Raw genomic sequence first — 72,089 nt, forward strand, 5'->3', positions numbered from 1 at the left:
CCTTTCTCACACTGCCTTCTCTTCAGGCCGCCTCCTTTCCACTCCTCCCGAGCTCCATCCTTCTCCGCTCCCGACTCAAGCCACTGAAAGGAGAGAGGCAGCCCCTTTTATAATCACCTGGATGTGCTCCAGGGGCCTCCCGATAATCTTCTGCTGGCACTCCCCAGTGTGGCAGAAGTACTGGCTGCACACCCAGAAGCACTTCCAGGTGTGGCAGAAGTGCTGAGGACCAGGGCTTTCCAGGCATCAGGGCGCCCCTGACGGTGACCACGGGCCCCTATAGGGTTGAGCTTCCAAGCTTAGTTCCCGTGCTCCCCAAAGCCACCAGGGCGGTTACCCCCTCGTGGTCTGGAGGAGACGTAATCCCTCCTCCGGTCCTTCCAGGCATCCCGGCTGGGTGCCACCCCCAGCTGCTTGCCACACTTGTTTCTTCAATAAATGGCACAGTTGTTAGCAATTCTGACTTTTGGATTCCCAAATTTTACTCCTTGTTGTTGCCTGTTTTGAATTTGCTTATTTTCCCTGTTTTTCTCCTGATAAATTGATCTTTCTCCCACATGCTAGGGGGATCACTGATGCATATTAGTGCCTAGAGTGAAGGTTATTATGGGTTGTTAGGAATTGTGCACCCCATGATAGACTAGGCCCTTGTTCTGGGATGGTTCTTGCCCTCTTATCCAGTGCCATTAAGGTAGGCCATGAATTAAGTTAAATGGTTGTGAAAATATGTATTTTTCTATATTGCTGAAAATTGAAATTACAACACCTTGAAAGTTTCTTCTTATTTCCACCACATTTTGGAAAAATCATGTAGCAGTTATCCATTTATCCATCCATCCATTTTCTTAACTCACTTATCTAGGGCAAGAGTTGTAGGGAAGCTGAAACCTATCCCAGCAGTCACTGGGCACTAGGCAGTTACAACACATAGACAGGTTGCCAGTCCAAGTCAGAGCAAAGCAAATCATTAAATTTATAGTTCTCTGAGATAGGTTTTCAAATGTTGCTTACAAAATTTCAGCAAATAGTATATCCACCATTAGTACAGTAGCACACTTGTGTCGATTGTCAACAATGAGTTAATGAAAGTCATCTACTACCTTATAGGATGTGTAAGGGGTTCAACTGGGGGTCTTCTAACAGTGTCCCATACGCACTTGAATGATTTCGTTTAGGGGAAGTATCAAGCGATTCAGTAGCTACGATGTTTTGAAGACCCTTCTAATAATGCTGGTAGTGTTTTAGAAAGCACAGGTTTTGATGGTGCACATGAAGGGGATGACATCACGGTCAATCAACCATTAGACATGCTTCTGAGAACATATGCCATCCTCAGTAAAAAACAACTGTGATTCCCTACCATTTACACTAACACCTCACACCATTGTGCCAGATGCAGGTGAAATATCGTTTTTAACAATAATCTTTGGAAGAGCCCTTTCTCCAGGATTTCTGTTGACCAGATATGTCAGTCACTTAGCAGAAATGTGACTCATCACCAGAGATGAATCTGTGACACTGTGCTACTCAGTTCTGTCTTTTTTGATGACAAAAGAAATCTTTGCTGAATTTGCTGAAGTATCAAGGAGACTGATAAGTGTGGGTTAGTGTCATGTAGACAGCAGTTAATATTTTATACTGTGACACTTTATGCTGGCACAGAACATATTTACATGGTTGTTGTACTGTAGTCTGTAATCACGGTGCGTTTGTTTTGATCTTCCCTGTCAATCATCCCTCTCTGTAGTCCTGCCTGGGTTCTACAAGTCTTTATCTTTTCAACTACTTACTGGTGCCACATTTCACAGTGGAGATATTCTTTCCAATTCACTGCTCATCCTTTCTGTAAGATGTGTCATCATCATACCTGTCACTTATTTGCTTTCTCCATCAGCTGTTGGCATAGAGCTCTTGTATGCCTTCTAGGCATTGAGGAAAAGGTGCAGAATGTTTGGTATTTAAATAAATTTCAATTAAGGATTTGTTTGTCAAATGGATATACAGTAATCATCATGCATGCTAAATTTGGTGAAACGTAGTTAATGCCTTCATGGTGCTACAGTATCAATTTTTATCATTGTATTTCAATCAGTTATAATAGAACAGCCTTTACCTTCCTATGACCCTGTAAAAGAAAACTAACTTTAGAAAATTGAATTGATATAAATACCACTAGCTAGACTGTGCCCAGTAATTCTAAGAAGTTAAGAACATAGAAAAGGTGCATAAAAACCTCAGCTAGTGACAGCACTTGTAATGAGCATAAGGCGTCTTAGGAAAATGTGAACAGCATGAGGGACAAAGCATAACTGATAAAATCAAAATGTGACTCGGAATAAGAATGAGAGAAGAAAATATGAGCAAAGAAATTGTCTGTGAAGTAGCCATTCTGTAAGGGTATATGATACGAGAAGTAAGGAGAATAGAATCTACAGAAAGTGGTAAAAAAGATACTGAGCCAAAAAGGGAAACAAAAATTACTGTAAAATTGCTATCTGAGAAGAATACAAGGCCAATGCAGTGTTTGTGGAACTGAATTTTACAGATGTGATGGGAATGTATGGAGTATAGTGGCTTTAGAGTTTAGAGTAGTAGAGCATCAAAAGATGAAGAGGACATTAGAGAAGAGGAGAATGCAGAATAAATGTATAGGAACACATAGGGCAAATCAAGTACTAAGTTGAAAAGCACTGGACACCTACTGGGTGCACAATGCAAACTTAGTTATTAAGGGAAGAACACATTGAATATTAAAAGAATAGAGAATATTAAAGAATATTACAGCAGCAAAAGGCAATCAGAAAATCTATAAGAGGGATCTATAAGAACAGCACAGAGTAAATGGAGTAAAGTGTAACAATGTTATAGGATACAGAGTTGAGCTGTAATGATTAGAGAATAATATTTCAGAGCCTAGAGAGAATCAGAACAATGAAAGACAGAGGAGACTGAAAATGGAATACAGTATAGCAAAGCAGCATAGTATTGTTACAGAACAGAGCATTATATCTGAGCATGAAAATCATGAGTGAAGACATTTAAGCTTCGAAATTGTTGAAATTGTAAAAAATCGAATATTAAGGAAGAGTGCAGAACTACTTATGTTGCTGTGAGTGCGGAGTTGCTACATCTTGTTTATGAGAACAAGACATAGTGAAGAGCAGAAGAACAAAGGAAATCTGCACAGCAAAATAAATTAGAGCAGGAAATAGACCAAAGAATTAAGGTTATTTAGGTAATGAAATAGTAATAAAAACCATACATGTACTTATGAGGTTTGAAGTGAAATATAACTGTAGGAGAGGAAAGAGGAAACATGAGACATTTGACAGACAAGAGGAGGCTGCTTAGTGCATCAGATTTATTTTTGCTGACTAAGAGCTAAGTTGATGCAATATTTTGGCCAAAGACTTTTCAGATATTTTCACTTTTTTATACTTTCAAGGTTGGAGAATATTGGAAAGGTACAAAATAGAAAGAAACATAACTCAGAGAAAGCATAGTGAAAAACCCAGATAGCATGTGGGTGAGAAGAGTGAAAAAGGTATGTGGACATAATAGAAACAACTTATGGCCTATAATATATACTATATGTGCAGAACTAAAGATGACAGGAGGGAGAAAGGCAGAAAAATGAGTTGAGAAAAAAATAAGAGAATGTTTGAAACAGAACTAAACAATGAAATCATTAAGAGAAGGAATTCCAAAGGACACTAATAAATGTGTGGTGAAGCACAAGGGAACTTTTTAAAATTAAGTAAACAATTGCATTAAACTTTCTGATTAATGACATGTCAGTTACATAAAAATGTGACAGTGGGTGCATAAGGTGACTCTGTAGGGTTTAGCGGCCATTCCTGATGAATATATTTTAACATCTATACCCATTGGCTTATCTTTGTTTTCCATCACTTTCCTAACTTGTGTTGGTTTTTAACATATTTTCATTGTACTATTTATTTAATGGGATTTAGGAACACTTTTGAAGGTACATTTCACAGTGTGGTAATGCTTCTGTATTTTTGTGTCAAATAGAGAATGATGATATAAATTGTTTAATCGACTGTGATATTTCCTGACAGTTTAATTGCAGTTTAAACAATGCATTTTGTATCTTTAAACTAAATAAACGCACAATCTAAAAAAGAAATAGGTAACTGACACACATTTGGCAGTCCCTCCTGGCAAGAGCAGATGCAGGAATGAACTTGCTGCGAACAACTGTATCTTCAGGGCCAGGTAGTCCTCTTTTTGTTAATATCCCATGGTGGAAAGCAAGATGGGTGATTACCAGTCTTTCATCATTATTATTTTGAGCTGTTTCAGCAGGGAAAGACCTTGCACTGAGCATTTGTGGCCCACCTAACATCCCCATTAATTTTAAAACAGTCTTTAATATGGATTCTTTTTTAAACTATCACATCTCCAAGCTCATAAATCAGCTTTACACTTCCATTTGGTGGAAGTCAAAGATAAATGGTTATATGTTACATGTAAAGTTTTGAAAGAGTCCTGGAGGCTAAAATGTAATAGTGATGAGAGGACTGGTACTATGACAGCAACAGAATAATGATGTTGTGACAGGATTAGCATGGATACTTGTATATGATGTTAGTTTGAAATCAGCCCCAGAGGTAAAACCAACACATTTTTTTTGCTGATATGATTATCACATCCGATCGCCACTGTTTCATGAATTATGGTGGGAAGAATCTTATTGTAGCACTGATGGAAACAAGGTAGTAACAAACCCTGAACGAAGGTCAACTTATCCTAGTCATCACATAAATACAATTCACATACTAGGGAAATTTATGAAAGTCAAATGTCTTGACAGCATGTCCACTCATCCATTGTGTAAACACAGCAGGTATGTTAGAGGAGTGCACATATTTTGAGGCCTGTCACTGCAGAACCTAAAGCCAAATAGGATGACAGTTCATTTAATGGAAACTCATGTACACATCCATGTTTACTCATACTTTATTTGCAGAATTAAATGCTGCATACTAACCCAAAAAGCACACCTTTAATGTGTGGCAACTGAAGTACCAGAAGACACAGGCACAGGGAGAATCCACAGGCTCCATACATGAGAAGCCACAGGTACTGTGATGCAGCAACATTTTTAACTAAACTACAGTGCACTGTCTTAGTTCAGATCTGACACACTCCATTTATGAGAAATTAATTTCTGTAAAATATATTTCATGTGCTTCCTTATGTTGTGTCCTAGATATCATAACATTTCACAACAGAATAATTCCAGCAGAATTATTATTAACATAACTGATAACAGAGGATGCAAGGAGATTCTTGTGTATTGCATTAACAACAGAACATACTAACCCATTTAATTACTCCATGATTTACCAGTGTTACAGTTTAATTTTCTTGGTCATGGTGAGTCGAAAGTTGTGGCTTTGCACTCATGACTGCTGGCTGTGTAGTTTCACATTACCAGCTACTCTATCAAAGTGCTCTGCAAGTAGCCACAACAAAATCAAATGGCTTGTGTGTGCAAAAGTTTACAACCAATGAGTTCTCAGCCGAAAGTGAAATGTATAAAACCCTGTGGTCTTCTCTGGCTTTTATGATATATTTTTTTCTTTTTGTTTCTTCTTTTACAGGAAAGCACAGACAACAATGGCAGTACAGTGTTCCTTCTTGATTGGCTACCAATATCTGTCACCTTCACAAAACTTTTACAGCACAATAGGAAAACTGAAACTGTGTAGAAGAAGCAATCGTGTAATCTGTCATCCCCTTTAATTCCTAGTCACATAATCTGACTATTTTAAGGAAATGAGACCCAGCAGCTCTAATTGGTAAGTGTGACATGATCTAAGACTCAAATTCATGTAGTGTGACACCCTTCATAACATGCGCACATCTAACCACAGCAAATTAATGGAACACATTATGACTCACAGAGAGCATTTAAAAATGAAAATCTGTCTCCTGCAATAAATCACACCCATCTCAAGTAGCGTGTCTCAAAGAGCATCACAGATTATCACATTCAAACAGTTTTCTCATGTTATCAAAAAAAAGAATGAGAATGCAACATATGTTCAATGGTTAGTGCTGTTACCGTACAGGCCCAGCATACTGGATTCAAATCCATGCACAGTCACTGTTTGCACTGAGTTTTTATGTTGTCGCCATGTCTGCATGGATTTTGCTTCTGGTACTCTGATTATCCTCCCTCCTCCCCAAAGTTGTTAAATGTTAAACATGCCACTTTAATGGCTAATTCCAGACTGGGCTTTTATGAGTGCTTGTAACTGGGCTCCGCAATAGACTGGTTCTTTCTCTATGGTTGGTTTGGGCCTGGTGCCTGATGCTGTCTAAGCAGACACTGGCCCGCTTCTACCCTGTACTAGATTAAGTGGATTTTTGAATGTCATTTTATGTTACATTAAAAATACAAGCATTATAAAAAAGAGAAGAAAAGTGAGATGCATAAATGCATTCTCAAATCCACTTTAACCAATTCAACATCTTTGCTAGGGAAGCTGAAGTGTATTATTGCAGCACTTAATTTAAAATGGGAGACAACCTTGGACAGAGTACCAGTCCTTTGCAGGGCACATGTAACATTCATACGTAAAATATAATTTTGGACTCTCCAACTGACCTGACATGCAAGTCTTTTACGAGCAAAATGAATACCCAGAGGAAAACCTAAGCAGACATGGGGAGCATATACACACTGTGAACAAACAGGCCCAAAAAATTGAACTAATGGCACTGGATGTGTCTGAGATCAATCTCCACATTCGTAAGGATGGATTTATTGCTCTCCTTTGAATTTAATTTCGATATTCACAGGAGTGCATGTATGAATATGCCCAGTGAAGTTGTTTCCAGCCTTGCACATGATGCTGTCTAGCTCCCTATGACTAATGTACAGCAAGATGTAGATTTAAAATGAAATACAGTATTATGTATGATATGCTCAATTACTCTCTACCATACTTCTTTTAATTAATTAATACACAATAAATAAAGGGTGTAAAGATGGACAGGTTAATATTCATATGTATATAAACTTTTGAACACTGTGTGATTCATGGGAACATATAAGAGAAGAGAAAAATAAAAACTCCAACTGATGTGAGTTTTGAAGAACATAAATCACCAAGGGCTTACTGCCTTTGTGAAAACTGAGTGTCACTGTCTGGCGTACATAAACCAGCTGCCCTCAGACAATTTCATGGATATTTAGTAATATATTTTAGTGAAACCATCCATCCATCCATTATTCAACTTGCTATATCTTAACTACAGGGTCACGAGGGTGCAAGGCAGGAAACAAACCCCAGGCAGGGCCAGCCCACCGCAGGGCATGTACACACACACACACACACACACCAGGGACAATTTAGAATTGCCATTGCACCTGACCTACATGTCTTTGGACTGTGGGAGGAAACCCACGCTGACACGGGGAGAACATGCAAACTCCACACAGGGAGGACCTGGGTTAGTGAAACCAACTTTCCTTAAATTAGTTTAAAATAAGTGAAGAGTTTTTATTTTATAGATTATGCCATTTCTAGCATTAATTATGACATTTTGTCTAATGCCAAGCAGAATATTTGTTAAAATTAATAGTGCATGCAAAAAACCAATGCACACGGGAGAGTGGAGAAAGCGAATTTGAATAAGTTATAAACACAAGGTAGTTATGATAGCTACAATTACAGTCTTTACAAAATATGAATCGATAAGTAATAAGAATGTCTTGATGCAGGAGGGGCCACCTCTTATACTGACAGATCATTCCAGATTTTAGTCCATCTGATGTGTAATAAGAGAATGCATGATGAGGAGTAGGATGTGTTGTGGGAGAGGGTGCTTGGCACCAAAGCTGTAAATGATCAGTTGTTTAAAGTAAGAGTAGCCTGTCTGGTATGCTTTATTATTCTAATTTGGTAAATCATCTATTTCTTTTTTTGTCTAGAGTTGGGTTTGCACTTTGTGGTGTTTAAAATATATCATCATTTGCCTTGCAAAAAGCTTTCGATAATACTGATGCTTGCTTGATTGATTAATTGGAATGCAGTGCTTTTTCGATGACAGGTACTGATTAATGTCAGAAGACAACCTCTTCAGAGCATATAAATGCTAGGTATAATTTAGTTTAAAAAATGGACCAAATGTCAACCCCATGACAGAATAAATCACTTTGACCATTGGAGCAACATGTATGCTGCCTTTTTTATTCACAGACTTTCTGATGTTGCAAATGAAATTTAAAAATATAAGTAAGTGTTGTTAAAAAACTTGCCTGTAAATGTAAGCTGCAAAAGTACTTTTCTCTCTTTGTATTTTTTCGGGAAAACTATTTAGTTTAACAATGACATAAGAACAAAAATGAATTCCTCAGAAGAGTTGAGGACCCATTAAATGTTTGTACTGTTTGGTGAGGGTTCTGATCCCTATTTAGGAAAGATGAAACGTTACATTAATAGTAATAAGATATCCAAACCCCTTAGCTGCTCTTTTTTTATGATACACCTCAGATACAAATCCCGGCGGAGAAAAAGAGCTCGCCACGCAAAAGAGGGCTGTTTGGACAGGGCAGGAAGGGAGGTGCTAGAATATTGTCAGAAGCGTTGTCTTGTGTCGGGCAGATCTGCTCTAGCAAGTGGGAGCGAAAGGTGCAGCGTAGTGTGTTTTTGTGTGTGCGTGTCGAGTCACGTTACGCAACAGTTAAAGATGCGATTCGGGTTAAAAGCGTAATTTAGCAAGTGTGCAAAAACCTACTGTGACTCCTGAATTGTTGAAGACATTTATATAACAGGGAAGAGGACTGCACAAAACTGTCGAACCTCCTGGAAAAAGCGGCGGATGATGCAAACGCACTGTGAGATAAAAGCGAGGCGCAGTGAAATGAGGCGTCAATGAGCAGAGGCAGCAGATGACAGTGGGCTTTGTTGGGGCGCCGGAGGGACACACGCTCGCCGGCTGCCGCCGGCTCTCCAGACATTCACGCCGCTGCTCTTCAGCTTTGCGGTTTGGGGGTCTTGTGATCTGTTTTGTTTTGTTTGGTTTTCTTTGGCTTGGCTTTATTCCCTCTTTTTTCATCTCGCCACATGAATGCAGAAAGAGCTCTGAGGGCCTGGAAATGAGCGATCACAGGGCGAGGGTGCTGGCTGTCCCAACTGGAACCCCAGGGGAGTCCGCCCCTGCTCCCCTTTCCACGCCAGTTCTTCCAGCAGTTGTTACAGACACTCTTCCTGGACCCTTGCATCCTCAGCCAGAAAGCTTTATTTGTTTAGTTGAGAGTGGATCCGATCCACACTTCAGCGACAATCGAGTTGTTGGTGAGTTAATAAACTTATAAAGAGAACCCCGACGCATCGTCCGTGACTCCTGTGGTGGCATCTTTTTAAAAAGCCCCCCCATTCCCACCCCGCAGTACTTTCCCTTAGACCCCCTCCCTACAGAGCTTCAACTCATCCCACGCAATATTCCTCAACGGTGGTGCACCATCAACGGTTCAATCCAGGAGCGGCTTTTCTTTCATGTCACGCTGGGACTCGCAGTTACTGAAATGGAAATTCCCAACAGGAGCTGCTGCTGCGGCGCATTGATCCTGGCGGCGGTCCTCCTTTCACCTGTCTCCACGTAAGTGTATGGGGATAATGAGAGCAACGTGCGGTCGGGGGTGGTAAAAGGGAAGGAGGTGGGGGTGGGGGACGCAAAGGGAGACAAGAAAGTGGAATATCGGAAAGAATGCAATTGAAAGTGAATATGAGCATAAAAGTGACGAGAGTTAAGTGTATGAGATGTCTGACTCTAGGCACTCAGTTCGTGTCTAAAAATACCGTTGACAACAGGAGTTTAATAATGAAATAAGCATTGTATATATACACATACATGCCTTTTCAGTATTAAATTCCTGTTATATTAACCAGCTAATAAATAATAATTTCAAACAAATTAATTTACAAAGAGAGTATATGAGGGTATGTCAGATTGCAATATGAGAGTGGCCAGGCATAAGTGCAAGGTTAGCATTATAAGCGACTGTCAAACACTGCGAGTAGGAAAGTAAGGCGTGGAGTGCGAAGTAGCGGAAAACAATGGGACCTGCTGAGAATAACAGAATAACATTGGACGACTATTATCCACGACATACTTTATAGTATATATATATATATATATATATATATATATATATATATATATATATATATATATATATATATATATATATATATATATATATATATATATATATATTCTGAATTCACAACAGGTGCGCAGAATAGAATACAAATTGCAAGGTATCGCTTGTAAACAGGTGCAAAATATCAGTGAGTACATCACTGTAGACGTAGATATTGAAAGACAAAAGTAAAGAAGGGATGAACGATAAGTGGCACACGAATAAGGACGGCGCTGCATACAAGTGTATATAACAGAGTGAAAATACACCAACGTTTCTTTGTGCGATTGCCAGTGAAAGCATTGAGGGATATGACGCGAGAATTCGCATAATTAGTCATTTTTCCTTCTTTTGAAACCTCAGATGTTGCTCCCATTTTCTTTTTCTTTCTTTCTTTCTTTCTTTCTTTCTTTCTTTCTTTCTTTCTTTCTTTCTTTGTCTTTTGCCGCAGGCACCTGTCGTAATAGCTAGTTGTTTAGTTCAACTTTTCTGATAGGACTGGTATTTAACGCTCAATATATAATTTCGGATAAGCAGCCTAGCCCCTTAAGTTTGAAGAAGAAACTGCCCCCAGGAATAAAAGGACGAAAACAACTTGGGCACTTTAAAGAAAGCATGTCAGAACAAATTCGTGCACATGACTTCATCAGAACCGGATAATCAGGCCAACTTGTGACCTGCAACCCCACGGAAGACCACCCGGTGCGGCTTCTGCAAAGGACAGTACAGTACTCCTTCAATTTTTTGGGATAGTGTCGAATAAGAATTACTACTTTATCCAATGGATGGGATTATTTCAAAACAAGGCAACACATCTTTTAACTGATCGATTTAAACAGACAAGCAGAAATAGATTTACACGTTAATAGTGGAGTATACTGGTTCCGATCATCTTAAATGTGCAATCCAGTGTTACTCCATCTATTAGTACCGTATTTGCAATCTATCTATCTATCTATCTATCTATCTATCTATCTATCTATCTATCTATCTATCTATCTATCTATCTATCTATCTAAAAAGAAAACGAAGGAGAATTTTATATTACAACATTAAGAGTTTATTAAGTTATCGTCGTATTATTATTTGTTTAATTTTACTATTGTTTTAATGTGTTTTTATTGGCATTTAATGAAGCCTCTGCATTCTAATATCTGAATTGCTAAAACAGTTAAATGCTATAATACCTCAACAAAACTACACATAATCAGTGTTATACTGCTGCTAATAACATGAATGTTCAGTAAACAATAGTTCCTTACCATAATTTTATTACACTTGTTCACTTAACATGTATCCAGTGCTATAAGGTCACTAAAAAGAAACTGACAGTATTCATCTACTTTCTTGATTTAACCAACCTAGCAGTTTGTGGTTCATAAAATCTGGGCTGATTTCTTTGTCTGCCAGAGGTGCCACTTTATGCCAAATCACCAACACACCTGAAAATGTGTCACAACTGGCACACACTGTAAATACTTACTTAAAAACTTACTTATATTCTTTTACAAATCTAATTTGCTGTTCAGGTCACTACATATTAAATGTATTTCTCAAATGTCTCTGTCCAAAGCCTGCATTCCTGTATTTTACCCCAATCTGAGAATGTCAAGTGTTTGCTCCAGTATGACAGTATAGCTAATACAGAAATAAAGTGTTTACAGTTTATTGCAATAATACTCCTAAATAATGCTGGGTTTTCTCCACTCCTAAATTATTTTGACGTTTCTGAACCATAACTCATTAACCTTCAAGACATCATTAAGCAGAGCGATTAATGAATCTTAAAGTTTTTTTTCACAAAGAGAAGCATCATGTGAATTATGCAAAGCAAAGCCAACACAATATGAATTATAAAAAAAACAAGGTGCACAGCAGAGTCAGCAGTACTACACATAAACTGTTGCATTAATAATGATTGTTCCCTTACTTAAACAATCAAGTGTTTATTTTACCACTTTTGATTTTGCTATAATGACAATAAGGCAATTCATTTAAATGTGAATAATTTCAGTACTTGGAAGTGCACATGACACTAAAACAAAGGATAAAATGAAAAGCTATCATGTACAAGAGGAGATTGCCTTTAAGACCTGGGAGCAGAATTAGCATCTGTAAGGTAAGGTAGGTAAGAAAGATGAAAAGTGTAATTAAATCCAATACAGTTCCTAAGCATTTGGCAGTTCTTTTGCAGTTATTGTTTTATATGTAGCACTAAAACATATTTAGCGCATAAACTGCATACCAAATGTAAATTCATAGTGCTACATAGATAAATGGTCAATTAAAGTGCAATTGGCATACAGGGATTGATAGCCATCCGTTTTTTTGTTAAAGTATTATAAAAATACGTGTGCTGCATTTGGCAGAATGAATGCTTCTTTTATGGTTATGTGCTGGTGCATCTGTACAGATGACAGTTATTATACAACAGTATCTAACACCATATTCCAACAACACTGCTTCTATTCTTGCTCTTTCAGAGTGCTCTGCAATGACATTTTGGGTTTGAAGCTGCCAGGTGACCCAGTGCTGACACCCAACACAGTGTGCTTGACACTGCCTGGACTCAGTAAGCGGCAAATGAGACTTTGTGTGCGGAGCCCTGACGTGACTGCCTCTGCAATCCAAGGCATCCAGATTGCAATACATGAGTGCCAACACCAGCTAAGAGATCAGCGTTGGAATTGCTCCACCCTTGAAACTGGAGGCAGGCTGCCACATGACAGCATTATACTGAAAAGGGGTGAGTTTGGGGTGAAAATAAGGGTTCTGAGTAAGTAAAATTATAAGGAAAGTGAAACTGTTGTATGCCAAATGCAACTACAGCCTGTTGTCCTACTGGGTTACTGCCAGGGCTAAGTTCCATAATCATAAGGCTGAAGGCATTTTAAATTCCTGAGAATCCAACTCATATATTAGTGTATCAGGACACCATCCTCTTGTATCTGTAGTACATCTCCCCTGGGATCTAACAGGATCAATGTAAAAATTGGACTATTGTGCACTCGTTAGACGTTAAAGGGGTAGACCACAAAGTGGAACAGATGCCAGCCTCTGCCGTCTGCCAGGTGCAGATTGACTTGTTGTAACAATTCAGGTGTCTACAGTTTTGTAAGTATTTCCAAACTGCATCCTGGCATAGATATTTGATAACTTCAAACTGTGTATTAATAGAGCAACAAAGAAGTGACTTGGTCAGCTCAAAAGGTATATAGTCACAAGATTCACCTCACATCAGAGTGCTAAACGAAATCTGTTAGGACCAGTCAACAAAGTGTATTGCACCATCAAAGGCCCTAGAGATCTGATACAATCAAACTGCAAAGTGGCAACGCTGAGGTACGGTGATTATCTGATAAAATCAGACTACATATTGAGATTAGATTCCAATGTACTAAAGTTGAAGATGCATTAGGTTTAAAAGGAATTTTAAAACTCTAAACTAGCAAAGCAATAAATATCTGAGTATTGGTAAGATAAGGCAATGAAAGAGAACCGTAACTGAGGTCCAAGAGCAAATTTGATACTACCAGATGACAAAATGGCAAAACTGCTGGAAAACCAATATCTGACTAACTTAGAATTAAAATTAACGTAGCAACAAAGATCAGATGAAATCAGCCTCAAAGAACACTTTAGACAGAATCACAATGCTAGATGGAATCTGTCAGCATTAGACACCCAAGTATGTTGTAGGTTCTACAGAGCTGTCAAGATCAAAGTTCTTGGTGGCAGATTAGTAGTTACAGTATCTGTTTATCTGATAACATTAGACGATAGAGTGGAACAGACTCTCGTTTCAGAGATCTGCCAAGGTCAGTTTCCAGTGTATAAGAATATAACAAGTGTAGAATGTGAGGTCTGGAATTACTCATACAAAATACAGCAATCTGCAGTGCTTAGAAATTTAATAACAACAGTTTAGAAAATGATGGATCTGCACTTAATTGATATCTCACAGGATCAGACAATGAAGGGATTTAATAAACAACATCTGACTGAGTGAGCCTTAGAAATATAAAGCTCCAGGTTTTAGATCACATTAGAGTATTAGTTCATACCAGGATCAAACAACAAAAAGGCACCAGTGCAGCTTTCATTGATGTGACAGGATCAGACTTCTATCTTACAAAGCCATATACCTCTGAGATATGGCAAGATGAGACTTAAGGAATAACGACAATTGAGATCTGAAAGTCCAGTGCTATAAAGTGTGCATTATAGTTGCAAGAGTTAGAAATGTAATACGATTAGTCCACAAAATGGAAATCTTCACATGGGTGATATGTGACAAGATCAGGCTTTGAAGGATTGAACAACTGTCTTGTGAAGCTACTGGCTTTAACAATTGTGGTGGCATCAGCATATTTGTAGAAAACACACAGACTGAAGGTGTTTGAAAAGATTAGACTTTATAAACACCTTAACATCGAGGATTTGAGGATTTGACTGAGTCAGTCTGTCAGGTAGACGGCTACAGACTTCACACTACATGAGTGGATGAAAATCTACTGGGGGAGATCTACCAGGATCAGACAAAAAAGTAAATGGAACCATCACAAGCTCCAGGGATCTAACAACCTCAGACTCTAAGGTTACAGATCTGTAGGTATCTGATTATCTGATAACATCAGACTTTAATGCAAGGCAGCTGCTAACTTCTGCTATCTGACAAGGTTAGATCCCAAAACAAAAAAAAAAATCTGGAAGGATGTTTCAAAGTCCAACCTGGCAAAGCCATTAAAATATGAAATATGATAAGAGATGACAGTAAAAGAGCATGACAATTAACATCTGAATGTTCTAGTCTGCAAAGTGTACCAAATAGCTAAAGGCCTTGGAAATTTGATAGGATCAGACAACAAAATGGCATAGCTGCAGGTATCTAATATCTTGCAAGATCAGACTACAAAGAAATATTGCTATAGAGTGCAAATTTTAAAATTTAATTGCAGATCCTGGAAATGTTATAGGATTAGACTCCAAAATGGCAATGCATTAGATAGCTATTTCTTGACATTATCAGATTTTAAGAGAACAGAGCAGCTGAAACTTAAAAACCATAAAGTCCATGACTAGTTGCAGGACTTGGAGATTTGATACAATCAGACTACAAAATATCAAAAGTGTAGATAAGTGATATGTGACAACATTTGTGCTTTAAAGAATTATAGTATCTGATATACGAGGGACCTAGTTTACAAAGTATATGATATTGCTGCAGATATGATAGGATCTGAACACTAAGTGGCAAAGCTACAGACAACTGATATCTAACAAAGTCAGGTAATGAAGTGGAGTTCATTTAGCAACAAACATAGGAATGGGTGTGCCTCAGAGACAGCAAAGTTGCCAGAATAAAATCACATCAGAATGCTAAATGAAATCTAACAGGATCAGACTACACAGCTAAAAAAAGTCTGTCATTAAAAAATAAGATTTAGATAGATAGATACTTTATTAATCCCAAGGGGAAATTCACAAAATTTAAAAACTTAATATCCACCAATTTTGTGACTTGCTCATTTCAGTTCTGTGCTGTTGGATAAAAGCATCGGGAGGACAATTTACACCAAAAACCACATCCAAAATCTGCTTGCAGTAGATTACAAACAAATTCCGCTTTGCGCTCTATGCATTGGTCTTATGATGATTACATTTTTAAAGGCATCTTTTTAAGAAAAAACAGGGTGGGGTTTTAAAGATATTTGGGTTATGACAATTCTGAAGCTCAGGCTGCAAAAGAAGTGCTGTGATGGGTGATTCTGGTGAACTTTCCACTGGTTAATTAAATGGGGAGAGCTTTGTCAGCAACTAGGGATTTCTGTGTGATTCGTTTGTTTTCCTGTCTGCCTCTGTGCCTTCATTGGGTAAGGATGGGCCTGAGCCCACCCTAACATTTGACCTCAGGAAGCATAAGTTTGTTTCCTGTCATGAATTCTTGCACAGTTGTGGTCATGTGTCATCTACCTAATGCAGATGCTGAACAGTTGGAAGCAGGGTACTTGCCAAAGACAACACGAGGTAGGGGGGTCATGGTTAGAATGAATACACGCAGGCAGTGAGAGGCTGAGCAGGAAGGAGGATGGGTCATGTAGCCTGCTAGCAATCCCTGGCAGCAGGAACAGCGGAAATAAAATACAGCTTTTGGTTCTTTTACCTCCCAGTTACAAAATAATCATACTGTACTTGAAGAACTTCAATTCTTATATGTTTTTTGGTTAAAATGAAAGGGATATAAAAATAAGCCTAAAATAACAAGCCATATTCGTGACTAATACCAGACATCACGCGACTTGCTGCATGCGAGCAGCTTTTATTCAATTGCCTGTTCCCTTCCTGTGCAGAAGAGAATTTGCCCGCCGGATCTGTGCCTCTGTACACAGAGAGGTGCCCATCACTCCTTCACGTCATCACTGAGAAATGACAGGAGCTGCTCAGCAATTAAGTCTAGAGAATAAAACCATTTGGATGCTTGCCCAGGGCAATTGGCAGGGCCTGCTGCAGCAGATATTGTTATTAGAAACTGAAGTGAGTGCAAGAGAGAGAGAGCAAGAGAGAGAGGAGGAGGAGGAAGGGTGGAGTTGGATAATGAGCCACACCCACTCCTGCAGCAACTTATGCAAAAGACTAAGCAATTCCAGTATAACTACAAGGTCTGCAAAAAGTCTAATTGCTGTACACACAATCCACACCATCAATTCAACAGTGTCAGATTAAGTCACATTTTCATACTGGGAAACATTTGAGGATGAAAGTAGAAAGTGCATACTAATGTGCAATAACTGATACACTCTAGGTAGCCCTTAAAGCCCCTATTCTGAAATGTTACCTCAAACATTTGTGATGGAAACCAAGACATCAGTGAGCCCCAAACCCCAATACAAACACACACAGAATCCTGGGTTCAAATAAAGGATGTGTTTTATTCACCACAATACCTCCACAAAAGTAGCACAAGAACAGGTTTTCTCTCTCACGATTAACTCACCTCTTTCCACCACACTGCCATCCTCCAGTTGAGCGTTGCATTATGGCCTGGATAAAGGAGTGTGGTCCCTTTTACTGAGGACCTGGGAGTACCTCTGGTGCCAGGACTACTGCCCGGTGGAAGTACTTCCAGGTCATAGGAAAGCCTGATATTCTGGGGAGCACATCTCCCTGCAGCGCCCCCTTGTGGCACCCACTTACATCAGCAGGATTGTGCTCCAGGTATTTTCTGCTGGTTCCCAAATAGGTGCTACCATCTAGCGCCTGGGGGGATTAAACATCCCCCAGAGACAATACCTGTACTCTGCTTTTCTCGTGGGGCTTCCCTTTATTTGGGGCTTCCTGCCTGAGTAAGGAACCATCGGTTCTGGTTGGGATGCCCATCCATCTCTTAGGGCTGCCTAGTCCAGGTGCAACCTCTTTTCCTCCCTTGGCCGGGATGCCTTTATGTTCCCTTGGGGCCTCTAATCTGGGTAAGGAATTTTCCTGGTTCCTGGCCGGGATGCTTGTCCATCTTATGTGCAACTCACAAGAGGGCAAGGAAGATAGTTGTAAAAGTAAAGATGAAAAAGAAAGATTTCAGTTCAAGAGAAAATAATAAGATATTACTTTAGTGAGCACCTTAAAGTGTTGCAATGAGTAGGTGCAATTTTTGTTCCAAATATCTAGCTAGTTAAACAACATGCAGATGATCACATGGTGATTTAATAGTGAAGAATTAAAGTGTATCTTTTTGATTTATAGTCCAATCATTTACGTAGTAGACCATACTGCCTATAAAGTCATCCAAGATTGTGTGTTGCAGAATAGAAACATACAGTACAATATATGGTTTATTTTAGTATTGAATTTTTGTGCTTCTTCAGTTGCATATTCAGCTGTAGATTGGAACATAAGATGTAATATAGATTTATATCAAACATTAACGTGGCACTAGAACATATGCTTTCCAAATGGAATGTTTATGCCTAGAAACCATGGATGTACTGCAGTGGCACACTAGTGTTTGTTTTTAATGGGCACTGTTGCTCCCTTTGACGCTAAAACATAAGGATATCAATTTAGTCATTACCACCAACTCCCCCTGTGACCCTGAACAAGTTGCTTTACATCCCAGTATTACTGTACAGCTGAGTGATTATGGCAAAAAAAAACACTAAACTAATTTGTAGAGCACCTTACTGTAGGTTGGCATTCATAAATCGCTTAATACATTATGTTTATTTGGTTGCTTTTGCTTTCATTTGTTCCAGAGTTGTGATCTTGTTCAGACTAAACAGTATGGGAATTGTTTAAACCTAATGAACGAACAGATTGATTCACTAAAGTAGACTGAAATAACTCAGTTAAAAATGACTGAAAACTGGCCTTGAGGTAGCACTATTACTCATGTTCACTGTGTATCCCAACAAGCCAATCTTGCTTTGGTGTTTTCTGAGTATTCTCTGATATCCCAGATACATACAGGTGATGTTAATTACAAATTGGAGTGGCACATGATAGTGTTATTGCGTCTGATTGTGTACACTGTGATAGGATTTAGGATTGGTACTAGGATAGTACCAGATGCTGCCAGAATAAACTTGCACTCCACACAACCATGTATTGAGGAACATAGTTTCACAAAATGAATGAAATTCGGGAAAGTGGCATGCCTAAAGTAATGTTCTACATTTCCCAGGACAGTCTAATATTTTAGCTCCAATATAGGTGTCCAATCGTAGTTTTAAAAATTGGATTGTTCCATACTTAAAAATGTAATTCAGTAAGTTTATTCAGATGTTACACTGCTGCACATAATTCTTTTTTATAATAGCTGTATATCAGTGCACTACACTTAATCACCAATCATATCAATTCTACTCAAAATAGAAACAAGTTCTGACCAATTCGATCTCCTATGATTGTAAAACTTATGCCTTTCTCAATGCGCACATGGGCATGATAGTGTACTTAACATGAAGAAGATGAAAATTTAGTCCTTACAAAAAGTAATAATGAAAAAGATTTATAACATGAAACTCATCCTCTAGGACAGAGAACAACCAGGACAAAGCTTTTGTTAATTATTGTGCAGGTTTCAGTAACATTTCTAACTAATTTTTAGTTTCTGGTCAGTGGTTCACATGTGCTATTACTATAGTCTGTTTAAACTGAGTGGATGTTGTGTACTTCATGTTCTGTGGAATTGTTTTTTGTGTAAACAGTGTTAACAAGAGTAAAAGATAAGGCTCTACCTTCCAATAGATTTTAATTATGATTGCTCTTTAACCAACAAATAAACTGTGACTGAAACTACAACCCATAATGGTACATTTGATACTATTTTGGCTTGCTTTTAAAAATTGTTGCCACGTTTTAAATAAGAAAAAAGTGACACAAACAAATGTATTAATTGAAAAGAACCAAAACTTGGGTTAAGCTGATTAGAGAATCGTATTATAGTCATTGCTTCATGTAGTGCCTGTCATAGTGATCATCATCCTTAAGTGCTACAGTGGATTCAGAAAGTATTCAGACCCCTTCACTGTCTACACACTTTATTCTGATGAAGATTTAATTTTAAATGGATAATTTTATAATTTGTGCCCATACACTCAATTACCAATAATGACAAGCCGAAAATATGTTTTCAGAAAGTCTGAAGAACTGTATTTTTGTTTCCCGGAGAAAACACACTTTCAGACAGGTAGCAGTTTGACATTGTGTGATCAGCTGCAGGCCGGTGCACAAATTCACACATCTCACGTTAGCAGAAAACTTCAAGCTCAGCAACTTACTGTAAATTCAGTTCTCTACCCTGGCTGGGTTTTAAATGTTTCTGCTAGAATGAGATATGCGATTTTGCACACCACCCTGCAGCTACCTTTTTACAAGAAAAAAATCTACATTTTCTTTGATTGCAATGGAACATCTGCAATGTCAACAAGAAGCATAGAAACAATTTGTATGATAGAAAGTGCAAGCATCATAAATTTCCCAAAGGTGATCATATGCTTGTTCTGGTTGCAACTGATCTTCATAGGTTTCTGACAAAATGACAGAGTCTGGTCATGATTGAAGAACAAACAAATCATGTAAATTATATAGTTAGAATACCACAATATCACAAGCTGGTTCAAATACTAAATGTCAATCTTTTGAAGAAGTTGCTAAAGAACTGACACACAGAAACAGGAGTTGATTTCTCTAATGAAAGGGAACAAAGATGTCTTTCCATCTCTGTTTGGGAAGACTAATTTGGCAGAGCATAATCATGTAATGTAAAAGAGAAGTAGCATGGTAAGAAGTAAAACAAATGCTCAAATTAGATGTAATTCTGGAAAGGAAAAGTAAATAGTGTAACCCAGTGGTATTAGTTCCATAACCAGACAGGTCCATATGGTTCTGTTTAGATTTTACACAACTGGATACATTTTTTTAAATTTGATGTGCACCTAATGGCACATGTTGAAGAGTTGTTGAAAAAGTTTGGTAAAGTGTCCTATATATCTCTGCTTTGGATTTGATTAAGGGACATTGGCAGGTGCCTCCCAAAGAATATAGCTGTGAAAAAAAGCTTTGTTTGTCACCTTGGATGGTTTGTTCGAATTTGTTAGGCTATCATATGGTGCCTGTGGTGTACCTTTCACATTCCAGCATATAATGTATCAAATTTTATGCCCTAATTCTGAATATTTGGGTGTGTATCAAGATAATGTAATTTTAGTAACAAGTGGGAAATGCACCTAACAAAAAAGTAAACAGAGCAGAGGAGAGGTGCGTTGGGAGATCGGACTGTACTTGCATTGATTCAAGCTGAATCGATTACAGAGAAAACACACTTCCAGACAGATAGCAATTTGACAGCTGCGGGTAGGTATACAAAGTTGCAAATCTCACACAAGTAGAAACCTTTAAAGCTCAGAAATGTACTGTATATTGTGTTCACTATCCAGCAGACCTTTCTATCTTTTAGACCATACATGGAGCTCATCATGGCTGATCGAGATGCCTGTGAATTCTTTCCATCTTCAGGAACTATTGCCTGCTGTCAAACAAGTGAAGATGTTTGCTTTTAAAAAACTCCAATATTGTAAAATTTCAATAATTATAAAATGGAAGAAGTTTGAAACCTCCGGGTCTCTTTCCTACAGTTACCCAAACTGAGTAACTGGGCAAGAAGGGCCTTGGTTATTGAGGTGATCAAGACACCAGTGATCATCATAACAGAGCTTCAGAAGTCCTGTGCTAAAATGGGAGAAACTGTTGGACAGACAACCATCTCAGTAGCTGTCTGTCAAAAAGGCATTTATAGTAGAGGTGCTAACTCCTGATTGGTGTTTGTCAAATTACATTTAAAGGGTTCTCAGAGCATTAGAGAAAGATTGTCTGGTCTGATGAGTCAGACCAGAGAATTGAACTCTTTAGCACAATTTCAAAGACCAGATACTGCTCATCACATTTTTTAACATTACAACTATAAACTGTAATTAAAATACAGTTTATTTAGAGTTTTTCATTTTCAATAGTAGCAAAAAAAAAAATACACAACAACTGGAGAAATATGGAGAAAAAAATCAGTGAATAACTCACCTTGCTCTAGGGTACTTTTAAAGTTATTAATGAATTAAGATAAAGAATATATGCATAATTAAAAATCTACACATACAGGTGACTAGTTGGAATCAAAAATGATTTGTTTAGAGTTCTTCCCTCTGCCTGCTAGCGTTTTAGATATACTTAATTGGCCAATTAAATCCTATCTGTCATCTGTTTGTTTTTTTTTATTTATGACTATTGGTCGCAAATTGTAATATACCATATGAATTGCAGGCAAGAGGCTATTATCCTTCAACTGTATGTCCATTCATTGTAGTTTTTACAAAAATCAAATATGCAAACTAAGACCACTGTGCAATCCTAACCGCCAGACTTTTACCAGTTATACATTTAGTGTGTGTATTATATCTGTGACTTGGCAGAAAAAGTGATCTAGCTAGTATGTATGTGAACTGTAAACTGTTTAAACCTTTCCTGTTTAAACAACTGCAGGTCACTTAACCTGCCCCTTTTCTAATTTCTAAAAAAGGAACATACAGTAAGTTAAAAATTATATTATAATAAAAGTACACATTGCCTGGAATTGTATTATTTAACGCTATATAGAGATAAGTACATTATATTTGTAGTCTTTAATTTGAAATTCCCAGCATAGCACAACATTCTTAAACCCACTTATTGGAATTCAGGATTGCAGCGCGCATTAGCCGATCCTAGAAGCAAGGCAGAAACCAGCATGTGATAGGACACCATTCCAACTTAGGGCTCGCTTATGCACACATCGATGTTAGGATGTTAGGAATTCTGCTTGGAAGAAAATATCAGCTAAATAAATAAAAGTAAATGTAATTCACTGAGATGAAGATGTTCCAATTTATCAGAATCATTGTCTGTCCCTGCTGACATAACACAAGAGTCCAAAGTCATACAGAGCTTTTAAACACATGTTTATCTGGATATCTGTGCTTTAAAAGGAAGAGCTTTAAACTGGAAATAGATACAAGAAATAGGAGAGCATGTTTTTTTGCAAGTATAAGCCTGACTGACATAAAGTGCAACTTCAGATAATATTTTTCCTTGCTTGTCTCTGTGTTTGATTTTCATTAAGATGTGGTCTTCTGTGGCTTCTTATTCTTAGACTTTTTTGGTCTTGAACTTTATTTGTGAGGTACTTTTACTTAATATTTCAGATCTTATTCGAAGAACTGTTTTTTTTTCTCTCCACAGTATGCATTCAAACCTTTAATCTCTTTGTTCTTAATATATTGAATGTTTGCTAGTAAAGTTTTATACTGTCATAGAAATATTTTTCTTTATTTTAGATAGACTTACTGTTTGAAATAGTGATTACTGTAAAAGTCATTTTATAAAGTAAAAGCTGATTTATTGATTGATTGGTTGATTGAAATGGGGCGTTTTGCCTTTGGCAAATACTGATTTATGTCAAACTACAACCTTTGCAAAACACATAAATCATGCCTGTAATTTAGCTTATGAAAAATGTGCCAAATGACAGCCTTTGACAGCATAAATCCTGACCCTGGACATCAGCAGAAAAGCTGGGCTGTCTGTCTTTTTTTTTTTTTTTTGAGGCATTGATTGATTGACACCATTTTTGCATTTCATTAGTTTTTTTGTGCCAAAGAAAATAAATGCTAGAAAAGACCATTTGGCATAGAAGATTTGGCCAAACAGTTGCAGATATTTGACCCAATCTGTTAGACTCAATTGAAAAACCACATGCAATAAATAAAAAATCTTCAAGCCTGTCTGCACTGGTTGCTGTGTCTGGTTAGAATTAATCTCTGGTTCCTGCAGTATGTCTGGTTCGTTTTAGGCACAACTGTCTGTTTCCAGTTAGCATTGGGCACTAACATTAGATTGGCTGAGGTCAAGGCAAACAGAAGTGATCGATGTGAGTTTCTATAGTTTTTTGCAGTTATCAGAAAAGGCAATAGTTAGAGGAGAAGCATGGCTTCTGTAATAATGTCTCTCCCTGCCTCCCTCTAGGTTTCCGGGAAAGTGCCTTCACCATTTCACTGCTGGCAGCAGGAGTGGCTCATTCTGTTGCAACAGCCTGTAGCCTAGGCAAGCTGCAGGGGTGTGGCTGTGAGTCCAAACGGCGTGGCGATGAGGACAAGATCAGGCTGAAACTTAATCAGCTGCAGCTACAGACCCTGCAGAAGGCTAAGGACCTTTCACACCACAATCTGCCAACACTCCTTGAGCGCCACCACGGGACACCAAGCCTGCAGGACACTTGGGAGTGGGGTGGCTGCAGTCACAATGTCAAGTTTGGAGAGCGGTTCTCACGTGATTGGCTGGACTCCCGGGAAACACCGCGGGATATTCATGCTCGTATGCGAATCCACAACAACAAAGTGGGCAGACAGGTGAGTAAGGTGGTCAATGTCCTTACAACACACCTTTCAAAGATTCATAGAGGCAATGCATGGAATTCTGTATTGCCCTAAGAGCCATATAATGATTTATGGTAGGAGCCCGAAACTGTGACATGGTGCTTTTAAGATTAACTCCATTTTCTCTGATCTGGATAGAGCTGAATGTTGTGTACCACATGAACAGACAAGAAGCTTTGTTAATTTTGTTTTAGGATCATTACAGGCCAGATCTGTACAGTATTGAAAACAATGGAGTGGTTTTAACTTCATGGGTATGGGAAAGGCTAGCAATTCAGACTTTCAGTGAAAAAAGAGAATGAATATTTTTGACAGAATTACTTTATTTCAGCATAATACAAATCAAGTCACTTTGGGTGTTGAGGGCAGACACCTTTCATCATGAGAGAAAAGTGGTAGTGGACCTTTCAGTGGCAAGTCTTCATTTTTTTGTGCAATGCTCTGGGACTTTGCTCTGTTTATGGAGGGGCACAGTGGGTCTTCCTTCAGTTTTATTTGAAGAAATGGATATGGGTTTTTAAAGGCTATAGTTTTCAACATGGACTTCTAAGGGGCATGACTTTATTTCATGTTTGTATTGCACATTGCAATGCAGATCCAAATGGGCAGGGCAAGTTTAGGAGATCCACAATTATTTGAGGAAAAAGTGAGTGCAGATTTTTGAGAAGCATATCTTTATCTTATACTATCCATGCCTTGTGGCTTCGCCCACGTATCAGTGAAAAAGGACAGTGACAGGGGCCCTGCCCGGCTCCCCACTCCTGACGTCACATTTCCCCCTCCCCTCGGCCTGCAGACTCTGTCTTGGATTAACGTGAATATAACACTCCCACAAGCGAACAATGATTCTTAGTAGTATATGCCCCGAGGATGGAGCATGAGTGAGGAGGCCCCCACCCACTTTCCCTTGGCCGGCTGCATCTCTCTCAGATTTGCACAAATAAATCGGTACCGCATGTGAACTATGATACTTAGCTCAACAAGAGAGGTTGCAAAATCAGCCGGAATCCATCCATCCATCTATTTTCTAACCCGCTGAATCCGAATACAGGATCAGCCGGAATGTTCAAGCAAATTTTAGGAAAAAACACAATCTAAATCTGTTAAGTAGTTCTTTTTTGAAAAGTGGACAGACATACAGACAGACAGACGTTGAATTTTATATATATATACAGATATCTATATCTTTTCATAGCATGCAAGACACTGGCATGTGTTCCAAATTATGAATCCTTTATAAAGTGTGAGGTACATGTAGAGTGTCAAAGTGTAAAACTTTCAAAATGTCTGAGGGGCACGTACTTTATGAACCCGTCATGAATGTTTGTGCACTAACCAAACAAATGAGGAATAGTTTTGGTGACATAAAATGCACAAAGGAGCCAAACTTCAGCATATTTTAATAACTTTGCAGTTTATAGGTTAAATTGTGTTAAATTCTGTAACTAGTTTGTTGAGGTAATGTGGGTGGTGGCACTTCAGCTTATTGACTACCTATAGTGCATCTATGTGAAACAATCATTTAAATAATTATTTTTTCCCTCATCAGGCAACACTCAATATCCCAACATGGAGAAAACAATGTTTTAAAAATGTTTGCAAATTAATAAATAAAATAGCTGAAATACTCAGTACTTGGTTGAAGCCCGTTTGGCAGCTATTCCAGCCTGGAGTCTTCTTAGGTATGACTTGACAAGCTTCACACATCTAGATTTGGGGATTTTCTGCCATTTGTCTCTACAGACCCTCTCAAGCTTTGCCAGACTGGATGGAGACTGTCAATGGACAGCTGTTTCCGGTTCTCTTCAGAGATATTTGATTAGGTTCAAGTCTGGACACTGGCTGAACAGCTCAAGGACATTCACAGAGTTGTCCCTAAGCTACGTCTGTGTTATCTTTGCTTTGTGCTTGGTATCATTGTCCTATCAGAAGGTGAACCTTTGGCCCAGTCTGGGATTTAGAATGTTAACAAGAAGATTTTTATTAAGAATATCTCTGTACTTCAGCTTTCCCTCATCCCTGTCTTACATGTTAGTCCCTGCTGCTGAAAAACAACACTTCAGCATGATGCGGCCACCACCATTGTTCACTTTCGGAATGGTATTGCACAGATGATGAGTGGTGCCTGGTTTCCACCACACATGACTTTAATCTTGGTTTCCTCAGACTACAGAAACTTGTTTCTTAGTCTGTGACCCCTTTAAGTGCCTTTTTGTTTCTCTCATCTCCACACAAGTTATTTGGAGCTCAACCATTATGATTATTGGGTTCATGGTCACCTCTCTTACCATGGCCCTTCTCCCACCATTGCTCAGTTTGGCCATGTGGCCAGCTCTAGGAAAACACACAGTTGCCCCAGACTACTTCCATTTAACAATTATGAAGTCAATTGTGCTCCTCAGAGCCTTTAATGCTGCAGGGATTGTTTAGCCTTCCTCAGATTCGTGCCTCGACACAATCCTATCTCTAAGTTCTGCAAGCAATTCCTTCGACCCAATGACTTGGTTTTTGCTCTGATACACTTTGTAAACTCAGACATCTTCTGTGCCTTTCTTAATCATGTCCAATCAATTGAATTGACCACAGATGGTCTCCAGGCAAGATGCAGAGATATCTCAATGATGATCAATAAAATACGACACTCCTGAGCCAAATTTCAAGTATGATAGAAAAGGGCCTGAATATTGTGTCAATGTGATATTTCAGTTTTTAATTGTTAATACATTTTCAGAAATTTCTGAAATCCTGCTTCTGGACTATTGGGTGCTGTATGAGGTTTGGAAAAATGAATTTAAGTGATTTTAGCACAAGGCTATAACAAAATGTGACAAAGTGAAGGGCTGTCAATTCTTCCTGAATCCACTGTAGCTGAATCTTAATAAGGGCTTCATTTGGACTTATAAAACACCAGTAAAGTGGTTATTTATCTCTTTCATCAAGGTGTCTAATTAATTCATAGTAAACAGAAATAAAGCTTCTCTTGAGAATGTGGGCTTCAACATAGCATCCGGTACTACTACCACAGTAATCCCCAACAGGCTACTTGGCATCCACTTGTTAGACTCAAACTCTACAATGAGTCTTCATTCATTCTTACTAAATATAAACAATTCCTCACATCAGAGTTATAAAACTGCAAGAATAAACATCAGTAATTAAATTTAAAATCTTTCATTATAATCTAAGATTTTAAGTCATTTTCAACAAAGATAAATAAGCCTGCACTGTTTGGTACGGGTTGCAAAATGTTGTTTAAGTCACCACAAGACCCCTTATGCAGTATGTCCTAAAATAGCTTCTATTTAGGGTGGTTGGAGAAGGCTTTGGATTTAATGTTACAGCCTAAGATTTACATCAGCAGTAAGTGGACCATAATCTGTATTTAACAGTATAAGGCCTGTGAATCCTCAAGTCACGCTTATCGAAATATGCTGCATTCGAGAAACATCTTTGGATGGTACAATATACTCTCATAGTACTGACAAAATAACATACATTAAGGAAAAAGCTGAACCACACTTATACAGATGCTTTTTAAGTATTGTTGACCAAATAAAGCCCCTTTTAAGGTGGCTTTTAAGTGACACTGTAGATGCATTAATGATAGACCTGAAACTAAAGTGTTGTCATGTGGGTACATGTTGATGATGACATACAGATTTCCAAGAATGTGTAATATTTTACATTAATCATCCAATACAAAAAACAGACAGAAGTGATTTCATTCTCCACCCAGTTATCTATGAAAATAGATATATATTTATATTTAAAACAACCTGTTTTATATACACAAGTGAGCATTATCCCAATATATAGGGTGGTCCAGATCTAATTATGCAATTATCATTATGATATAACTTATTAAGTTTATTACATAGAAAATCACCCGAAAAATCCTGAAAACATCGAGAAGTGTGCAAACTGACGACATGAGGAATCGTCTTTTCGCCGAACTGGAATCGTCCCCGCATAAAGTCCAATGCCTTGCCCTGTAGGACATACAAATGTTGATCCATGCTGGGAAATATTGAGAAGAGATATCATAATAGAAAGTCATTATTGCAGCTGTAATGTCAAATTTTGACAGTTTCTCCACGAGCCTCTTGAAATGAAAGGCTCTTAATCACTACATTAACATTTTAGTAATATCTCACCAAAATAAATTAAATAAATATATTTTTATTGATGTAGCCTGGTTTATTATTAATAAAAAGCGATGACTTTGTCAATTTTCTCTAACAGCAGAAACAACACCTTTGAGAGATGTTAGTACTTAAAATGTATATCCTGGCCCATATATTCATTTAATCAGTCATCAGCAATTCTTTTATATTGTTTGTCAGGGGTAAATTCACTTTTCTAGGTTCAGAACACCATTCCACACAAAATGTATGTATGGTTTGTGCACCTGTTTTCTTTTTTGTGATTTAATTTTGTTAAGTCAGTTGTCAAATTTTAACTCAGGTTTAAAGTTTGCCTGAGCCATAAACTTGCATGCTGCCATAGAACAGGCTGTGAGGCTACTAAACAGAGAGAAAGGGACCCTAGCTGACATAACTAAGATCACAGTGCCCTCAGGTGGGTAAGTGTGTCTGGGAAAGCAAAAGCTAAAGAGGAAGGATGCAGGCACAAGGCAAAGAGGTAGGTGGCATTGAGGTTTAGGGTTAATTAATAATCCTAAAGACAGGGTGGGGTACCAGTTAAAGGGCGTAAAAAGGGTTAAAGATTTATCATTGAGTTTAGTTTTGCAGTGCGCTTTGTAACCCTGCTTTTGTTGTTGCTTCCCTTCAAAGGTATTATATAAAAAAGATTAACTGATTGCATTAAGATCCTTATTTAAAAAAGACAGGAGTGTAGGGGGTATAAATGGGCTCATGCATGCCAAACATTTTCCTGAATAGTTTACCCTAGATACAGTGACAATTTGAGATGCTTACTAAGAGACCAGTCAAAGAAAAATATAAATATTACATCCATATGTATTTTGCACATATTTTGTGAGTTTATGGGCTGTTTTAGCTTTGGTTGGTTACTGCTAAAACTCTGATTTCTTACTGTTTTAAGGAACATATATTTGTTATGCAAAAATGTCATTCCCTAAATATACCATTATATATATATATATATATATATATATATATATATATATATATATATATATATATATATATATATATATATATATATATATATATATATATATATATATATATATATAGTACTTGCAAACTACTGTGATGGAATCAAATTGTGAACTGCTTCAGGAAATTAACACATTTTAGGCACCTCAAACATAATGTAACTGTTTTCAGAGAGATATCTTTGTGTGTCAGGATGTGAATCAGTTGATATGATAACCCACAGTAGAACAGCTCAATCTGAATTTTTAAGCCACTGTTTTTAGCATTAAAATTTGCTCGAAGCTTATTGATTTTGACTTACACTACTTTGATAATCTTTGCTCTACAGAGGTAGTATTTTGTACATTACAATATTGTGTGGCAATATTTCACTAATAAAAAGTGAGGTTTATACAGGATCTATTATTAATATATTGGATACAGCACAATTTTTCTTTGGCACTGAGGCTGGTGATAGTCCTTGTTAAGTAAGATGCTATATAATGTACATGGTAATTTTAAAACCATGCCATCTGTTCTTGATAATATTTTTTTTTTTTTTTTAAATAATTTTGAAATTAGGAGAAAATATCATTTAACAATAAAATAAACATTTGTTTCAGTTAAGGTGTGGAAGTGCTGACAACTTTCTTGCCATAGTGGTTTTCCTTGTGTTGGACACAACACAGTGAAGAGTTTTTTTGTTGTATTTGGAGTTTATAGCTCAAATATCATATTTACATTTTTCTGCTATTTGTGAATAGTTTTCTTGCTCTATTATTAATTTGTTGAACACATTAGCATGACAAAAATGTATCTGTAGACTCATTAGGTTGAATGCATTTTCAGAACTTAGAGCTGTGATGTAGCAATGAAGCCTGAAGTCTTGAGGATGCGACTGGTGGCACCTTAGATGTATCTAATGTTTCACCAAGCACCTGTGGCATGTGCTCCAGAAATCATTTCTCTGCCACTAGAGGTCATGTGAGATGCAGTTTTAATGTAAATTTATTTCGCCCTACCTTCAGCACAAGTTCATTTGATTAGCTGTTTTATTGCCATATGTAACAATGACAATGAAATACCTTTTCCATAATGTTCCTTCAGTAAAGCAAAGAAATGTAATACTTGTAGGTTTGCTAAGAGTTTATACTTTTTACTGAGGAGTACGCTTTTCAAAAGTAGAATGGTATAAATCACTATTTTACAATCATGTGTACTTATTTTGTTTTATGTCAAAGGAAAAAAATGGACAAATGTTAAGTCTGTGTTTAAAAAGCAAAGAAAAATTTGAATAACACAACATTTCTCCGTGGAGTCTTCTTAAGATGTGATGTATCACTCTATATTTGGAGGCAGAATATTGTAGTACTACAGCTAGAAACAAAATAGAATAAAGGAAGAGTTTGTCAGATAGCATAATTAACTTCATATTACAGAATTAAAGACAGATGTGTTACTCAAACCCAGATGTCTATAATAGTCAGTCGAAACCCAGAACCATTACACAAGAAAGCCTCACGCATTTGCCATCAGTGATCAGCTCACTTAAAAAAATAAATACAAATATAAAAAGTATAATCTCTTAACTAAGCCTTAAAAGCATAATAATGTGCTTCACGACAATGTCCTAGAAGTTTATGGAATGTAAATAATAATTTAATCATTCTTCTGACAGTATAAAAAAGTTCACAATCTCTGTCAAAGTTATTCCCAGGTGCAGCTCCTTAAATGATGTTACTTTTCCCCAAGCACAATAAGACTGCTGAAAGAAAAAGAGGCAGAGGACACAAGCTAGGCCCTGTGCAGGATCGTTTTGTACTGCGCCACTTGTCGCATAGTGGAATGGAGTGTTTCTTAGAAATTTGGACCCCTGTGATGATGCTGTTGGAACTATTGAAGTAAATGCTTACACTTGAAGGTTAACCATTCAATGGGGTGACCATGTCAATTAAATTTACATGTAATTATTAGGTGTATTATATTGCTGCTTGTGTCAGTGAAGCTTTCATCTTCACTTAAAAATTAAATAAAAACAACTACCATTCTTTCAGGCAGACTGAAGTACACATTGTAAGTTACAGACATTTTAGTAAAGGTTTCAGAGTATCTATTAAACTATCACATTCTAACAGTAACGCAATTATCCCATTATGTCAACTAAGAACAAGATGCTAGGTGCTGTATGAAAGTGACACTACTAACACATATATTGACCTTCTCACAAAGGCATTCTTCCACTTGGACAATTGAAAGCCAAGGGACAGACTACAACAAGCAAGTTGTAGCATTGTCTGCTTCAAGTTTTGAATGCAAACAAAATCAAAGAAAAAAATAAACATTATACTATTGATAAACAAACATTTTTAAAAAGATGAATAAAGAATTCATAAAGCTCATTTTAAATACTTTCTAAGTTTCCCGGTATCTCATCAAGAAACGTTATAAAAGCCATCAGCATTTGCCTATACTTCCTGACACAGAAGTGTAAGATATTGTTGCTTTTGAATTGTTTGTGTACACTTTGAAATGGATGAAAATGCTGCATTAATAAGTATGCTTAAATTCTTTTCAGAGTTTTCATTTTGTAAATTAGCATCACTCACTTTACATTTACAATTAATATTTTTAAGGGTTGTTCAAAGCTTTCTGAAATGTTTTTGTTCTCTCTTGTCCAACTCTGCATTATGGTAATTAAAATTAGAAAAAAGTCCTAATAAGAATCCTTAAGAGGACTGCAGGGCCTTACTCTGTTATGCTCATCTGTTAAGAGAACCGTGTTCAGAGGGATTTTAGGGTAACAGAAAATGACCCACGAGATAAAATAAAAAATAGGAGCAGACAGAACCTTCATCTAGATCCAAACAGTAGTCAGTAAACCAGAGGAAACCATTGTAACCAAATGTTAAAACCAAAATTCTAAAACAAAATCAAAGTGAAAAGAAACCTGGCAAAGGCTTTAGGATTGCTTCTAACTGAATACTGTGCCACCATCTTTTATAGGCAGAATGAGATGATACAGTATGGCAAATGACTTTTGCATTATGCAATCAGCAACACAAAATGGCAGCAACTATTATAAGGCAATAAACATAACTGTATCACCAGACTAATGGTTAAATTTACAAACAACCAGAAATATATGTACTGAAATTCTAAAAAAGAACCGAATAGTGTTTGAAGATACCAATAAAAAAAAAATCTAATTCATTACATACCTCAGATGAAACATTCTCGTCTTCCTTCTTACTTTTTGTCTCCTGCCCATTCTCCAGCTCAGAATACAATATAATGTTTTAGGATTCTTGAGTTACAATTAATCTTTTGTGCACAAATATCAAAGAATTTTCAAAGGTTTAAGTAAACGCTCCATCTAAAAATGTATTTAGCAGGGTCTTTCTCATCAAATCCCATGCTGACAGCCTTTCTTAAAACTGTTACATTTCAAGTACTTTTCTAGTTTATTTTATATGCTTGTTTATACAGGTAGACGTATTGAATTGCTAGGATTAATTTTGTCTTTTAATGTGAACAGGAGTGATACTTACACTTGTCCAATGTACTTCTGAAGTGATTTCTGAAACAAGTTTGCTTAATGATTAGGACAACAACAAGAACTTTTATTTCTATAGCATATTTTCATATAAAGACTAGGGAATCCAATATACACAAGAATTATTATATAAAGTATCATAAATACAATAAAAACAAAACAAACCAGCTTTACTAGATCACTAGACATTAAATGGCAGAGATTAGTAAAAAAGCAAACAAACTATGAAACCCAAAGTTTTCATCATTTCCAAATGCAACCAAGTGTCAAAATTGAGAGTTTAAAGACAGCAGAGGTGCACCAGAATGAACAAAAATGGTCAAATTGATGAGAAGGACAATGTGGCTAGCACATAGATCAAAAAGCAGCCAGACAGCACGCTGTACAAAATAAGACAAAATGATCTTCCACTAGATTCTTTCCAGTGCTCCAACTCAATCTGTAGCCACAAGTCCCTTATGCCACAAATAAAATATGTTTTCCTCTTAGAGGAAATAAAAGCCTCTTTATGTTTTTTTTTTATATTAGTAAAAATAAAGTAGAAACAGTTACATTTTTTCTTTATTTTATTTTATTCTGTTCTATTCTGTTCCTGCCTACTTTAAATGAAACACCAAACAGATATGACCCAAATACCAAATGTCAATAGGAATGGTGTCTGTGACACCACCTACACGTGGCAACAACACCCACACCACAGTGACAGCACACCATGATGTCTATTGATGGCATCATAAATGGTTATGAACAACAAAACTACAACAAAAAACAGGAGGCAAAAAGCCCAAAACAAATTAAATAAATGGTGAAATGGTGGTGGTGGAATGACATAAAGTACTCCGAAAATCATGACACCCTGAATTTTGTTATTCTTGAACATTTGAAGTTACTGAAGCACATCGTCACACTTAAGCATGAAACTTTTTGTTTCTCCCAAGTTAAGGGATTCCACTTATTTGTTTTGTAAACTTTTCCATCTATTCATCTTTGTTTAAAACCATCTAACCCAGTTCAGGTGTCATATCACATCCCAGCACCATTAGCGACAAACCAACTCTAAATACAGCCTGAACCTACCACAGTCACATTCACTTGAAGACACACTCACTAATACAAGCCCAACTTCAGGATAAAGTTACCTAACCTATTCATCTTTTGGGTTAAAGGCAGTAAACCAAAAGAAACCGTAAAAACCAAACATCAAACCCAAAACCAAAGCCTAAGTCAAAAGTAATATTGCAAAGTTCTCAAAATTATTTTTTTATTTCCCATCATTTTCCATCTAAGGCAAATCGCCAAACTCAAGCCTATTCTGTCTAACCACCTCCTGGAATCAGTAATCCATGCATTCATTACATCCCAGCTTGACTACTCTAATTCCTGCCTTTTTGGTATCAGTAAAGCCATTCTTTCTAGACTCCAACTGGCTCAAAATGCGGCTGCAAGGCTTCTAACTGAAAGTAGCAGAATCCAACACATTTCACCGATTTTAAAAACCCTACACTGGCTGCCGGTTAGATTCAGAATCGATTTTAAGATACTCCTCTTAACCTATAAGGCACTAAACGGTCTAGCCCCCGCCTATTTGAGTGTCTTACTCCACTGTCACAATCCTCTTCGTGTTCTTAGATCTGCAGATCAGCTGCTCCTAACCGTTCCCAAGGCACATTTTAAAGCTCGTGGTGAAAAGGCTTTCTCCGTCTGTGCACCCAGGCTCTGGAACTCCCTGCCCTTAGTGGTTAGGCAAGCCGCTTCAGTCGCCACATTCAAATCTCGCCTAAAAACGCACTTCTTCACATTGGCTTTTAATTCTTAACCTGTCTCATTTTCCACTTGCCTTTTGCTATTTTCTCTATTTTATTTGGTCCCCTGACCTGTTTTTAGTATCTCTGTTTTAATTCTCTCTTAATGTTTGTTTTTAATATTTTGCTTTTAGTCCTGCTTGTTGTAACTGTACAGCGCTTCGGTCAGTTGTAATGCTGTGTTTTTAAGCGCTCAACAAATAAATATGGTATGGTATGGTATCAAACTAATGTTAATCTTCCAACATTTATTGAAGAAATACATCCAACACGTGGGTTCCAGAAGCTGTACACCCCCACACTATGAAGGCTAGAATCCTAGAAACAAACCCATGCAGGCATGTTTAAAAATAATGGAAATTCTACACAAACAGAGACTCATGGGGGCCTTGTGCCACACTCCATCCCTTGTTTCCTATTTTGCTACATTTCTATTTGATTATTCATATCAGTTAATTGCTTTCAAATCAATCTATACAGAAACCAAAGGACTTATTGTAACCTCAGCTCACTCTGCCATTTGCTTTGGCTCCATTCTTGCTTAGTATATCTCATTGAACTTTGCTTGAGTGTTGTTTCTTTTAGGATCGTTGTGGTTTGAACTTACATAATGTTAAATAATAAATATATATGTTAATACCCAGCATTTCATCTCTTGTTAGTTGTGAATCTCTAAACAAGCAAGGCAATTGTGTTTTTTTACCTCTTTAGGATTATGTAGATTAGATATTAATTTGGCATTGTTAGTTAAGAGTTCAATCGTTTGACTTTATTTTCTGTTTAATTTCTCTCCTATATTAAAACATTTTATCTAATTGTTAGTTTCAGTTCAGGGAAAAATATTGTTTTGTTTTCTTTTTTCTGTTATTTATTTATTTTTTCCACTCAGGTTTTTCTGAGTTATTGTTACTTTAACCCTAAATGCATTTGTTAATTTAATTATTTCTTAATACAGCTAATAAAATATATAATTGGTGGTTAGTCTGATCGTAAGATTTTTCATGGTTTTGGCCTTCTCTGTAGTGCAAACTCCTTATACTGTACATTGTGTCAAGATCAAAGTAAGTTTGTTTCTTTGCTTGTTTTCATTTTTTACTTCCCGGTTGTCATTGGTAGATTGGCACCATTTTGTGTGCAGTCGTTATTATTTTGTTGGGCATGGCCCAGTGTGATGTTGCATGTGAGGAGAAAAGATACACTACGGGGTGAAGTTAGCGATTAATAGTGATAATACTAAAATAAACTGAGCAGGAAAAAAAACTAACAAAAAATGAAATGCAAAATAATGTTCACTTTCATAATACTAAAGGTGCCTCTGTGGGCAGTCAGGCTCTGGCAGTCCAAGCTATGAACACCAGCTTCCAGTTTCATCACTTCCTTTGTAGCAGGGTGAATGAAAGGGGGGATTTCTGAAGTGACTAGAGTGGGACATCACTTGTATCGGAGGGACTCCATTCTAAGACTGAAAGAGGAATTGAGGTTAGTAGTTGTGTATCGCTGTCCTCTGTCCTCCAGATTACCTTGTGAACCGAGCCTTCCACGTGCTCCCGTAGTGCACATGTGTGACACACAGCAGCCATGTTTTCTAGGTTTGGCTTGGATGTTGTTTGGTGTTAGTTTGTCAAAGCTAAAACTTATTCTAAACTGTGATTTATTTAGCCTTTTGAATTTCTTAAATTCTTTTGGTTGGTGTTAGTTTGTCAAACCTAAAACTTATTTAAATTGTGGCGCTTTTTTGTCTTTTGAACTTAAATTCTTGCTTAGTCTAGCAGTACCTTGACTCTTTGCCTGCTGTGTAGTGAATCTGACTAATTTCTTTTTTGGATCCCATCTGATAAAAACAAGAAAGCAGTTTTTTTTTCTCCCTATCATTTGAAATACTTCTTTTTCTGAGCATTACACCTTGTGCACGTCTCAGGCTTTTAAAACTTTTAACTGAAGTAACTGTGAAATATTTTCTTAGTAGGTGTCTTACTTTCCTTTGCAATTTTATTTTTATTTTTTCTTGACCACCATTCAAATGGCATTGTAATTTCTTGTATTTGTTGTTTTGAGGTTTTTTACTTCTTTCAATTTTTGATTAATAACTACTATCAAATATTTTGGTCATTGATGTTCCTTTGTGCCTTTGATGGATCACTTACTGAGTCTTTGAATATTACTAGCATTTTTTAAATACAAAAAGAGTTAGAAATATTGGTATACAAATTAAATATGGGTTGTGTGTAATACAAGTTATTTTCTTGTATATATTGCTTTAGCATATGTTGTGTATATTGCTGTATTTGGAATAGTAAGAAGGAAGGCTATTTAACTATTGATGAATGCATTTTATCTTCCTCCTGACAGGCAGTCACTGATAACATGAAAAAGAAATGCAAATGTCATGGGACATCTGGAAGCTGCCAGTTCAAAACCTGTTGGTATGTCACACCTGATTTTCGACAGGTGGGCTCCATGCTGAAGCAGAAGTTCCACACTGCGGTGTTCATCAACTCGCAGAACAAGAACACTGGGGTTTTCAATCCTCGTCTCGGCAAGCAGAAGGTGGCGAACCAGCTGGTGTATTTTGAGAAGTCCCCTGATTTCTGTGAACGGGACCTAATGGTCGATTCACTTGGCACAGAGGGACGCATCTGCAACAAGACTAGCCAACGCATGGACAATTGTGGAAGTCTCTGTTGTGGCCGAGGCCATAATATCCTCCGTCAGACGCGCAGTGAGAGATGCAACTGCCACTTCCACTGGTGCTGTTATGTACTGTGTGAAGAGTGCCGTGTGACAGAGTGGGTAAATGTCTGTAAGTGAGGTATTTACTGCTGCAAGCTCTCTGATTATCCCACTTAAGCTGAAGGGACTGCTAAAAAGAATACAGTTCCCAACTCTCATTGGAGAACAGCACAACAAGTTTTAGACTGCAGTCTCACGTTACCAACTCATAGCGCTATTCTCCTTTATAGAATGACTGACTGTCCAGAGCTGCCTGCCCTCGACCTATTCTCTGTGTACTTAAAAAACCTAAGGAGCAGCAAGAGTAGTGCAAGTCAGGGAAAAGGGCAAGAGTTCCTTTGTGTTCATTTTTGTGGATTTTACAGACTTTATCTCCACCAAAAGAAAAGTGTGATGTCATCTGACACAGGCTCATCTGAACTTCCTTCTCTGTTTAAATAGCTCTAACAAAATTAAGCCAGCTGGATGATTTTAATTCCACTCCAGTTTCTTTTGTTGTTTTGTTTTGAGATGAGCGATGACTTAAAACAGCATTGAGAGAAGAGAGCCAAAGGCAAACTAAACATATCTGTCTGTGTCTTTCATTGCTCCAGTAATCCTCAGATGCTGGTTTGGACTGTTTAAGTCTGTCAGTCATCTTTCTTTGTGTTGCATCTTTCATAACTGACATCACTTCAAGTGGTCATAGAAGTGCTAAAAATAAAGATATTGTTACATTTAGAGCACAGACAGAAGAAGACACTGGTTTAGGGTTATACAGTGTTGGGATGTGAATCTGAAACCTAATGGTTTTCAGAGTTAAGTCCTTAGCTTATATATGATTCTGCTTCTAAAATAGATCTAAGCTGTATATCCTATACTATGAACGTCAAACACTGCATATAAATATTTATTGTGACAACTAGGGAGTGCACAAACAAGCAAGGTTACTGACTACTTCTCATTTCATGTTGGTTTTTTTTACATTTGCCTGGTTTCTTTATTTATTCTATGTGTATTATGTACATGACCCTTAAGTCTGTTATAAGGTTTCTTGCCCACCCCGGTTCTATTCCCAAACTGATTTTCATTCATGTGAACAGTTCATCCTGTTTACTGGGACCACAAATTCATCCATGGTTCATTTTCAGTGTCAGATCCAGGTATCTGAATAAACCTTCCTGGGTGGTTTCTAAAATCTACAGAGTAGACGTTGACTGTATGTAGGAGGAAGATAAAAAGGAGCCCCAAAAGTAGGGGTTTGTATGCTGGTATGAATGTGAATGTGAGTCTGACCTTAGCTAGCATTCACAGGCTTAAGAACTATCATCTGGGTGGCATCTTTACTCAGTTCAGTGGACATAACTAAAATTGACCTTTTATCAGGATGTCTAAAGGTTTCATGGTGAGATCCTCCTTCGAGATATGGTAGAAAAATGGGCATTGCTTTATCATAACGATAAAAGACTTCTAGCTTAAATCAGCTGTTTTTTCATTCAACATGCTACAAACCCTTTATATGTAATGCTGATTTTATTAAGACAGCACCCAGTCTTTGCTGAAATTAAAATGAATCATGAATACCATTGTCTACCTAAGTGGCATAGTCACACAGTGAAACGAACCTGAAGTCCTAAATGTCACCTCCTAAAGCCGGCAATTCACATATGGCAGCCCATTTCTTTTAACCTCAACCACTGCTGATATTGCACCCACACAGGTCTCACAGCAGACATGATCCCAAACCAATGATCTAACTCAAGCAAACACAGGGGTATGGGGCAAGAGCCTTCAGAGTTTCATAATTAACAATGAATCAATAAATAACAGTAAAAGGTAAATGAAGCACTAAGCTTAGGCCGCAAACAGTGAAATGTTGGGTGTTTGTAGGATGAAACTACATATATAGAGATTTGTAAAAAAAAAAAATTAAAAAGAGTAGTGGTGTTTATATCATTCTGAAATGAAAATGTACATCTTAACATGCTGGACAGTAAGCCATTTCGTGTTTTCTAAGATGTAATTTCAGAATGCCGTTGGCCTCTCGACTGAGGCCCTTTGTACACTGGTGGTTCTAAGCATTCAAATATGGCAATTATTGCTTTTTGAGATTAAAATCTTTATATACTGCAGAAGAGTTTATGTTGAATTTTATGAGTTTTATGTTTTAATTCCAAATGTGTCTGGAGACTGTGGAGGAGTCAAAGGAAGCTGCTAGGGTGTCAAGTGAATCATATTCCAGTGGTTTTTCTGTCCACATATTCATATTTTTTAAAATTATTGCTTGGTCCAATCCTCTCTGTGCATGCCAATTTGTATTAAATCCAACAATGCCTTATGATTATCCGCATCAAAAAACCTCACATATTTTACTTTAACATCTAAGACTGAAAGGCTTTATTCAGATTTGTAAGTCTTCAGTTCATTGAATATACATATAAAACATGAAGATATAATCTATCAGTTATATTGAGTGCATATGTAGCCCTTGCTCTATATTTTTCAAAAGTTACTGCACACTGGGGAAATTCCTAAAGACTAAAAGACAGCAAATACTCTCCCATTAAAAAGGATATTAACATACAGTATATATATATATATATATATATATATATATATATATATATATATATATATATATATATATATATATATATATATATATATATATACATACATACATACATACATACATACAGTGGTGTGAAAAACTATTTGCCCCATTCCTGATTTCTTATTCTTTTGCATGTTTGTCACACAAAATGTTTCTGATCATCAAACACATTTAACCATTAGTCAAATATAACACAAGTAAACACAAAATGCAGTTTTTAAATGATGGTTTTTATTATTTAGGGAGAAAAAATCCAAACCTACATGGCCCTGTGTGAAAAAGTAATTGCCCCTTGTTAAAAATAACCTAACTGTGGTGTATCACACCTGAGTTCAATTTCCTAGCCACCCCCAGGCCTGATTACTGCCACACCTGTTTCAATCAAGAAATCACTTAAATAGGAGCTGCCTGACACAGAGAAGTAGACCAAAAGCACCTCAAAAGCTAGACATCATGCCAAGATCCAAAGAAATTCAGGAACAAATGAGAACAGAAGTAATTGAGATCTATCTGTCAGGTAAAGGTTATAAAGCCATTTCTAAAGCTTTGGGACTCCAGTGAACCACAGTGAGAGCCATTATCCACAAATGGCAAAAACATGGAACAGTGGTGAACCTTCCCAGGAGTGGCTGGCCGACCAAAATTACCCCAAGAGCAGAGACGACTCATCCGAGAGGTCACAAAGACCCCAGGACAACGTCTAAAGAACTGCAGGCCTCACTTGCCTCAATTAAGGTCAGTGTTCACGACTCCACCATAAGAAAGAGACTGGGCAAAAACGGCCTGCATGGCAGATTTCCAAGACGCAAACCACTGTTAAGCAAAAGAACATTAGGGCTTGTCTCAATTTTGCTAAGAAACATCTCAATGATTGCCAAGACTTTTGGGAAAATACCTTGTGGACTGATGAGACAAAAGTTGAACTTTTTGGAAGGCAAATGTCCTGTTACATCTGGCGTAAAAGGAACACAGCATTTCAGAAAAAGAACATCATACCAACAGTAAAATATGGTGGTGGTAGTGTGATGGTCTGGGGTTATTTTGCTGCTTCAGGACCTGGAAGGCTTGCTGTGATAGATGGAACCATGAATTCTACTGTCTACCAAAAAATCCTGAAGGAGAATGTCCGGCCATCTGTTCGTCAACTCAAGCTGAAGCGATCTTGGGTGCTGCAACAGGACAATGACCCAAAACACACCAGCAAATCCACCTCTAAATGGCTGAAGAAAAACAAAATGAAGACTTTGGAGTGGCCTAGTCAAAGTCCTGACCTGAATCCAATTGAGATGCTATGGCATGACCTTAAAAAGGCGGTTCATGCTAGAAAACCCGCAAATAAAGCTGAATTACAACAATTCTGCAAAGATGAGTGGGCCAAAATTCCTCCAGAGCGATGTAAAAGACTCATTGCAAGTTATCGCAAACGCTTGATTGCAGTTATTTCTGCTAAGGGTGGCCCAACCAGTTATTAGGTTCAGGGGGCAATTACGTTTTCACACAGGGCCATGTAGGTTTGGATTTTTTTTTCTCCCTAAATAATAAAAACCATCATTTAAAAACTGCATTTTGTGTTTACTTGTGTTATATTTGACTAATGGTTAAATGTGTTTGATGATCAGAAACATTGTGTGTGACAAACATGCAAAAGAATAAGAAATCAGGAAGGGGGCAAATAGTTTTTCACACCACTGTATATATATATGTAATTATATATAACAGGTAATCGGAAAGCTCCAAATAACTACAGAACTGTACCATGCATCAGAGGTAAATTAATATTAAGGGAAAGATCAGGCATCTCATGACAAAAACAGGTGAATTAGCAAACAGACATCATGGGTTCAGACAAAAGGCACACTAAACATATGTGTCTGTGCAAGGCAGGTTGTGGTTTTTACTAATATGATTGGAATTCTGTGAGGAAGCAACAGAAAGATACAATCAGAGTGGTACATATGATATTATTTATTTTGATTTTCAAAAAGCATTTCATAAGGTCCCACATGAGAGGTTGGACATCCAACTAAATGAAGTGGTAAAAGTGGGTGCTACATAGATGGGTACAAAATTCACTTAAACACAGGAAGCAGAGAGTTATGAGTCAAGGAATCTTATCAGAATTAGGCAATGTTAAAAGTGCTGGTCCTCAGAGATTAGAACTAGGGTTGCTGCTCTTTATAAAATACATAAATGATCTGGACAGGAATATAAACATCACGCTGGTTAGGTCTGCAGATGATAACAAACTAGGGCAGTTCAGACAAATTATTACAGAGGAGTTTCAGCAGAATACAAGCTTGGGAAAATTTGTCATAGATGAAATTTAATGTAAATGGATGTAAAGTATTATATGTAGTAAATAGAAATATTAGATTTGAATACATAATGGGAGGTTCAAAACTTGAAGGTACATTTTGATAATTTACTAGCTGTACTACCCATCTAATATGGGTTGAAATCTACATAATCACCATAGACCACAGCATCTTCAGTGTTAATGTTTGCAGTGCACCATCTGTTGGAATGTATTTTATAATGCATGTATAATAAAATCCCTTGCATTTTTCATTACAACAAATGGGTTATAACAAACATTAGCACTGCTTTTATGAATTCCATACCACAAGGGATATTGCAGAGGCACAGGAACCAGATGGACACACATAAACACAAACAGTTGTGCTTTTATGAAAGTGCATTATTCAGCAGAAGTGTATCAAGAAACACTACTGGGGCTCATTTATACCTATGATAATACTCCTTTATAATCCCTCACTGTGACTGTGATGGCTCTTTTTACCTTTAGCCAGTTCAGACATTTAGTTTCTTTTTAGTACTTCCGGTGTGTATATACATATATATATATATATATATATATATATATATATATATATATATATATATATATATATATAGTAGACCCCCACGAAGTTGCAGTTCAGGTTTCGCGGACTCAGTCATTGGCTGATCTATCCTTAGAAGCTAACTATTAATTGTTAGCGGAAACCGCAATATTCTTCTAAATTTTTTACGGCTTTTTTCGTGGCAATACTGTGCTGTAGAGAGAACAGGAAGCAACCACTGAGGGAAACGTGGTTTAGGATGGTGAAAGTAGCCAATCCGAGAGCTTTATTAATTTCTCCTTGCTGCTGATTGATTGCTGCCCTGTGACGCGACTCCAGCTGAGTGTCATGTTTTCGATTTTGTTATTGTATTCATTTTGTTATTCTTAAATGCACAAGATGTTGCCGAATCAGCCTGCATCTTCTAAGGCTTCTGGCACTGAGCCTAAGTGCCAGAAGAAGTTTAAAACACTCCAGGAGAAGGTTGAACTACTGGATTTGCTCCAGGAACTAAAAAGTTGTGCTGAAGTAGCACACCACTATGGCATTAATGAAAGCACCGTATGCTACATAAAGAAGAATGAATCAGCGATCTGGAGTACCGTATCTGTAAGTTTCTGTGATAGTGCCAAAAAGGTAACAACCATAAGGAATAAAAAAATCATCAGGATGGAATCTGCCTTGGCATTGTTGTTCACCGACTGCAGGACGAAGAACATCCCCTTGGATGGTAACATCATCCATGAGAAATCACAGAAGTTGTACCAGCAGTTCGGTACAGGAGACAATGTAGCAACTTCCCATCACAATGTCCCTGAAACCTATAAAGAAAAGCCAACACAAAACCCCACCAAAAGAAGACCCGTCCAAAGATATGACGAAGAGGCGCCACCTGAGGAGTTTTAAATCCTCTGCATCGTACTAAACAGCTACTTCATCATCATCAATATCATTCATCATTGGTGAGTACTTGTACATTTTACTGTACTTTAATTAAATTAAATTATTATGTATTTACTCTGCTTATTACAAAGAAAACGATAGCGCATACCAAAGAAAACGTGCTTGCATGAATTACAGCACATTTAGCAGTAACATCGGTATTTTACATTCTAGCACCGTGGGAGACAGCAGTACAGTACTGTACAGTATACGGGTTTACCTTTACATTCTGTTTTTAGGTAATGCATTAAGGTAATTTTGTAGGTAATGTATTAATGTATTAAGCTGAGTTTGCAATGAAATTAAAGTGCTTTTAAATTTATACATATATATAAAACTGAGTTTCTGTAGAAAGCCATATTTCCCTCTTTGGGCAAATAAAGCGCTATCTATCTATCTATCTATCTATCTATCTATCTATCTATCTATCTATCTATCTATCTATCTATCTATCTATCTAATGACAAGAACCAAGGATTGATAGTTCACTCATCACTATCCACATTTAAACAGTGTTCAGAAGCCATTAAGAAGGCTAACATAATGTTTGGTTTTATAGCAGAATGTGCAGAGTACAAATCCAAGGAGGTTCTGATCAAGCTTTATAATGTACTGGTGAGGCCTCATCTGGAGTACTGTGTGCAGTTCTGGTTTCCAGGCTACAAAATTAACATAGCAGCACTGAAGAAAGTCCAGACAGGTTGATTCCAGAACTGCAGGCAATGGCTTATGAAGAAAAATTAAAAGAGCTGAGCCTTTTCATTTTAAGCAAGTGGAGGTTAAGAGGATACATAATTGAAGTTCAATTACTAATTCAAAAAGCAGAGCAAAAAAGATAAGGCAAAAATTCAATACATAGATACTTAACTAAGCTGGCTTAGGATGGGCTTTCTAGGACGGGAAGGTGATCTTTCTTTTCTTCCTGGGCAGAACACTTGTCAAACCAATACCTTACCTAAGACCTACCTGAGACCTAACCATATACAGTACATAGTAGTGTCCTCACCCCCACTCACCCGACCCCAAGTCTTCACTAAGAAGCCTACTCACAGCACCTGGAGGGACTATGTAATCCTTTATAGTACGCCAGATACTGCATTGATAACAAACAGCAGCACCTGGAGCTTGTTGTCTAACTAAGTATGTTACACCACCACCTCCAAAACCATTAACCAATAAGTTACATAATACAAGAAATGCAAGGGGAAAATTAAGCTAACAGAAGAAAGTAAGAAAAGGTCATTCATTAAAGGATTAAGTAGTAAATAAAACAAATTACCAGAATTTAAACTAAAACATACAAAAAGACTCAAACCCTGTGACCTTTGTGAAACCGAGACATTATGAAAGGAATTACTACAGTAGATATAGACATGTTACTTTAAAATGAGTTCGTTAACAAGAACACAGGGGCACAGATGGAAAGTTGTTAAGGGTAAATTTTGCACAAAAAAATGTTTCTTCACACAGAGATCCTCAGACAAACAGAATAAATTATCAAGTAGTGTGGTGGAGATTTGGAGTTTAGGGACTTTCAGAATTAGATTTTGCAATATGTGTTGGGCTGAATGTCCTGTTAAGAATAACAAAAAAATCCAAGAAATTATGCTATCCAGGTAGTAATGCATATCTGTTGAAATGGATCTCATCTGGCACAGGCTCATCAAACTTATGGAAGTAACAAAATGTCTTTGTCTGTTCAACCTTGTGACCATTTTCATATTGTGATACGTCATGTCATTTCATTCTTCTGTACACATTTAAAACCCTACCTGTACAAGCTTATATGTTAGGTATTTAAACAGAAAAAGCAGCTTTGTCACTTTGAATTGCTCATTTTAGAGACTATAAAAGAGAACACCTACACAGAACCAGCCTAGAATTGCAGAGGTCAAAATCCACCTGTTTATTTGCTGAACCTACTAAGTCAGAAGCTGAACTCAAAGGTATCAATTAGCTTAATAAACACACCTTTCATTCGGAAGTGTGAGTACCAGAAATATAAAATGACACAAACACAAGGAGAACATGCAAAAGTCAATTCAATCAGCCTTTTTCAGAACTCTGGGCTCTGGAGATGTGAGGCAGCAGAGGAATGTACTGTCTGGAGGTGTAGAAGTAGAAGAAGAAGAAGAAATCTGCCAGCTGGGTGAAGAAGTTAAAAGTGCAATCATCAAGACAAAACTGGTGATACATGGATGTAGAGGAAGCCAGAAAGTGAGAAAGAGGTAAGGTAAAATTTGAAGAGAGAAGGATGAGTAGGAGAAGACCAGAAGACAAAAAAAGAATGATACTCATTGTGTGAACATCTGAGATGTTCAATTGAAAATTAATATTGATTGAAAAAGAAGCATTATATTTATTTAATGTGTTATGTTATAACTTCAAAGACTAAAAATGTCACTAAAAACTGAAAGCTTCTCTAGAACTCTCAACACCCAATGTACAGTAGATACGTGAACATAATATTCAAGACTACGTATCCAGTTGGGACCTTGATCATCCTATATATAAACGTCTACACGTGTAAGTGTGTGTGTCTGTCCTGCCCAGAAATCAGAGGTGGAGTTGGGGTAAGGGCTCAACCTCCGAGGATACACAAGTGAGGCCAGCATATCAGCAAAATGAAACCTCAGAGCAAAGTCACTTGCTTAGCCACTAATACAGAAGCGAGGAGAGTACATCGGCAAAACGAAACCTCCGAAGAAAGACACAGTCACTTATCCGCTAATACACAAATGATGTGATTACGTCGGCAAAACGAAACCTCCTAGGAGAGAGATGCCCAGAGTAGTTCCTTTCAATTACCCGACATCTCTACATTTCAATTTTTTTCTGACGATTTCAATAGTTTCTAGGACCCCGTGCTGGCTTACACAGCTAGTGAATATATAGAACATTAATATTCAGTATTTATGTGTTCTGTTTGTTTATTCGGAATTCTCATTCACCAGCAAGGTGCATCAATCACATGAAGACCAGCCTTTCAATGCTTATTACTTTGTGACTGAAATTAAGCAGGACCAAAATATGATGTATTAATACAGTCTATAATCTTCAGGTTTAATTCTCAGAGTCTGTCACAGTAGGACATGTCCTTAAGTTCTGGGATGCACCTGGTTGCTCTCCTTTGCACAGTTTCAAGTGCTGCTATGTCTTTATTCTAGTGTGGTGACTAGAGCTGCACACAATACTCTAGATGTGGTCTAAATAGTCCAAACATAACACTCCTTGATTTATATTCAAGTATTTACGATACAATCTTATATTTTATATTATATAAAATATATTTGCTTCTTCACCTTGTTCAAAACATTGATGATGAAAACATTGTGTCAACATAAACCCCTTAATTCTTTTCAAAGGTTGCTTTGTTTAGAAGAATATCTCCCATCTTGTATTTGTTATTGATGTTCCCTCTGCACTTTTCCACATTGAACTGCATGTCCCACGTATTCACCCAGTTGTGAAGCTTGTCCATGTCTTCCTGAATGGTTTCTGCTGCCTCCTCAGTGTCTGCCATTCCCCCAGTTTCAGGAGTAATGATTGCCTCAACAGCATCATGAAGGCTTATGTCTTCTGTGGGCAATCCAAAGCCCAACAGCTTTATACCACCAAAAAGAGCAAAAGGACACATTTCACTGTTTGTGAAAGAAAATTATTTAATGAAAATGAGGAAAATTCTGTCTGCCCATTTATTTACTTAATTAATGCCATTACATTACCTTACCATGTAAAGCACATTTTTTCAAGTGTGACACACCTCTATAAAATATAAAAAAAGAAAATCTGAACACATTACTCCAGTTTTGATGTCACTACACTGGTTACCTGTGTCATTCAGGATTGACTTTAAAATTCTGCTTATGGTTTATAAAGCCTTAAATAATCTCGCCCCATCTTTTATATCGGAATGTCTGACACCTTATATTCCAAATCGTAACCTCAGATCCTCAAATGAGTGTCTCCTTAGAATTCCAAGAACAAAGCTTAAAAGAAGTGGTGAGGCGGCCTTCTGCTGTTATGCACCTAAAATCTGGAATAGCCTGCCAATAGGAATTCGCCAGGCTGATACAGTAGAGCAATTTAAAACACTGCTGAAAACACATTATTTTAACATGGCCTTTCTATAACTTCAATTTAATTTAATTTAACTTAATCCTGATACTCTGTATGTTCAATTTCCTTATAATAACTACTCATGGTGGCTTTAAAATCCGAACTGACCCCTACTCTCTTTTCTGTTTCTTTTTCCGGTTTCTTTGTGGTGGCCTGCGCCACCTCCACCTACTCAAAGCTTCATGATGCTCCAACAACGATGGATGGATTTAAAGGCAGAAGTCTACGTGACCATCATCATCATCAAGCCCTTCCGTGAGAACCCTAAATCCAAAGAGGACTGTTTCATTTATGTTAGGTAGAATGCCCAGAGGGGTACTCATTGCCATCAGACAGGGAAGTGATACAGAAGGAAGGTTTTCAACAACTTTTTTTTACTGTTTGGTGTTCTGGGGAGCTTTGTCCTGTAGGAAGGAAGGAGCAAAAGGTTATGCTTACCTGGGGACAGGTCCTCGCCCCATATCATCAGCTTCCTTACTGTGGAGGAAACAGACAGATACTTTAATTGCTGTGAATCTACCAAATCATACTCCTTATAGTGGATTTAGAAAGTATCCAGACCCCTGAACAAGTGTCTGCACACTTTATTGACTTGTAGATTTAATTTTAAATGTATAAATCAGCCATTTTTGCCCATCAATATACACTCAACAACCCATAATGGCAAAGTTCTTTCAGAAAGGTTTGCACATTTGTTAAAAACCTTTCATTTATATAGGCATTTAGACCCTTTGCTGTGGAACTCTAAATTGTATTCAGTTACATCCTGCTTGTTATAAATCTCTATAAGATGTGGCTACAAGTTGACTGGAAACTACCTGTGGCAAAATTTATTGATTGTACTTCATTTAGAAAAGCCACCACCTTTATATTTAAGATCCCACAATTCACAGAGCATGTTAGGGTAAAAACCAAGCCATGACATCCCCGGAACTCTCTGTAGACCTCAAACTGCGGTGAGGCACAGATCAGGAAAAGGGTAGGAAACCATTTCTAAAGCTTTTTTGTGTTTCCAGGAGCACAGTGGCATCAATACTTGTGAAATGGAAGAAGCTTGGAAACACTAGGACTCTTCCTAGAGTTGGCTGTCCAGCCAAACTGAGTAACTGGGCAAGATTGGCCCTGGTCAGACAGGTGATCAAAAACCCAATGGTCATTCTAACAGAGCTTCAGAAATCCTCTGCTGAGATGGGAGAACCTTTTGTTAGGACAATCATCTCGGCAGCACTTCACCAAAGAGGCATTTATGGTCGATATGGAAGCCACTCTGGAGTAAAGTTTTGCCAGATGTCATTCAAAGAACTCTGAGCATGAGGGAAAACATTATCTTTTTTAAAAATTAAACTGCTAAAAACCCATTATTTTAATTTGGCTTTTTCATAGCTACATTTCAGTTGTATTCCTTATAGACTATATGGGTTTAGAATGATCATATTCTTCAGGGATTTACATCTGTACTAATCTCTACTGTTCTCTGCTGGCTTTTCTGTTTTTTCTTTGGTGGCAATTTGCATCACCACCACCTGATCAAGGCACCATGAAGCCCCCAGAAATGATGGAATGAAGGCAGAATCCAATCAAAAATCCAAACAGTCAAGAGGACTGACTTAGAAAAAATGATGTTAGGTAGAATGCCCATTGGGGATTGGTGGTCTTTTTGGCATTGGAACTCCTGCAGATTTAGATTTTTGCTTCAGCCTAACTGGAGTTTTTTTTTTTTCTGTCCTCCCAGCCATCTGAACTTAGCTTGCTATGTTGTTACTTATCTCTCTATTATAATAAAAAAAATATTGGGACAAGACCTTACTTTTTGATGAGACATTTTGGAAAGAAGTCCCGTGAGGTGGAGGCTTTTAACATGAGATTCTTTCAAGTCACGCCATACTTTCAACCATTTTCAAACAAGACCACGGTCATCTCACCTCTCAGTCATGTGAATGCTTTTGGCAGACACACTTCCTTAGCTCTTATAAATTTTATCAGGACAATAATTCTATACATTCTAGATGACACGTCAAAAACTAAGTGAAGAAGAAAGAGCAGCGAGTCGAAAAGAGACCCAAAAGCATTGGAGAGATGAGAATGCAAAAAAGAACAATAATAATCTATGTACAAATTCTGAAAATAAGGAAAGTAATAATCAGCCTGGATCAAGTAGAACTGAAAACCTTGCAGGTCCAATCTTCATAAAGACGTTCAAAAACGTTGGCGTGACACACATGCAGAGCAGGTTAGAGATTATGAAAGCAGTGGAATTCGAAAAACTAAAAAAAAAAGATAGTAAAGATCGCATTAGCTGAAAACATGTATTCACTTTGTCATTATGGGTTATGGAGTGAAGATTGATGGGGGAGATGGCAGATTTATCCATTTTAAATTAAATCTACAACACTATGAAGTGTGCAGAAATTGAAGGGGTCTGAATATTTTCTGAATCCAATGTAAAACCCCCTTAAAATCAGTCCTTGTAAACTAGGGTTGCAGTACAGTCGTACATATCATTTATTGACTATTGGACCCTTTTATTAGCTTGTAGACCTTCTAAGAATTTTGTGAGAAATTCCTCATTTCAATACAAGATGAGATGATACACAGTATGTTGAGTCAGTTTACTTAACATTTAAATATCTATTGCTGTATTTTGTTGTTGATGATGATGCCAGAGTGTATCACAATGATCTGATGCCATTTAATACAGACAATGCCCCAGTATCCCTTTATCTGATTGTTTTTTGTAACACAAACAATGCATCAGCTTGCGCATGTTGTTGATCATTAATGAAGCAAGAACAGATATTATTAGTTAGGTAAGTTTATATTAATAGTAGAAAAGTCTGCATATGAAAGAAAAATTCTTGTATGCTTTACCAGAATTTTGAGTCCAAAAGCACCACTGACTGAGAGATAAAATTGGATCGCAAAATGCATTTTCACAGTCCAAAGGAAACCTCTAAAGAGTACAATGGACATAAAAGAAGACAGAAGACGCGTATCTTAGATCCATTTTTACTTTCTCGTATATGAACTATAGGGAAAGTACTGAAATCCTCCAAAAATTCCATCTCGAGATTTTGAAGAATCTCGACATTTTAAACCTCCCTGAGTCTGAAAATACCATTTTTGGAATTTATGTCTGTGCATCTGTCTGTCTGTGTGTGTGTGTAAACACAATAATTTATGTACGCTTTCACTTAGGTCAACCAAGTATTAGGTACAAAACGTAGACTTCTAGCAACTAGGGCTATTTCCGCTATCCGGAAGTAATACATTACCTTTTATTTAATTATGTAACATGGGGATTAAAAGTCTATCCTAGCAGCAGTAGGAGCAAGGTGAAAACCAGCCCTGGGTGAGAGGCAAGTTTATTTTAAGCCGATGTCACATTACGCAGCCTCTAATAATGGGTTATGATAGATCTGTTAGCTTACACAAGAGAAAATCGTTATGCATGTCACATTTACTGGGTGAGTTCTGATCTTTCGGTGCAGTCATGCTCAACCTTTTTTCTGACAGCCAATAGCAAGCTGCCGGAAGGAGCCCATGTTATATGAAGGGCTAACTGTTACAGCAAGTACAGCCTGAGTCTCAACTCTTTTATTTTTTCCTTTCAGTTATGGTATGTAAGACACAAGACATCAGACAGACAAGCTTCAATTCTGTTTGTGAGGTCCAAAACAGGTTCCTTGTTCCAAGTCTTGGCTGACCGCTGTCATGCACACAAAGCTCATCCCTACAATTACGAGCACAGACTAGCAGGAGTAAGGCGCTGGGCAAGTCACATTAGGTGACCAGCTTCACGAAAGCACATCACCTCTGACTTGATAAGAGTATGTAAATAAAGGCTGCAATTGGAAAATTGCTAGAAAAGTCATAAAGTGATGTAGCCTTGGTTCAACTATAGTCACTAATCAACCTAACATGCACATCTTTAGGATGTGGAGGAAAACCAGAGTGACAAAAAAAAAAAAACTCCATGCAGACGTTGAGAGAATGTGCAAATTTCTCACAGTCAGTGATTCTGGGGCCATGAGGCAGCAGCTCTAATCACTTTGCCACCTTGCTCTCTAACTTCTTTTATAACACATCCTAAATGATTAAAGGCTTATTGGTAGAAGAGTAGGTTTAACAGATTTAATCTCTAAAGCCTCAGTTGCCAATCACTGTTTTAGATCCAATAAAACCTGGCAAAAGGATGCACTTTTATAAATGCTACCACCCTCAAAAGAGGTTTGAGGAGCCCAAAAACCCTATAGGATCAACATTCTTGCAGTACCAATGAGCTAACCACCTCTTTATTGTCCCTATTGATTGTTAACCATTTAAAAACCACCCCTGATTGATGGTTCACAGAGAGGTCAGGCCTGCTCAATAGAGTAACGTTACCTGTGCAGTTGGCCGCCTTCACAGGAATCAGCCTCCAGCGACATGGAGAGCTTTTAAGAGATTTTCTGAGCAATGCGCCAGGAGGCTCATACTTACAAGGTGTGGGGGGAGAAGGAGGAGGAGGAGAGCTGTCATTGTCAGAGATCAAACAGCCGCTTGAAGAAGAAAATCATTTTCCAGCAAGTGTGTCCATAGGATGTGTCTGAAAGCCCTGCCTGCCCTCGGCTACAAAACAGGGAGCTTAGAGAACGTGGACTCCCTGAAACACAAGGCGTGCGTGACAAGTAGCTGCTGGGGAAACAAGACTTAAGTGGAGAAGTTAAGCACGTGTGCGAGTGCGTACATCACGTTATGTATGTGTGTGCATGTGTGGGAGTCTACTAGTGATCCTTAGAACTTGTCTGCACACTTGTGTACTAAAAATGTGCATATCTGTGAGTAAGAAAAGTGCACAGAGAACGCCAATGCTACAGTGTACATTTGTATTGTATATGTAAGATTATCACAAGGATGGAGAGCATGGAGACATCCTGTAATGGAGCATCTCCAAGTAGAGACATGCAAGCAAAAAGAGAAATCATGGCCAGCCATTTGACGATGTCCAAAAAGATTTTCAGAGGAATGAAAAGGTTAAAACAAATGACACAAGGCATCCACAAATCACAGTTCCACTGTTCCATCACCACTCAGGGTGCAATCACTAAGTAAACCCTTCAAATATGAGTGCCCCCAGAAATGGACATGACAGAATCATGAACCATACTAGAACTGCAATGGGTGGACACTATAGGTATTTCCTAGGTATCTCAATTGCTCAGTAATTTCTGGAGTTTTACGTGTGTTTCTCCTGATTCCCATTGTCACACATGAGATGGTTTACAGGCTCAAATAGTGTCATTTCTCAGCAGGACCAGGGGTTGGAGCTGCTTTCTAATACTCTCACCTTTTGTCCCTCTGCAGGCTGACTGAAAACCGTATCTCCCATTAAAACCACATCTGTTCCTCCCTCCAATGATGTCACTTCTGGCAATAGATGTCCTATCTGGTCCAAAAACCACTTCAACAGACATCACCTCCTTTTCCGGCTTCCTGAAACTCCACCTCTTTCTACTTATGCCATATATATTTTAGCAGTAGGGGGCGCTATCGTTCCCTTGAACCCTCCGATCAAACATCAGGCACCAAATAAAAGTCCAATAATTGACTTTATTGTCACAGTAAAGTGCACAAATCACCCTCTCCAGCACAATACTCATACAATACAAAATACACGATCTATAAACAATCCTCCGACTCCCAGATGCGTTGCCCTCCTACCACCCAGCTCAGCTCAAAGCTCTGGTGTCTCCTTCAGTCTTTTATAGTCCTTCCCCGGAAGTGTTTTGCCCTCTCTGTCCACGTGACTAGGAACACTTCCGGGTCAGATAAAAAACCTTCTTCTTTACCCCGGAAGCACGTCATTCCCCTTGTTCATGTGTGCTTCCAAGGCGCAATACTTCTATTGGCCCCCATGGTATCCAGCAGGGCTGTAAAGGAAAACTCCAACGTCCATAATTCCCTGCTGGCGTTCGGGGCACCTCCATGCTGCAGGGAGGGCTACACCTGGCTGCGTGGGGGTATTGGCCGAGATGAACGACCGGCCATCCTTCACAATATATACCAAAGAACCTAATTGTTAACTAGTTCCATTTTGAACTCCATTTTGTAAAGGCATGTATACTACTTTTTTCAGTATACAGGGTGGCCATCCCCAAACTTTTTTCTGCCTCCAACACCTTTCTACTACACCATGCAGCACTCAACATTAAATGTAGGTAGATCTGATAGCATCAGGTTTCTGTTGTTCCCAGGCACCTATCAGATCTAACATTCTTGGACAGACATTCACCTTCAACCAGTTTTAAGGTTAGTCTCCAACATCATAAAGAAGGAACTGTATGAAACCTCATGCCTTGAAATATAAACTTCCAGGAACTACAGAATGCTGATGATATCAGATCCAGGACAAAAGAATGTGATTGTTAGGTGGTGCACACATAACGAAAACTTAAAACTTGCACCTTTCTTCATCATTATGACCACTCATAATACGATCAGATTTAAATGATGACCTTTCACACCTTCCCAAGCAACCTTTCATCTCTTCACTTTTTCAATGTGAATCCTAAGTTTTCTGTCTTCTAAAAAAGATCCAACCCTCTTTCAATTGATTTTGGCTTGCACGATGAGGTCTTGGAAAAGGTCTGAGGCTGTCTGGGCCAGGGAGTCCTGTGACGTTTGTGGCATCAGGTCATATCTAGACGGATAAGAAGTGGGGCCAGAAACGGAGACTAGAGGGATGAGATAAGTCTAAACCAATCCTGCCGCTAGTTTGTAGGAACAGGGCAATGCGGACACAATAGTCTAAGATTTGACAATAGAAGTTAATCATCATATTCATATGTGAAAGTTTAAATTTCACTATGTTAAGAGCACACTGGAAAAAGAAAGATCAAAAAGACTTAGTTGAAGTTTGTTGTAAGTAGTGATGAGAGAAACTGACAAAATTAATGTAAAACTTGATTTCACAACTAAAATTCAGTGTTTCACTTTGTAAAAAATGTTCAAAATTATTATTTAAATTAGATATATTTTCTTAATCCCAGAGTGGAAATTGTCTTTTTACATGACATTTGGGAGTCAGAGCAGCATTTTGCTTCAAGCAAAATTCATACCATGCACACAAGGAGACATTCAGTTTCTGTTTGCAAGAATTTTTATACAATAATATATAATGCATCAGCTTGTTTTCAGTATTTAAATAAAGATCTTCAGTAAAAAACATCCAAAGTGTGCATATCTTCAGCTAGGATAAGGCAGTTGCTAGATAATATTGTGGGGAAGGAGAGAGGTTTTGGCATTGGCAACTTTCTCTATAATGAGTCCTTCTGTGGAGAAAACACAGTAATATACACAATGGTGCATTCTGATGTGTCTTCATATGAAAAATATGCAGCACGACACATTGTTCAAAACACATTGTTGCACTGCACTCTTCCAAGGCAATATAAACGAGAGTCAAGTCAAGTCAAGTTGGGGAGCATGCACTGGTACAGTGCATTGCTGCACCCACTAGGCGGTGAAACAACTCTGGATCCCGATTTGCAACCCCCCCGATTGACACACGGTCCAGTCCCTCCCTTCAGAAATGACCCTCTATCTGCAGCAGCCAGGTGTAACTTGGACGACCCCTTGGCCTGGTCCAGCCACTCAGGTTCCCAACAATGAGGATCTTACGAGCTGGATCACCCTCGGGGAAACATGCCACATAGCCGTAGTGCCATAACTGATGCTCCCTCACAATGCAGGTAATGTGCCTCATTCAGGACTCCATGAGCAACCGCTCATTCAACACAAAGTCAAACCAACGGTACCCAAGGATTTTCTGGAGAGACACAGTACCAAAGAAGTCCAGTCTTCGTCTCAGGTCACTGGATAGCGTCTATGTCTCACAACCATATAGCAAGACATGAAGCATCAGGACTCTAAAGATTTGGACCTTCGTCCTTTTGCATAGATATCGGGAGCGCCACACACCCTTTTTCCAGCGACCTCATGACCCCCATGCTCTCCCAATCCGTCTACTGACTTCACAGGAAGAGTCACCAGAGACATGAATGTCACTGCCAAAGTAAGTAAACCTCTCAACAAGGTCAAAACTCTCTCCGCAAACAGACACACTGCTGATGGCTGTGCCCAAGTGGTCATTAAAGGCCTGGATCTTGGTTTTTATCTAAGACACTCGCAAGCCCAGACACTTACACTCATCACTCAGTCTCTCGAGCATACCGATCAGACCCTCCATTGACTCAGCGAAGATCACAGCATTGTTAGCAAAGTCAAGATCTGTGAATCTTTCTTCACCAACAGATGTCCCACAGCTGCTGGACCCCACAACCTTGCCCAACACCCAGTCCATACAAGCATTGAACAGAGTAGGAGCAAGAACCTCAGAATCAACTGGGAAAAACACAGAGGTCCTACCTCCACTCTGCACAGCAGTCACAGTACCAGTGTACAGGCCAGCCATGATATCCAAAAACCTCGAGGGGATCCCGCGAACCCTCAGGATGTTCCACAGGGCAGCTTGATCAACTGAGCTGAACGCTTTGCAAAAATTGATAAAGGCTGCAAAGAAACTCTGCCGATATTCGCGTTTGCGCTCAATGAGAACCCTTAGTGCCAGAATGCCGTTGATGGTAGACTTCTTAGGCGTAAAACCAAACCAGACTGTTCCGGTCACTGGTAGGTGAGCAAGTGATCTCAGATCCTATTGAGGATGACCCTAGAAAAGACCTTACCCATCACCAAGAGCAGTGTTATTCCCCTGTAGTTGCTGCAATCCAGGTAATCACCCTTCCTTTTCCAGATCAGTTGGGATGATGCCAGTCTCCCAAATGGAAGCAAAGATTGCTTGCAATGCCAGGAGGACAGCCTTACCACCATCCTGGAGAATTTCACCCCGGATACCACAGATCCCTGAAGCCTTTCCCCCCCTCAGCTGGTTCACCACCTGTGCAATCTCAGTGAGATTGGTCAGTTCACAGCTAATTGAAGGATCAGCCTCAAGAACCGTGGACCCAGAGATATCCAACGTCCTAGCCGGAGGATCAGCTTTGAACAACTGCTCAAATTAGCCAGCCTAGTGGGTCACAACTGCAGTGTCATCCATGAGGACCATTCCTTCAGCTGCCCTGACTACGACTCTCCAAGGAACAGATTCAAATGTGTTATAGCAGTAGGGGCCACTATCACTCCCTTGAACCCTCAGGTACCACGCCAAACACCAGGTTCAAGTGTAATAATCCTTTGTTTTATTATAATAATTATGTGCACCAAGCAACCTCCACTCTACACTATTCATTAATTAACCACAATACAATAATAATCACAATAAACCAATCCTCCGACTCCCAGACGCGTTGCCCTCCTACCACCCAGCTCAGCTCCCACAGTCCTTTTATTGTACACGACCCGGAAGTGCTCCTTAACCTGCAGTCCATGTGACTTCCTAGCACTTCCGGGTCAAATCAAAAACTCTTATTTCTTTGTCAGCCCAGAAGCACTTTATTCCTTCCGTCCTTGTGACCTGCAAGTACTTCCGGGCTATAGGAAAAGCAAATGTCTCTGTGCCTCCCTGCAGCATCCCCTGGTGGCCCCGACATTATCCAGCTGGGCTGTGAATTACAACTCCAAAGTCCATGATGCCCTGCTGGAATTCGGGGCATCTCCACATTGCAGGGAGGGCTCCATCTAGCGTCTTGGGGGTCTTGGCCGGGATAAACTGCCAGGCATAGTCCACAGTGCGTAATACTTCGATTCCTCTGTAAGCAGGACGTGGATCACTAGACCACAGATGGTGTGTCACTTGCTCACAGATTCCTCTAACAAATGCCTCTTTATCTACCCTCAGAGCCCTCACAGCCATCCTTCTCAGTTCCCAGTACAGACTAGAGTTACCATTGAGCCATGCGTTGTGACTCCTCTCGATGATATCCAGGGTGCCCTGTGAGATGAAACACCTCCTTTGGGAACACGGGTAACACCAACACAACCCTCAGCAACCTTCAGGGTCTTGTCATGGAAGGTCTCCACATCACATTAGGATTGACAGTCATATCCAAATCTGAAAGTTCCTCACACAAACTGCATGCAAACTCATTAGAAACCGCCTGGTCTTGGAGTCTGGCCAAATCCAGGCTCATTTACCTAGTAGATGGTAACCTACTGGACCTAAGCTGGATCCTAAGACTAACAACAACAAGTCTGTGGTCAGAATTCACAAACTGGGTACTTCTGTAGACCCTGCAGTTTTGCAAGAGCCTCCAGTGTCTGCCCACGAGGATGTGATCGATCTCCTTCACCGCACCACCAGTATTGGAGTACCGTCTAACGATACAATTCAGGGCACTGGAACCAGGATCCAGCGATTCGCAGCCCCTGACCTTTTGCAAAGTCAAGGAACATGGAGCCACTTTCAGCATGGAAAACAAACCCATGGGGACCGAGACAATCCTCAGAGCCAGCCCCTGTCAGTGCCAGTGGTTGCATTGAAGTCACCCATGATCAGAGGAATGTCACCTCGTGGGCACCCTTTAACCACCGAGCAAAGCTGCAAATAAATTTTCTCCCTCGCCAAGACATCACTCACCGCGGTCAGAGCATACACTGAGACAACAGACAAGGCACCCAGAGAGTGCCATAATCTGAGTCTCCTAATACACTCATTGAAAGGAGTGACATCGGACACCATCGGAAGAAGCCAATCTGCTACAGCACAGCTACTCCCCAAGTATGACAGCCATCAGAGCGACAAGACCAATAAAAAGTGTATCCACTGGCCAGTCCTCGGTCTGAGCACCTCAGAGAGTGCCGCCACTGAAATGCAGAGTTTAAGCAGCTCCCCAGACAGCAGAGGAAGATGATCATCTTGTCAGAGAGACAAGACGTTCCATGCGCCCATCCGTTGCGCCATCTTAAATTGGGACCTGAGTGCTGCAGTGGGTGACGCCTCAGCACCACACCAGTTCCGATCCCCAACAGACCCGACCCTGTGGCTCTCCAATGGTTTTGACTCTCCTGAGGGCTTTCCCCCATCCCTTTCATGATGCGAGCAGCCTTCCTTTGGGTGGCTGCAGCAGAGCTACTCCCGCAGAGAGCAAAAAGGAGTCCTTTCTGTTGTCTCGGAGCTTTGTGAAGTTTTTTTACGGTGGCTGGAGTGCCAATCCTGCCACCAAACCTCCAGGTTGGAGGACCGCAGTTTAACGTCATACCCATAAACATCATACATCATAAACGAGAGGTAATAACAGAAATGATTTTACTGGTGTGGCACAATTACGCAACTAAAGATAAGAACATCAGAAAAACCCAGAAGTGTGAATGAGGCTTTAGGAAGCAATACTACATGTTTTCCACCCCAAAAACAACATCAGAACTGAGTCAGTTTCACAAACCTTTTTCACCCATAACCAATTTTAATTAATGGACCATAAAATGAAAGGAATTCTTAGAGGCAAACAAACAGAGTTGTCTATTTGCCAGTTAGAAAAACAAACAGTAGTGTGTTATCCTTTACTTAACGACTCTTAAAAACAAATCATTTGTATTAAATAAGCAATGATCAATTAAACAGGAGTTTTATTTTGCAAATTTTTTTCTAAAATGAATTTTGCTTGTGATTTTGCAACTGGACTGCAAAAGAATCCTTTAGAGTTTTCTACTGAAATTGATGACCCTTTCTGGAACATTGGAAAAACTTACCAATCCTATCCAACTACTTCCTCCAAAATGACCTCAAGTGACATTTTGAAGTTCCCTAAAGTCCTTCTGTCTACCACACTACTTCATAACGTATTCCATGTGTTTATGGTTCTCGGTGTGAAGAAAAACTTCCTAATGTTTGTGCAAAATTTACTTCAACTAGCTTCCAACTGCGTGCCCCTGTACTTATTGGAATAATTTTAAACATCTGCTCTTTCCTTCCTCAGCCGCACTCAAGTGCTGCTGCTGCCTTGAGCTTCAATGGCTTCCTCTCTGTGGCTCCATGTGCACTTGCATGTTGCCTGCCTTTCACTTCACAAAGCTCATTTTGGATCAGAGATAATCCCTTCTGAGCTCACTTTCCCCAGGTCCGTAAACGAAATCCAGACACTTGCCATTGGCCACACACCCATGGCGATGTATTTTATTAGAAGAAATGTGCCCAAAAGTGTTTCCACGTAAGTCATCTCTATCTGCACCCATCTTTTCATGGTCTGCACCAGAATGCATCTCCCCATGCAGATGGAATGAAAATATACGCAGTAATGACTTAAACTTTGCTGGTTTTGAAATCATTTTCACACATATTCTTTTAACTCCTCAAAATAAATTAGCAAATCCAAAACTTGGACACATGTCTGTATATACCGCCATGTTTTACGATTGTGTTGAGAAGATGTTGCGTGTCATAAACTTGAAAGCAGCTCGCTTTTCTCTGTCTGCTCTCAAAAACTTCTACAGGCCTGCAGTGGTGTCTATCCTGAGTGACTACATCACAAACTGGTATGACACATGCTTGGCGCAAGTTCGGAAAGCATTGTAGAGGGCAGTGAATGTGGTACATAACATTACTGGCACCCAGCTACCTTCTGTTCAGGACACTCACAGCCTTAGAAAGGCAAACAGGAATATTAAAGCCCTTAGCCATCCTTCACTCATTCCTCCCTTCTGGTACCCAGTACAGGACAACTGGCACTTACTCTACAGGGTGGTACAGATCTAATTATGTAGATCCAGATCGTCTGGATGACTTTGATTTATGCGAGAATGATTCTAGTTCGGCGCAAAGATGATTCTTCATGTCGTCAGTTCGCACACTTCTCAATGGTCTGGGATTTTTCGGGTGATTTTCTATGTAATCTATACTAATAAAAGTCAAAGCCCTCACTGACTCACTCACTCACTCACTCATCACTAATTCTCCAACTCCCCGTGTAGGTAGAAGGCTGAAATTTGGCAGGCTCATTCCTTACAGGCTACTTGCAAAATTTAAGCAGGTTTCATTATGAAATTCTACGCGTAACGGTCATAACTGAATCCTACTTACGTACATATATACGTCCATAGCCTGCAGCTCGGTCGCCATGTGAGGCAGAGTTGCGTCCCCCATCCCCACACCTCCCACGTAATTTACTGTCTGCCCATATAAGGCCGTCCGACGCTCCAGTCTCTTCATTCCCTTCCTTGCTTCGCCACGGTATTCATGTCTCCTTGCTGATAACTGCAGCCTTTTTATTTAATCCACGGCTTCTCTGCTGTTTTATTGTTTGTTTATTACGCTTATAGTTATTGTGTAGGTATTTTAGACTTAGTTTACATTGTTCAGGTACTCATTTCTTTTACTGTTCCAATCGTACCCCCATTAACATGTCTATCGAGGTGATCACCATCGATCAAAGAACTGTCACTTACCGAGTGGTTTCCATGCCTGGAGATGGCACCTGCCTTTCCCATTCTCTGTGTTACATATTGCACGACCATATCAGGCTCACTCTTGATATCCGGAGGAACATTGTGTATTATGTATTGAATGACTGGGACAGGTTCAAGGTGTGGACTGATGACAGTACCGGAGATAATTATACTACACAGGAGCACTATAAGAGTGAAATGCTTAAGCCCTTCACGTATGTTTCTGCATGTGAGTTGATGGCTACCTCTGAATTGTTTGGTTGTTGCTTTCAAGTGTACCAAAATGGCCAAATATTTTACACCTTTGGAGAACCGCCAATGCCTCTTAAACATCTTAGATTCACAGTTGATGATTTGAGTAGTGGACACTTTGATGTTTATGAATGTTTCAACTCTCAAAAGCTGGATGTGAAGGTATCGATGAAACCGGTTGTATACTTACAACGCTTGACAGATGCTGAATGTCACTTCAACACAAGTCCTACAAATACTAACGTAATTGAAACAAACCATGAAACTCAAACCGATTATGACAGCAGCAATCCAAGCTGTGAGAAAACAGTAAAAAAGAGGCGTGTCAGACGTTGTGGTGCATTTTCTCATGCAGCTAGATGGAAACAACTTTGTGACGCTGCCACCAAATACTCGCAGAAAAATCCACAAGTTAATAGACACGCTGTCACTAAATACTCGCAGAAAAATCCACAAGTTAATAGACACGCTGTCACTAAATACTCGCAGGCAAATCCACAACTTAATAGAGACGCTGCTGCTAAATATTCGCAGGCAAATCCACAAGATAATACCGGGAATGCCTGTTAAACATCTTAGATTCACGAGTACCGATTTGGGTGGTGAACCTGTTATCTTTACAATGGTTGACAAACACGGAATATAACTTGAACGCAACACGTCCTCCAAATACGAACCTGATTGAAAGAAATACTGATAATCAAATCCTTGATGACAGCAACACTCATAACAGTGACAAAACAATTACATTGACAATCATGTTACGTTATTTTTAAAATGTTTCGTTTTCTTTTTCATAACTTCTTTAACACACTACTTCTCCGCTGCAAAGCGCGGGTATTTTGCTAGTAAACTTAATAAGTTATAGTATAATGAAAATTGCATAATTATATCTGGACCACACTACAGTAGTCTTAGCGACAATTTCTACCCTCGAGTCTTTAGGATGCTGAACAGTCCCTTTAGATTCAAAAAGTGTCTGTATTGATTGCCTTCAGAAAGTATTCAGGCCTCTTTATTTTTTCTTGTTATGTAGTTATGTTGTAACTTCTTTGTCTGAAAAGGATCAAGTCCAATGAAATGGCATTCTGGCTGGCACTTTAATGTTTGTGTGTGGGTGAGTGGGGTAGAGTACAGCATATTTAATCAATAATTATTACATCACTGTTATTTATGATTTCAATGTTTATTCTGACATACTATGTATGTGACAGTTTGCTATATTTACATATTTGTTGGCATAAATACAGCCATATATACAGTAATTATACATGAGTTGTAAACTTCCAGAGGAAGACTACAAAAAGAACAGATGCTGAGGGCTTAGAAATGCCTAGACTTCCTGGTTACTGGAGCAAGGGGGTCACACATTGAACTGTTTTGCTTGCTTCACATATTTTTTATAATAATAATTGAATTAAAAGATATAAAGAGAGCAGTCCCCCACTGCTGTTTTCCATTGTCACAATGGTTTTTCAGCTGTTTTTTCAGGAAGTCATGGAGTCACCCAGTCTTTGAACCTTTTTTCTTTTACAAATTAAGTCTGGTAGGTATAGCTGAAGAGTCAAAAAATTCTTGATAACAAATATGCGAATTGTCCACAGTCCTACTGATTCAGAGAATCCTGTTCTGACCATATTAGAAATAACAGGTTCCTTGTCTTTACAGCTGTTTGTTTGTTACAAGTTAAGCCAGCATTAAAAACTAAGTAATATTATTTTTTCTGCTAATGTTCAAGTGTGTTATCATCTGCAGCTAGTTTTGAGACTCAGAGAAAATAGAATGTAAGTTTCAAGGGCTGTGTGTCCCCTGCAATATTGGGAGTCAAGAGCGGCGTTTGGGGGTGGCAAGTGGGGCGACCACGACAGGCCCCGTGCCTAAGGGGGGCCCGCTTTTGAGGTCCACATGTTCCGTTCGAGTGAATTTGTCAAGTTATATTCTCCAGTATATATATATTTGAGATTCCTCTCAGAGGAACCCTTTTAAGATCCCTCTTCAAGGTCAAATTCTGTACATGTACGTCTTTGAAAACATTCCATAGTCTGAATATTAATGCACAAAAACATGTATTGCTAATGATAACCAGTTGACATGACATCAACATGAGTTATGACTATGACATCCTGCATATCGAGACTTGGAGTGTACTTGCAATTTGGGTACTTTTAATCGAAGAGACCCTGCTAATTTCTGTACGGCATTTCGCACTGTCGAAGTATTGTCATGAATTATGAATTAAACCTTTAAAATAGATTATCTATATATATACTGTATATAATTCACTAAGGCAAAACAACCATGGAAAGCATGCTGGAAGGGGCGTGGATTCACTAAGCCACCGACAAGTGAGACGCCCATGTCGCACGCAGGAAGGAGCCACGCCCACCAACTCTAAGGCCATTGGATACGTCGACAACTCACAGAACCACACCCACCAACTCGGACGCGACGACACAGGAGAAACGGCGTCATTTATGTTCGTCTGTCGTAGAGTCCACATGCAGCTCTGAGCCACGTTGACTGTTCATAGAGACATGTTTCTCGCGGAAGTGAATCGCTATATGCAGCATGTAAAACAGTTTGCGAGGGGTATCCCATGGGATCCTTAAAACAATCCTTTAAAACTGAGGCTAAAACACAATGAAGGAAGCAGTCTTTAAAAACCAATAAGCCCTGTTCCTCTGTTTCATTACCGTCTCACCTGCTTCACCAATGCAGGCCCTGCAACAGTCGAGACGCTCTCTCAGCAGCTGACCTTCTCTGTGCCTGACCGGTTCACACAGAGGCACCACACGACATGGCAGGACTATCTAACAGGAAGCATGTTTGTCACGGATGTAAATCGCTGTATGCAGTGTGTAGAACAGTTTGCGAGGGGTTTCCCATGGTCTTAGACTTGGTGGCCGGGTCTCTGTCAATTGCTCTTGCGACCAGGCACATGACCAGGCAGTGTACAGTATATGCTTCGAGTGCGAGGGTGGACGCGACAGGACCGTCTAAGAAAAATCATGTTGCGGCTGTAAATCGCTGTATGCAGTGTGTAAAACAGCTTGTCGCAGATGTGAATCACTGTATGCGGCGTGTAGAACAGTTTGCAAGGGGTATCCCATAGTCTTACAGTTGGTGGGCGAGTCTCTATTAGTTGCTCTTGCGAGCGGGCACATGACCAGGCAGTGTATGTGCTTCGAGAGCGTGGGTGGACGCGACAGCACCATCTAAGAAGATTCATATTTGTCGCAGATGTAAATCGCTGTATGCAGCGTGTAAAACAATTTGTCGCGAATGTGAATCACTGTATGCAGCGTGTAAAACGCCGTATTGTATGTTACCCTCTCCAGAGTTACATCTTTTCATTCACCTACAGTCATATACACAATGAAGTAACCAGTCTTTAAAATCCGAGTTTTCGGTTACGACGCACGACCGCGGCAAACTGCTTTACACGCTACATACAGCAATTCGCATCCGCGACAAACATGCATCTTCTTAGATGCTCCTGCACTTTGTATACACCGCCCTTCCACCTTGCTATCACCATGGTCGGGTGTCTTGGTGGATTATATATAGAAAGGCAGCCAAAACCGCACAGAGCCATGAAAAGTCTACGTGAGTCACAGCTGCATCTGGACTGTGCAAAGACGACAACGACTCGAGTGACGAGTTGGAGGTGGGCACATGAGCAGGCAGTGCATACTGCACGAGAAATCAGCAGACTAGCATGACGGAGGCAGCGGAGTGGACGTCATTCTCCTCTTCTCCCGTTCCACCCTCCGCGCTTGAGCGCCGCACAGTTGGTTCATTCCGTGCATTGTTACAATGTTGCTTTTCTTGCTGATTTATTACATTTCCAATTTTTCAAATGTTAATTTTCTCCCTGTGCTTAAAAATCATTAAGAAACCGGCCTGATTATGCGGCGTATGGTACGCCGCAGGTTGGCTAGTTTTGTTATTTTTTGATAAGGTATGCTTGTTATCTTGCAAACATTTAGCTGAATAATGTATTGAGAAAACATCAATGTGTGTTAACATTAGTTTTATTAAATTCACTTGTAGGTTTATACAGTCCACCCATACCGGCAACAGCATTTGACGTAACCAGCCCCAGGCCCGTACACCCCTAAGGCCGCCTCTGTTGGGAGTAATGAGTTAAAGTAAGTCTGTTACGTATTCAGATTACTTTGTAAAGTAGAGAGTAGCATAGCACTATTATTATTTTCTTGAATTAAAAATATCTGCATTACTCTAAATATAAACATGCAACCCACAGAAAACAAGTCCAAGAAATCGGAAAGCAAAAAACAGAACCCATAAATCCAGAGCCAGTAAGACAATACCTACAATGAAAAAAGCACTCCTTGACCAGAAATATAAAGGCTGAGGGCGGTGCTTAAGCAATGAAATCAGAGTGGAGGCCAAAGTATGAGAAACATTATTACAATGAGCATAGAAAATGCAGAAAGGAAAATAAACGTAAGCCAGGAAACAACCAATTGCTGTAACATAACATTGTGAGCCAGACTTAATTATTGCTGGTAAGCCCTACTAATATTTTTCATTTTTGTCCGAGTAAAGACTTTTGAGAGTCAGAAATCAGAGCAATTATGATTGTCATATTTAAAAAAAATATTTAAAAATAAAAGTAGTAGAACAGGTGGCAAGGTGGTGTTGTGTTCAGTATTGATGTTCCATTGCTACAAACTGAAAAGTTCCAATTTGTCTGGGTGAGTCTGGCATGTTCTTCCCATGTTTGGTTTTCTCCCTGTGCTTCGATTTTCCTCCCATATCTTGCAGATGTGAACCAGCCTTTACAGAATTATACATTTATTGAACACAGGCAGAGTGACCTCCATACAATTACCACAATAAAATCACAGCACAGATTGCCTCTGTAACTGCCTGTTAATAATTCAATAATTTCCACCTCAAAGGATTACTCCACCAAAAATGATGTTTTTTTATATGTTAGTTACTCCATGTAGTTTGTAACTGTTTCTGAAAAAAATGTAATCTCATCTATCTATCTATCTATCTATCTATCTATCTATCTATCTATCTATCTATCTATCTATCTATCTATCTATCTATCTATCTATCTGTCATTTGATTAGGTAGAATGACATAACATAACTCCCATCAAACCTGCTTAATCCTTTTAAAGGTCAGATTTGGAATCAGTGGCGTAGCTTGAGTTCGTGCTGCTCGGGGTGGGGTGGGGCTTCAATTTGCCGCCCTCCAACATATCTGAATATGTTAAACTATTTAAATAGAAAATTAAAATGACATATAGAGAAAAATTAAGATACATTTTGCATAGATTTATTCAGCAAAGAAACAGCAATAATTTTTTATATACATTTATAAGCATCAACTAGACAAGAATATAGCATAGACGCACTGATAAGCCATGTTCTAATTATCAGTTTGATATAATTACACTGCGAAAACCAGAACCAAAGTAATAGGTGGGGATGTTTTCTGCGCAGAGCAAGAATGCATTCGGATTATAAACGAAACAAAATTATAAATTGTAAATTAGTTGTTTATCTTCCTAGAAATTATTATCAGTGTAACGTTTATGTTTATTTTTGTCATTGCCTCATACATTTCAACTGCTGTGTCTGATGCAGAAGGACAGTCTGAACATTATTTTTCAAGCATTTGTGGTTAAAAATCAGAGAATTTGCCTTTTTTCATAAATGAGTGATATTTTTCCGAACCCTTCTGCTTACACATGAATTGTACTGAGCCTTGTGGCCAATAATGGTGCCCCCAATAATGTGCTGCCCGGGGCGGACCGCCTACGCCCCCAGCTACGCCACTGTTTGGAATCTCTACATGGCAAAACCATATAATCAATAAATAAATTAGCTAGAAACTGTACTAGAATTCGCACAATAACTTTTTCAAAATCAGAGATGTCAACAAAAAACTTTGAGTGCTTACTTAAAAGGCTACAAAATTAGATATAGGGAGAGGGGAACCACCAAATCCCTGATTGGAAATAATCAAAAACTTTTTCATTTAAGTTAATTTTAATTTATTTCATAAAAGTCCAAAAACAATCCAAAGAGTTAAAAAATGTTAGACAGGTTACCAAGTATAAGATAATTATACTAAATACAAACCAAAACTAATCCAAAACAAGATAAACACATATCCACTAAGTCAAACTAAACAAGAGTAAACTTTCAAATATAACAGAAATCCCAAAGAAAAATAGCCAAAAAAAAAACTCGCGTAAGGGAAATTTCCCAAGGAACTGCACATCACAAGCAAAGAGACCTAATGCCTCAGCACTGAACTGAGGTCTAGAGGTGCTTTGAATAGAGCTCTATAGGCCCCACCTGAAGACCCCATTAGATTAATAGTGAGTGAATGAACTGGTGTAGAATTACAAAAAAATAGAGAGCAAAATAGAAAGTGGGGTAGAATTTACAAAAAGTGAAACATAACAAGACAGAGGCACAATCTTAATTTCACTGAAAGTCCTGCAGCATTTTGTTGTGTTTGTTTTATATCTCTTTTTCATCTGTTCCTGCATTTTAGATTATTGACTATGCTTCATTTCAAAATTTTCTCCCTTTTTGCTGCTGCCTAAATTTGAATAATGATTTTTGCCTTTGAATAATAAATTGTTTTTATGTACATAATGTCACTATGCCATGTTGAAAGACATAAAAAAAGTGCTTTGAAAGGTTGGTGCACCAGTGGTCATACATGATTTTTGCTGAATGTGCTTCCACACCTAGTTCTTCTTGGTGCTCAAAATATCCATGTCCTATTGAGCTGTTGTTTTTTAAGCTGATGGGACCGTATGAGGCAGGGTTGAGGTGGAGGCTTTGTATCCCTATGGAGCTCTGGGTTGTTCAGATTCTTCCGGGCTGTAGGAGGAAGTCCAGACTTGTTAACTGATCCTGCAACTGTATCTATTAAGTTAGACCATAAAAGACACAGGCTTTTCCCTCTCATGTGATGTGTGATCCCTGTCATTTTTCTTCAGCATTCTGGCATTCTGTTTGTTCTTTTGACTTTATAATATATCAACATCAGCTTATATCTTGCTCACATTCTGTTCAGCTAAAGTGGTTATTGTCAAGTTTTCATTCTTTGCCCTTGCTCCTTTTATTCAATTTAGGCTGGAGCCAAGAAAACAAGCTCTAGTTAGTCCTGATTGCTTTCTTTATCTCTCTCAATCCAATGAAACATATCTCTTCCTCACACATAAAACAGATATCAGTTTTGTGATCCTCCTTAATGGAAGGATTAATTTGATACTATTTTTTACATTTGATGTCACCTTTGAAGCAAGAGATGCTTACATAATGGTATCAGAACAGGGGTATGAAGGGAAAAAAATCTCCAGATGCTGTATTTGTACCACATGCACAGTAATTGCCTGCAGTTTGCTTCTAATAAAGGAAAGACTGCTGGAACATAACAGTCTGTTCAGTAGGGTCAAACAGTAATTGGCAGGTAAAGCAGCTCTTGATGTGGGGAAGAAAACTACAGCAAGAAACTATTTCACTGCTCAGCTGTGCCTCTTACAGAAATTTATTTTATCAGCCTCTTCACCTAGATGTCCTTTAAGTGTTAAGGCATAGGCATCTGGTGCACTGAAAAGAGTTTTAGTAATGGACAAGGAGCAAATTATTGCAAGTTCAAATGTTTGTAGCAGGAGCATAAGCAGGCCGTTCTCTTGCTCTTGTCCCAATTCTAAACATATTGTTTTCCGGTCAGTGAATAAACAGTTAAACATTTGGTGTTATGTGTTAATTGTGAAATGATGATAATGTTTATCCATGAGAACGGACACATTTGTGGTGGGAGTTGTTTTAATTTCAAGAAGAATGCAAAATTGAAATCGCAACCATAAGACATGCAAGTTAATCTTCAGGCTGGACATTCTTATATTGGGAAAAGCCAGGAATGGTAAATGAGGAATGAAATGATGCAGAAAATGCTTAGCAAAATGATTTGTTGTAATTCTGATAGAGTGTGAGCCATTCGTTTACAGTATGTGTACATAAAGTACAAATGGGAAATTTGTTTAGGCTCTCTTAAATGAGAAGGGAAACTGTTACGTCATCAATAGATAAATGCACAGTAGCCATGTTGCAACAGGGAAGAGCTCTTAGGCTTTAGAATTAGAATTAGAACAATCTAGACGAGAACAGGCCATTCAGCCCAACAAAGCTCGCCAGTCCTATCCACTTATTTCCTCCAAGAAAACATCAAGTCGAGTTTTGAAAGTCCCTAATATCTTACTGTCTACCACACTACTTGGTAGCTTGGTGATAGCTCTTGGAGATAAATATATTATCAATATATTATCAATAAGGCAAATGAATACAAAATACTTTTTTTTTTTATTTTTATTTTTATTAATTTTATTACAATCAATACATAGCAATCACGTTTTTACAAAAAAAAAAGTAATATGCTAAGAACAGATCGATCCCCACCCACAAAATACATTTTTAAATAAATAAAACATGAAAAATGATTTCTAAAAGAAAAAAAAATGTTTTCACCTCTTCGAGCAGCCAAAAGAAGAACAAGAAGAAGAACTTATCTTTTATCTATGACACAATAGCTTCAAAGGCCTATCTAGATTCTCATGGGAAATCTGATATATTTCTTCTTTTTTAACATCTTGGCAAGCTTAATTTTTCAACTCTACTCTTCTGAAACTCTTACTTGCAGTGATCAATGGGCTTAATTGATCAGATCTAGTGCTCTGGTGCATCTTCTGGATAGCTAAGTGGCCTGCGAATGCCATCATTCTCTCAAACTTTGTTACTGAATGCGTTCTGGTTAATGAAGGTTACACAGTCAGACAACTGCAGAACTGAAAAAGAAAGAGTAGGCTATTAAGGGAAGTTTGGATTTTTCATTGAATGTAGTCATTTGGTTCAGGTAAAAAGCAAAAGGTCAATAAGCTGACTCTAAAACAGCCTTTTAAGAAGTATCTGGATGAGATATTAGGTCAGCGTCGCTAAACAAACAGGCTTGATGGACTGAATGGTCTTGTCTCTTTTGTCAAATTTCTTTTTTTCTTACATCAGAATTTTACCCCAATAGGATAAACTTCTGTTGAATAGGGCAGATTTTGTGGGTCAGGTAAGAATTTGTCATGCTGGAGCAAAACAAGTGCTACGATTTTAAACAGATACCAGGAGAAGAGGTAAGGATAGAAACAGAAGTGAAAATCAAACTGGTAGATCAGAAAAAGAAGCAACCAAAACCAAGACACAAGATTTTTCATTCTCTGAAAAAAAAGTCAAAAGACGTTCCGAAATCAAAGAATCAAAAATATTAAATAACCAAACCAGCAAGAAGAGGTTCTTACCCTTTGCCCTTTTATCCTGTTTTGCTGGGCTTGACCATTCACAACCTCAGAGAACACAGCCCTAGCAATTCAGATGCTGTCCTACCAACAGGTGCTCAAAAGCACCTCCACTAGATAAGCAAAATGGCAATGGAAATGGCACAAATAATTATACACAAAAAACCTAAACCAACAGGAAAAAAAACAGGAGTAACCACTAGAATCCTCGAGGTAGAAATCACCCCAAATACAAAAGAAAATCAAAATAGAGACCACTAAGATACCAATTGATACAACAGATAACAAGATACTGACAAAACTGGGCAAGATATGCGACTGTTATTGATAGCTGTTAGATAGATAGATAGATAGATAGATAGATAGATAGATAGATAGATAGATAGATAGATAGATAGATAGATAGATAGATAGATAGATACTTTATTAATCCCAAGGGGAAATTCACATAATCCAGCAGCAGTATACTAATACAAAAAAAAATATTAAAAAAAATAAAAATGCAGGTATAACAGACAATAACTTTGTATAATATTAATGTTTACCCCCCCCGGGTGGAATTGGACAGTCGCATAGTGTGGGGGAGGAACGATCTCCTCAGTCTGTCGGTGGAGCAGGACGGTGACAGCAGTCTGTCACTGAAGCTACTCCTCTGTCTGGAGATGACACTGTTCAGTGGATGCAGTGGATTCTCCATAATTGACAGGAGCCTGCTCAGTGCCTGTCACTCTGCCATGGATGTTAAACTGTCCAGCTTCATTCCTACAATAGAGCCTGCCTTGCTCACCAGTTTGTCCAGGTGTGAGGCATCCTTCTTCTTTATGCTGCCTCCCCAGCACACTACCGCATAGAAGAGGACGCTCACCACAACCGTCTGATAGAATATCTGCAGCATCTTATTGCAGATGTTGAAGGACGCCAACCTTCTAAGGAAGTATAGTCGGCTCTGTCCTTTCTTAAACAGAGCATCAGTATTGACAGTCCAGTCCAATTTATAATCCAGCTGTACTCCCAGATATTTATAGGTCTGTACCCTCTGCACACAGTCACCTCTGATGATTATGGGGTCCATGAGGGGCCTGGTCCTCCTAAAATCCACCACCAGTTCCTTGGTTTTGCTGGTGTTCAGGTGTAAGTGGTTTGAGTTGCACCATTTAACAAAGTCCTTTATTAGGTTCCTGTACTCCTCCTCCTGCCCACTCCTGATGCAGGCAACGATAGCAGTTTCATCAGCGAACTTTTGCATGTGGCAGGACTCCGAGTTGAAAGTCCGC

General features: G+C 38.6%; 1 protein-coding gene across 1 annotated transcript; it reads left to right on the forward strand.

Annotated features, from left to right (window-relative positions):
* The first annotated feature begins 8,622 nt into the window (after nucleotides 1-8,622).
* wnt10b (wingless-type MMTV integration site family, member 10b) lies at nucleotides 8,623-39,454 on the forward strand. The gene is made up of 4 exons (XM_039747242.1): nucleotides 8,623-9,639; nucleotides 12,667-12,929; nucleotides 23,729-24,111; nucleotides 36,963-39,454. Exons 1-4 carry the CDS (start codon nucleotides 9,566-9,568, stop codon nucleotides 37,419-37,421), a joined length of 1,179 nt encoding a protein of 392 aa, XP_039603176.1. The 5' UTR covers nucleotides 8,623-9,565; the 3' UTR covers nucleotides 37,422-39,454.
* Nucleotides 39,455-72,089: the final 32,635 nt, after the last annotated feature.

Source organism: Polypterus senegalus, chromosome 3 (genome assembly GCF_016835505.1).
Source record: "Polypterus senegalus isolate Bchr_013 chromosome 3, ASM1683550v1, whole genome shotgun sequence".
NCBI classification, from domain to species: domain Eukaryota; kingdom Metazoa; phylum Chordata; class Cladistia; order Polypteriformes; family Polypteridae; genus Polypterus; species Polypterus senegalus.

Coding starts and splice junctions, on each gene's coding strand:
- wnt10b (XM_039747242.1), top strand. CDS start 9,566: ATGGAAATTCCCAACAGGAGCTGCTGCTGCGGCGCATTGATCCTGGCG. Junction 9,640..12,666: donor CTCCTTTCACCTGTCTCCAC/GTAAGTGTATGG, acceptor TTGCTCTTTCAG/AGTGCTCTGCAATGACATTT. Junction 24,112..36,962: donor ACAACAAAGTGGGCAGACAG/GTGAGTAAGGTG, acceptor TCCTCCTGACAG/GCAGTCACTGATAACATGAA.